Below are 72,089 nucleotides of genomic sequence, written 5' to 3' on the forward strand. Positions count from 1 at the left end.
GCTTGCTAATTTTGACTAGCTCAATAAATTCCTGCCTCATAGCTTCAGCTTCATTATTTTTTATTTTGTCGATCGACTTTCATACTCTCAGTCTCTCTTTTCCTTCTTTCAATCTCAGTTCATCCCTCACCATCTCCTTTCCCCCCTCCCACCTCTTCCTCTTTAGCTTCTTCCCCTCCCCTTTACCTCTGTCTGTTCTCCCAGCTGAGAAGAGGAGCTGGATGGTGACAGAGGGACTGTGGACCGTCACTGATCTCATTTAGCTCCAGTGTCGAAGGGAATTGACTTGGGGAGAGAGGAAGAGTAGCCAACCCACGGGAACTGCTAGGATGTTGTAAGGGAGCCAATCAGAAAGGCCATCGATTAGCCCACTCTCATGTCACAGTCGCTGACCACATCTCATCCCCAATTTCAAACTCTGTTCAGTTGAATAGGCAGGAGATTGGATCCCTCCAGATCGCTTAACCTCCCTTAGAACTGGAACATTTGTGGATGTAGTTAGTTTTTCCCCACAGAAAACTAATGGAAGGTAGGCTACCTCCTCTGAGATAAAACCACTGCAGTCCCCAAGTGTACAGTCGACAGATGAACTTCAGGACCACCTCCACGTTAGTTAGGGCAAAAATGGCCTAATTAAACAGAGGGATAGTGAGTGTGCAACATAGGATGACACATATGGGCTGAAAGGAATTGTTATTTATGTAACAAAAATCATTTCCACAATGCAGATAGATACCATTTTATACCCTAGGCCTACATATGCAATGCAAGAGCGCTATACGCAAAACGGCGATCCTGCATTCTTGCGTGGCTGCACACATCTGCGTAGGTTTGCTAAGCAACAGTATTTTGTGTAGCTTCATATAGTTCTTCCATGCATACGTATGGTATAAACTAGGGTGTCCTCTTCGACAACCGTCAGTATCCAACAGATATGTTTAATGAAGGGAACCCATCTGAGTGTGCGGTCCTGCCATTGACAGCACTGAAGGAGCAGATGGCAAAAATAAAAAAGGTCCTTGAGCTGACAGTTGATGGCACTAAACACAGCCACCCACACACCTCTTATGTAAGGGGCGACCCATTAGTACAATTAGCCTAATGGTCCTGCACAGTGGCTCTGTGAATAGACAAACCGTAATCAACCCTATACAGAACATTAGTATTGATATATGAGAATAAGGATTTTGTGCTTTCTTCTCATTTGACAACTCATATCAACGTATCAGACCTGTTGGGGGGGGGGGGGGGGGGGGGGAGTTGCTATGGGATTATTTAAGAAACTCTTTGAATAGGTGGGGGGTCAGTTCCTCTTGCTGCTTCGTAGGCAAGTACCATTGTCTTGTAGTGGATGCCAGTGGAGCGTGAGGAGGAGTGGGGTGACTTGGGAAGGTTGAACACCAGGTAGGATAAGTTGCAGGGGTTTGATGGCACAAGCGGGCAGCCCAGCCAACATTGAGTTGCAACAGTCCAGATGGGCAATGACAAGTGCCTGGATTAGGACCTGCGCCGCTTCCTGTGTGAGGTAGGTTCATACTCTACGGATGTTGTAGAGCATGAACCTGCAGGAGAGAGTCACTGCTGATGTTTGCAGGGAACGACGGGGTGTTGTCCAGGGTCACGACAAGGTTCTTTGATCTCTGGGAAGGGGACACCATGGAGTTGTTAACCATGATGAAGAGGTCTTGGAGCAGTCAGGCCTTCCCCGGGAGGAAGAAAAGCTCAGTTTTGTTGAGGTTGAGCTCAGGTGGTGGTCAGAGCTCAAGTATTATGGAAAGAAAAGAAAGGGACACGTGTCTGTAGTTTGATGTTAGATGGGTCGAGTGATGGTTTCTTGAAGAGGGGAGCGACTCTGACCATTTTGTAGTCAGAGGGGATGCAGCCAGTGGTCAGGGATGAGTTGATGAAGGAAGTGAGGAAGGGTAGAAGGCTTCCAGTGATGGTCTGGAGAAGGGAAGAGGGAATGGGGTCGAGTGGGCAGGTTGTCAGGGCGGCCAGACCTCACTAGTCTGAGGATTTCATCTGGAGAGAGAGGGGAGAAAGAGGTCGATGTAGGGTACTTCTGTGTGAGTCGGACCAGTGGACTTAATAAGCTGAGTGAATGGGGAACGGATGTCATCAACCTTCTTTTCAAAGTGGTTGACAAAGTCATCCGCAGAGAGGGACGATGATTAAGGAGAGAGAATGTGGTAAAGAGCTCCCTTGGGTTAGAGGCAGAAGCTTGAAATTTAGAGTGATAGAAAGTGGCTTTAGCAGCAGATACAGAGGAAGAGAAGGTAGAGAGGGAGTGAAAGGATGATAGGTCCTCCGGAAATGTATTTTTCCTCAATTTTCTTCAGCTGCCCGCAGCCCTGTTCTGTAAGCTCGCAATGAGTCACTCACCCATAGAGCAGAAGGGGAGAGCCAAACCGGTCAGGAGGAAAGGGGACAGTGAAAGTCATAGGATGCAGAAAGGCAGGTGAGTAGGGTTGAAGAGGCAGAGTCAGGACAGAGAGAGAGCGAGAGAGAGAGAGTGAGGAAGGATTACAATGGCACATGACCATCTGGGTAGGGGCTGAGTGGTTAAGGTTGGAGGAAAGGGAGACAGAAAAGGAAACAAAATAGTGAGCAGAGACTTGGAGGGGGGTTGCAGAGAGATTAGTAGGCGAACAGCCTCTAGTAAAGTTGAGGTCATGGGTATTGCCTGCCTTGTGAGTGGGAGGGGACTGGGAAAGGGTGAGGTCGAAAGAAGGAGGGGAAGAAAGATGTGGAAAGAAATTAATCGAAGGCAGACGTCGGGAGATTGACAATGGCGGTGAGCCATCATGAATTTCCTTATGGAGGTGGCAAGCTCATGGACAAACTAAAGGCACCTGGTGGGCAATAGATGACAACAATGTTAAGCTTAAGTGGACAAGTGACAGTGACAGCATGGAATTCAGATGTAATGGACACGTGAGTGAGGGAGAAAGAGAAAGTCTCCACTTAGGAGAAATTAGTAGCCCTGTGCCACCACCATGACAACCAGATGCTCTCGGACTATGAGCGAACACGTAGTCAGATGGAGAGAGAGCAGCTGGAGTAGCAGTGTTCTCTGGGGTGATCAATGTCTCCATCAGGGTAAAAAGAAAGTATAGGGACTGAAGGGCAACATAGGCTGAGATGAACTCTGCATTCTTGACTGCAGACAAGCAGACTCAAACGCTGCCAGACCAGAAATTCCAAATGGGTTGCGCACACAGAGTACACTAAATAAGAAGGGTTGCAGCCAAGGGGGAAGCCGTGGGAAGCATCTGTAAAGCCTACTGGGAGAGGGGCGAACAGGTATAGAAAACACACACATAGTTGACAAAGAGCAAAATGAGAGTCTGTAAATAACAAGGCACGATTCTCAAGTGAGAGTGGTGTGGTGTGGTTTGGTCAGTCCGTCAGCCCGTCAGTCCGTCCGTCCATCTGTCCGTCCTTCCAACTCCGCAGACCTGTCTTTGTTTCGGCTAAAACTAAAGAACTAACACTAGTTGCTACTTGCCTAGCAGAGGTTAAGAGCACTCCTCCCGCTACCAATTGCTGATTGCCTAAAAGAGGAGAAACTACACCCTCTCCAATATAGCGACTAAAACGACAACAGTCATAAATTGCCCTGCCGCTTAATGCTGGTTGATGTGTCAACAATCACCTGTAAAATTATACTTATCACTGGAGATATCAGGAGTCCTCTAGCAATGGGATGACATTAGAGTCGGACGTCCCAAGGATCCAAGATAGCACTGTCCGTTTACACAGGTAGCCCAATTCTGATCTTTTGCCAAATCATTGACCAAAGAGTTGATCTAATTGGTCTGAAGACCAATTACTGAAAAAAAGATCAGAATTGGGATACCTGTGTGAACGCAGCTTTAGATCCTAATGAATAAGACTACATAGACAGGTTGGAACTGATCCCAGATCAGCACTCCTTCTCTGAGATGTTTGATACGGCCCCAGATGAAAGGCAGAGCATACCATCAATGGTCTGGGTAATTGGTGTGTGTTAATTTAGAGGAATGTCAGGAGGAGTCAAGACTATTTTTCATGCCTCATTCATTCCTAATGAGTGGTATTTATCTGGGTCAGTGTTCATAAGGCACCAACTATGGAAGAACACTGAACTAGTCCAATAAGAAAGGCACATTTTTATTTTCTGTTGAAAAACGTTTTGCTATGGTGTGTCCTAATGAATACGACCCTGTTTGGTGGTGGATTTGAGTTTTATACATAAATTAAGTCTAATTTGTTTGATAAATTAAGTGTAACTTGTGAAAAGGCGAACTGATGATAATAGGGCTGAAAGGCGATACAGGATAGAGGATAAAGGATAGAGGATAAAGGATAGAGGATAGAGGATAAAGGATAAAGGATAGAGGATAGAGGATAGATGATAAAGGATAAAGAATAGAGGATAGAGGATAAAGGATAAATGATAGAGGATAGATGATAAAGGATAGAGGATAGAGGAAAAAGAAGAGGATATTGATTGAAGGGTAAAGGATAGATGATAAAGAATAGATGATAAAGATTAGAGGATAGAGGGTGAAGGATAGAGGCTAAGGATAGAGGGTAGAGGTTGGAGGATAAAGGATAGATGATTAAGGATAGCGGTTGGAGGATAGATGCTAAGGATAAAGGATAGGGGATAAAGGGTAGAGGATAGAGGGGAAAAGGATAGAGGATAAAGGGTAGATGATAGAGAAAAAAGGATAGAGGATAAAGAATAGAGGTTGAAGGATAGAGAATAGAGGATAGAGGGTAAAGGATAGAGGTTGGGGGATAAAGGATAGAGGATAAAGGATAAAGAATAGAGGATAAAGAATAGAGGATAAAGAGTAGAGGATAAAGGATAGAGGATAAAGGATAGAGGATAAAGGATAGAGGATGAAGGATGGAGGATAAAGGGTAGTGGATAGAGGATAAAGGATCAAGGATAGAGGATCAAAGATAAAGTATAGAGGATAAAGAATAGAGGATAAAGAATAGAGGATAAAGGATAGGGGATAAAGGATAGAGGATAAAGGATAGAGGATAAAGGATAGCGGATAGAGGATAAAGGATCAAGGATAGAGGATAAAGGATAAAGTATAGAGGATAGAGGATAAAGAATAGAGGATAAAGGATAGAGGATAAAGGATAGAGGATAGAGGATAAAGGATAAAGGATAGCGGATAAAGGATAAAGGATAGCGGATAGAGGATAAAGGATCAAGGATAGAGGATCAAGTATAGAGGATAAAGGATCAAAGATAAAGTATAGAGGATAGAGGATAAAGAATAGAGGTTAAAGAATAGAGGATAAAGGATAGAGGATAAAGGATAAAGAATAGAGGATAAAGGATAGAGGATAAAGGATAGAGGATAAAGGATAGAGGATAGAGGATAAAGAATAGAGGATAAAGATTAGAGGATAAAGGATAAAGAATAGAGGATAAAGGATAGAGGATAAAGGATAGAGGATAAAGGATAGAGGATAAAGAATAGAGGATAAAGATTAGAGGATAAAGGATAAAGAATAGAGGATAAAGGATAGAGGATAAAGGATAGAGGATAAAGGATAGAGAATAGAGGATAAAGATTAGAGGATAAAGGATAAAGAATAGAGGATAAAGGATAGAGGATAAAGGATAGAGGATAAAGGATAGAGGATAAAGAATAGAGGATAAAGATTAGAGGATAAAGGATAAAGAATAGAGGATAAAGGATAGAGGATAAAGGATAGAGGATAGAGGATAAAGGATAGCGGATAGAGGATAAGGGATCAAGGATAAAGGATCAAGGATAAAGTATAGAGGATAAAGAATAGAGGATAAAGAATAGAGGATAAAGGATAGAGGATAAAGGATAAAGGATAGCGGATAGAGGATAAAGGATAGAGGATCAAGTATAGAGGATAGAGGATAAAGAATAAAGGATAGCGGATAGAGGTTGAAGGCTCTCAATGCTCAATTGTGAATCTGGTGAAGTTTCAAAGCAAAGACATGAAGTGAAAATCTTTGCCTAATGGAGCTTTGCTTAAAAGCTTGTGAGTAGCTCGCTCACACACACACACACACACACACACACACACACACACACACACACACACACACACACACACACACACACACACACACTTCCCAATGGGCAATGCATTTGTGTCCTGTTCAAATTACAGTAATGAGAGAAGTGCCCTTAGGGTAATTGGTGTCCTTGAATAAGCTTATACAAAAAAAATACTTAGGCACAGGCAGAGTGTGTATTGAATAATTGATTCAAAGAGGGGGAGGGGCCACTAATCAGATCGGAGCATAATGACTTTATATAATTAGCACGCGCGGGAACACATAGGTCTATGAGAGCCGTGCACATTTTACAGAGCATTGGCACAACTAGAGAGGCAGAAAGCCGAGGTCGACCGTAGACTACTTTGAAACGCTTGATCCGATGCTTTTAAGTATAATGGATCTAAGTGCTGTGGCAACACCAGAGCTATTGAAATACAACCTGACACTTTTGGTAGATATCGCGGGAGAAGTAGGATTATTGATCCACTGACATCTATGGACTATTTTGCCTATTTTTCACATGCCATAATATACTTTTTACTTATAGCCCAATTTGCCAACATGAAAGGGTTATAATGGATCTAATCATGCCTGGTCAGATTTGATATCGTTGCAAGCGTTCAATTCCTACTAGCGGAGCTGGAAGACTTTGATACGATCACCTTCAAGAGAATCTAAGTCCATTTGCGTCGACCAGCGAGAATTTGCGTCCGAACGTCGAGGGGGACATTGAGAGGTTGTCGCAGCCGTGTGAAGGTTTCTCGGAGTCGAATCGCCGTCTGAACGATGGTGTTTGACAAGGAGGAAAGTGAGTGCCTGATTTGGATATCTACATTTAAGCAACTCATGCTCGAACGGTCGGTCTACGATTCACATACTTGTATTTCCTTGTCCGTCTGTGTCTTCGACATGTAGGCCTAATTAGGAATGTAGCCTATGTGATATGAATTTACAATCTGAAGGCTTTTGGGATGTAGCAAGGGCAAATACCATGTCTCTTTGGTCATTGGGACTGGATTAAAGGGATAGCCAGAACTTTTTCCACCACAAACATACTAAATCAGTTTATTTTTTATTTATTTAAATGTTAATTCACATTGAAATGATTGTGTTATGACCGGATCAGTTTGGCCATATAGCACCAGAAAGGGTCCCATTCATAATATGCTCTGGAGTCAGAAAATGTTTAAGACCAAAATATGATTTAGAAGTGACCAAGAGATAATGATAGCCCTGAGAGAACCATAGAAAGTTATGGTAGCCAAACAATATTCCTTGGTCATGTAACTGAGAGGGTTAGGGATGGCTGTACTGTAGCCTACTTCCAAATCTGTGTCTGCCTGTCTGTAGGTGTCTCCCTTGTGCCTCTCCAGTCCAAAGGGAAGCCGAGGGTCTGCGCCGGGTGCAACCGGAGGATCATGGACCGCTTTGTGCTCGAGGCTCTGGACAGGTACTGGCACGAGGACTGTCTGAAGTGTGCCTGCTGTGACTGTCGCCTGGGTGACGTGGGCTCCACCCTCTACACCAGAGCCAACCTCATCCTCTGTCACAAGGACTACCTGAGGTAAGGGCTCTCAAACCAGGGCTGTGTTCATTAGGCACCACATGGAAGAAAACGGACAGAAACAGGGAGAGACTATATTCACTTTTCCAATATGAAATGCACATTTAAAAAAAATGTTTTCCATTGCAATTTTTTTTTTTAAACGTTGCGTACCCTACTGAACACGGTCCAACCCTTCAATCCTCTCCAATCTAGCCTCTACCCCTCTGTGTTTGTAGGGATGGGTGTAAGCAATAACAGTGTCTCAACCTAGACTTCCAATTGATGGAACTATTGCCATGTTGCTCCTTCCTATCTGGTAATTTTCTGATTTAAGGCAAATTACCTCAGTTTGGTGAAGTGGGCAGAACAGGCAAAAATAACAGCATCTCCATGTTTTGGTTAGCAGATAAAATAGAGATCAGAGTTTGAAGAGCATAAATATTAATAAAACTATAGTGACAGACCTGGAAATGAATCATCAACTACATATGAAGAGTTTCATTCCAACAAACTTTATAACCATTTTCATAAATGTTGGTAAATTGGCTTATTTTGTTTTAAAGAAATTATGAAATGCAATAAAACATTTTTATAATGAAGAAATGTACAAATGAGAACACATTGTGTGATGTTAAAATAAAAAATGTTTTTGTAAATAATCCTATCTGTATGTAAAACATTTATATTTGACATCAGACATTTAAGCAAATGCTCTTATCCAGAGTGACTTACAGTAATATAAGATCTGTATGTAAAACATTTACATTTGGCAGATGCTCTTATCCAGAGCGACTTACAGTAAGTGCATTCATCTTAAGATATCTAGGTGAGACCACCACATATCACAGTCAAATATACAGGATACCAATATTCCATTCCAGCTAAACAATATAGCGTTTTGCAAAAGAAAGTGTAATTTTCATATACATCTAAACTCTATGAATAAAATAAATAAAAAATAAGAATAGTAATATTTTACACACATGAAGGTACCTATAATTAATGATGTGGGGGGAAACACAAATGTGAAAAATTGGTGGAAAACTCATTTTGGAAATAAACTCTTCATATACATCAATACACTCGAGCACAGAAAACCCTCAGAACTATTCTGGGGTTGCTGCTATAGAAACCCTTGCGAATATATTTAGCCCACTACCAGTCATTCAACTCAAGTGCAAGTCTCATGTGTAAGATCCAGCTGGATTTGGTTGAAGCTAAGTCTCTCATTAGCTGCATTGCTTTTAGAGGGGAAAACCAGTTTGACAGTTAAATTGGCTAAATTGCCTCCTGTTTTCCTCGTCATCGCGACGATCAGGCAGAAAGCCTTTGAAGGCCGGGATTAAAACCATGTGATTTATTTTAATTGGTCCATTAGTGGGGAATTAGCATTAAGGCCCATACCCTTGTTAAGGAGAAACACCAGGTGCATACCAAGGCCCCATTAGCCTTGCCTTCGTTAGGCTTCATTAAGCCTGCTTGCTTGTAGTCTCTTGTTTGCCGCTGGTCTATGGCACTATGTTTTGTGAGACTTGACATTCTGATGCAGCTCTTTGTAGATCCTATGAGGGACTCAACCCATGGATGTGGTTCTTCTCAAGGCTCTCTTCCACCACTGAAGATTTCACCCTATGCTACTTTTTTAACATATGAATAAAATGATAATACGCCAAGTCCTAGTTAACGCATTATCAAAGCAGTCGGCTACCTGGGTCGTGTTCAGTTGGCATGAAACGTAGTGAAAAGAGATGGATAGAATCTGAACTTGTCCAATGAGAAACTAAAGTTTTTATTTCCTAATTGGTGTTTCCTAATGCAGACAACCCACATCATTGCCTCTCTTTCTCCACCACCTCCAGGCTTTTTGGGATGACGGGGAACTGTGCCGCTTGCAGTAAGGTGATCCCGGCCTTTGAGATGGTGATGAGAGCCAGGGAGAACGTCTACCACTTGGACTGCTTTGCCTGCCAGCTGTGCAGCCAGAGGTGATATGAGGGGAGCCTCAAGGCTATATTCATTACGGCACACAACGGAACACGTTTTGCAATGGAAAACAAAAATTGAGTCCCAAGTACTCTCCCGGTTTCATTCAGTTTTCTTCTGTTTGGTGCCTAATGAATGAATCCCAGTTCACCCCACATACTGTGTATGCCTTGAAAGCAGGCATCAAGTGACCCTGAAAGGAAAATAATCATGATAGATCCCGTAAACAGCTTGTTTATGTGAGTAACAGGCATGTTGAGTATCTGTTTGACTGCCTGGTGCTTTTGGAACACTTTTAGCTTATAAGGGGGACTTAATGGATGGCCTCTTAGTGAGCATTTGAGGTCAGACAAAATGGTGCAAACAACCAGCTAAGAGTTTGGTCTTGAAGCAAGTAGAGCAAATACCAAACAATCAACATGTATGAATGCTTTAAGATACTCTCTGGAACAAGGTCAAATCTTTTTTCGAGCCTGAAATTGAGGTACTGTATATGGTGCAGCAAGTAGCCTAGCGGTAAAGAGCATTGGGCCAGTAACCAAAAAGTTACTGGTTCGAATCCCTGTGCCAGCAAGGTAGAGTAAGGCACTTTTGCCCTTGAGCAAGGCAGTTAACCCACAACTGCTTGCCGGTTTGAGGCAGCCTCCCCCACACCTCTGATTCACACATTTCAGTTGAATGCATTCAATTGTGCAACTGACTTTCCCACGACGTGGCAGTAGGCCTTCATACTGTATGGAATGCGGCATACTGTATGGAATGCGGCATACTGTATGGAATGCGGCATACTGTATGAAGGTCTATTCATTTCCTTTAACCAAAAGACTACTGCTTTTAAGGACTTGGGAAGTTTCATTGGTCTTAAATGAAGGCACTAATGTGTGTGTGTGTGTGTGTCTGCAGATTTTGCGTGGGAGACAAGTTTTTCCTGAAGAACAACATGATACTGTGCCAGCTGGACTACGAGGGGGGGCATCAGAATGGAAACTCTGCTGATCAGGCTCTGTAGGCTCTACTGCTCTCTGCTGGTCAGAGACTAGCTAACGCCAGTGGACACTACTCCCTACCGGTATCCCCGGACAGTCCTCTTCTCATCACATCAGGGTTGTATTCACTAGGAACCAAATGGAGAAGGACCTACACTACATAGCCAAACGTATGTGGACACCCCTTCAAATGTGTGGATTCGGCTATTTCAGCCACACCCGTTTGCAGTAGAATGGCCCGTAGAGCTCAGTGACTTTCAACATGGCACGTCATAGGATGCCACCTTTACAACAAGTCAGTTTGTCATATTTCTGCCCTGATATGACGTTTCTAGAAGATTCTGTGCTTCCAAATTTGTGGCAACAGTTTGGGGAAGGTCCTTTGCTGTTTCAGCATGACAATGCCCCCATGCACAAAGCAAGATCCATAGAGAAATGGTTTGTTGAGATCGGTGTGGAAGAACTTGACTAGCCTACACAGAGCCCTGACATCAACCCCTTCAAACACCTTTGGGATGAATTGGAACGCAGACTGCGAACCAGGCCTAATCGGCCAACATGCTCTTGTGGCTGAATGGAAGCAAGGCCCTGCAGCAATGTTCCAACATCTAGTGGAAAGCCTTTCCAGAAGAATGGAGGCTGTTATAGCAGCAAAGGGGGGCCCCAACTACATATTAATGCCCATGAAGTTGGTATGAGATGTTTGACGAACAAATGTTCACAAACCTTTGGCCATGTAGTGTACTTTAACTTTTTCAATAAGAAACTCTTGTTTATGTTGCAAAATGTTTTGCTACAGTGTGCTAATGAATACACCCCAACTGACAGTTGTGGACAGTGCAGGATTATGCGCCCAGTTCCCGATGCTCAGCGACAACGGTGGTGCCACTTTGCCTTGACTTCTGCTATGCTTACTGTCCTTGACGGTAGACTCACCACAGAGTTATTGGCGAATGAAGCGGCCTTGTGCATGATATATTGCTCTCATTGACTGAAACGAGGAAGGAGAACTAATGAGCATTGCCGTGCAAAAAAAAAAGTAAAAGAAGTTCAAAGCCATATGTTTGGACTCTATTATTAAAGCTGCATTATGTTACGTGTTGGGCGACCTGACCAAATTCACATAGAAATGGGAGTTATAGATTTGTCTTTGCATTGAAAGCAAGTCTAAGAAGTGGTTGAGCTGTTCGATGTGCACTATTTATTTTTTTGCTTCCCATTAAGTTTTGTTTTTGCATCTTTTACGTTTGGTTTTGTACACCAGCTTCAAACAGTTGAAAATACAATATTTTTGGTCATGGAAAATGTTTCCATCGGTTTAGATGGTACAATGATTTCTCTACTTGCTTGATTTGTCGTTAACTTTTAGAATTTTATCAATCAGGAAATGGCGGAGCAATTTCTGCATAGTTCACCTTTAATGGTTCTGCCAAAATCATGGCTAAGGAGAAAGGCACAGCACTCATTTGTTTGTAGGGGGGCAAGCTGCCTCTGTTTACAATAGGCAGGTCCACTGGTATTGCTGCTAATGAGTTCTGATGTACAGACCCTTTTAATAAAGGGTAATAACTAACATGCTCTAATCTCTGAATATATTTGTTTTTAAGTTACCTTTATGAACAGCAGTATGATTTATGTTTGCACAGCTTTTGACTTTCAATAAAGACATTTTATTTGAGCACTCATGTATTCACCACTCACACTAGTTACTTATAGCTGGATGGCAGAAGCATATAAGAGGACTGACATTCTCTAATTTAATAATCCAGGCCATCTGTGTGTGAATACACTAACAAGAATACCCACACCTTGATGATATAAGCCTCTGGGACCTTTTTGAAATAGCTCATTGATAAATCTGGATACAGGCTTTTTCAAAGCCTCTCATTTGAGGGGCAGTGAGCAGTCTGAGGTGATACCCTTCTCACATTAGTGACCCTCTCCATACTGTACAGGCTCAGATATTTCCTTTTCATACATTCCTTCCACCAAAGATTAAGGATATACTGGCAAGATTCTTGTCTCCGACCAATAATGGGAGTCGTTGTCCACAAAGTGGCAGGGCAAGCTGTCACGCTCTCGCCTAGTCCTCTCTTTAGATTGGTGGATACGTCTCATTATTTGAATACATTTTTGAATATTTGATGAGGGTTGTTGACGTCAACCGCCTGTATTCAAGGGAGAGAGACGCTATGCCAATAGCCACAAGTTGGGCCTCTTTCTTGCTGGTTCCACCAACTATAACAAGTCGGTTGTGGACTCGAGTCACATGACTTGGACACACATTTTATGATTTGAGACTCGACTTGACAGAAAATAAAACAGCTTGAGACTACTTGGAGCCTCAGGACTTGGGACTTTGACCTGAGACAGAGGACTTGAAATGATCTGGCCAAGTTTTGTAACGTTTTGTCAATCATTTTGGGGCACAGTCTCCCTATACTTCGGCTCCTCTCCACGCAGCCAGAAAAACAGCAGCATCCCCATCGCAAAAACAATGTGCAACAGATTGGCTATAGGAATGCGCACACTGCCCTCTGATTAGACCAGAAAACGTTCAACCACCACAGGTCGGGTGGATCGGGTGCACGCAAATATCAAATTGTAGGGAGAGAGTTTGGCGTAATAAATATGCAGCTCCAACAAATGTAGGCGATCAAGAATATTAGCTGTTTACTTTTCAAGCTCACCAGCGATAGAGTATCAAACTACATTTACTAGCATTGGTATTTATTAGGATCACCATTAGACACTGCAACAGCAGCAGCTACTCTTTCTGGGGTCCGCATGAAACATGACATCATTCATAGTACAGAACATTATTAGTCAAGGACTATACTGAACAAAAATATAAACGCAACATGTAAAGTGTTCATCCCATGTTTCATGAGCTGAAATAAACGATCCCATGAATTGTCCACAATGCACAAAAAGCTTATTTCACTCAAATTTTGTGCACAAATCTGTTTACATCCCTGTTAGTGAGCATTTCTGGCTCCCAAGTGGGTGGGCCTATGTCCTCTCAGGCCCACCCATGGCTGCGCCCCTGCCCAGTCATGTGAAATCCATAGATTAGGGCCTAATTTATTTCAATTGACTGATTTCCTTATACAGTGCCTTGCGAAAGTATTCGGCCCCCTTGAACTTTGCGACTTTTTGCCACATTTCAGGCTTCAAACATAAAGATATAAAACTGTATTTTTTTGTGAAGAATCAACAACAAGTGGGACACAATCATGAAGTGGAACGACATTTATTGGATATTTCAAACTTTTTTAACAATTCAAAAACTGAAAAATTGGGCGTGCAAAATTATTCAGCCCCTTTACTTTCAGTGCAGCAAACTCTCTCCAGAAGTTCAGTGAGGATCTCTGAATGATCCAATGTTGACCTAAATGACTAATGATGATAAATACAATCCACCTGTGTGTAATCAAGTCTCCGTATAAATGCACCTGCACTGTGATAGTCTCAGAGGTCCGTTAAAAGCGCAGAGAGCATCATGAAGAACAAGGAACACACCAGGCAGGTCCGAGATACTGTTGTGAAGAAGTTTAAAGCCGGATTTGGATACAAAAAGATTTCCCAAGCTTTAAACATCCCAAGGAGCACTGTGCAAGCGATAATATTGAAATGGAAGGAGTATCAGACCACTGCAAATCTACCAAGACCTGGCCGTCCCTCTAAACTTTCAGCTCATACAAGGAGAAGACTGATCAGAGATGCAGCCAAGAGGCCCATGATCACTCTGGATGAACTGCAGAGATCTACAGCTGAGGTGGGAGACTCTGTCCATAGGACAACAATCAGTCGTATATTGCACAAATCTGGCCTTTATGGAAGAGTGGCAAGAAGAAAGACATTTCTTAAAGATATCCATAAAAAGTGTCGTTTAAAGTTTGCCACAAGCCACCTGGGAGACACACCAAACATGTGGAAGAAGGTGCTCTGGTCAGATGAAACCAAAATTGAACTTTTTGGCAACAATGCAAAACGTTATGTTTGGCGTAAAAGCAACACAGCTGAACACACCATCCCCACTGTCAACCATGGTGGTGGCAGCATCATGGTTTGGGCCTGCTTTTCTTCAGCAGGGACCGGGAAGATGGTTAAAATTGATGGGAAGATGGATGGAGCCAAATACAGGACCATTCTGGAAGAAAACCTGATGGAGTCTGCAAAAGACCTGAGACTGGGACGGAGATTTGTCTTCCAACAAGACAATGATCCAAAACATAAAGCAAAATCTACAATGGAATGGTTCAAAAATAAACATATCCAGGTGTTAGATTGGCCAAGTCAAAGTCCAGACCTGAATCCAATCGAGAATCTGTGGAAAGAACTGAAAACTGCTGTTCACAAATGCTCTCCATCCAACCTCACTGAGCTCGAGCTGTTTTGCAAGGAGGAATGGGAAAAAATGTCAGTCTCTCGATGTGCAAAACGGATAGAGACATACCCCAAGCGACTTACAGCTGTAATCGCAGCAAAAGGTGGCGCTACAAAGTATTAACTTAAGGGGGCTGAATAATTTTGCACGCCCAATTTTTCAGTTTTTGATTTGTTAAAAAAGTTTGAAATATCCAATAAATGTCGTTCCACTTCATGATTGTGTCCCACTTGTTGTTGATTCTTCACAAAAAAATACAGTTTTATATCTATGTTTGAAGCCTGAAATGTGGCAAAAGGTCGCAAAGTTCAAGGGGGCTGAATGCACTGCATCTGCTTCTAGCTCTATGACGCTCTGAAAGAGACAAGACAAGACAATGTAGCACAGTAGGAAAAGACAGGGATCAGTCCATATGATGTAGCACCATACACTTCTAGATCCAGTACCAATGATAGGATAGAATAGCTTACGTGCGCATATTCATATCTCAGTTGTTTTCCACGGTCTGAGTTTCTTTCAAGAGTGATCCTGCAGTTCTCTGAGTCTGATGCGGTTATTTGTAATGACCATATTTACAATGTGGGTCCCCTGCTCTGGGGTGAACAGTCCACCTCTTCCACCAGATACTGGTTTTCTTGCAGTTCTGTAAAAACATTTGAATGGTTTTAGTGATAGATCCTTCTCATTATGAAAGTATAGTACATATTACTGTACCAGTAAGACTACAGCACTAACAGTTACTTACTGGTTCTCATTTAGAAATGTCTGGATGATACCTGCAACAGTATAGCGGCTCAGATTTGGTTGAACCCATTGCCCAGCCTCCCTCATGTTCATCCCATGGTGGACAACATGGTCAACCACAGTCACTCTGATTTCATCAGTTATTACCATTTATTTATTGTCAGTTATAGTGATGCAATCAATCTCTCCTCAACTTTGAGCTGGAGAGAACATGTTGCTTTGTTCTGGACCAACTGCAATTTACCTATTTTACTTGTCCCTACCTGTACCTACTTTACCTGTCCCTATTTGCTGCACATGACCACACACCTGGGTAATATTCCTTGTGAAGACAGCTTGGCTGTCGAAACGTTGGTAATTACATTTTTGCATCTGAGCTCCTAGAGTGTGCGGCTCTCTTTTATTTTCTAATATTCCTTGTAAAACATTATCTAGGACCTGTCTGGTTGACTGAGATGTCAAGAAGGTAGAGGTCTGTCCTGTCATGGACATTTTAGCAACCATTGAGGCTATGTTTTGACCACGATAGCGGCGTACTATGTTTACACCAATTAGTTTAGTGTCCTCAACTTGCTCAATCGCGACATTATTCAATAATATATCTGAGGTTAGGTTAGGCCAATGAGGTTAGGCCTAATGGTGTTTTGATATGTCAGAATTGCTTGAAATGTACTTATGAAGCTTGCATTTGGAATTGAATGTTAAAATGAATTATTACTTGCGCAAGTCGCGCTCTCCAAACTCCCGCCAGTGGAGAGTGCTTGTTCCGATGTTGAAATGTTTGCTGTTGCTTTCACACGTTTAAATGCATGTGTGGTAAATCTATATTCCAACTAATCCTACAATAATTGCAAGCTTTTCATCCCTGTACCGTTTATTGCAACCCTCAGACATTTCTGTTTCTGTTTCATGTTTGATATAAGATTTTCATTTAGCCCCATATAATGCCTTTTCAGTGGGGGCTATGTTTCTTGTGCACATGGACGTTTTCAAGACTCATGAGAAGTTCTGTTTACTTAATTCAATGTATTATTTCCTTTGTTTATATTTCTGAGGTTGTGTCGGAGTTTATTGTGTCTGTGTCCTATGTCTCTTGTCATTCTGGTTGTGCGTAATAGGAGCGTGCGCCTTTCAACGCGCATATAAATAGCTACGTGGCCTGGGCGCCACACTTTGGAGTCAGGATTTTGAATAAGATATAATGATTTCTCCATTTATAAAGGGTGATGAAATATCATTAAAACTCATTCAAAATGACTAAGAAGGATGTCAAAATGTATGTAGAAATCGCATTTTAAATTGTAGAAGCAGTTTATTAGTTGTAATTGCCAATTAGGTAATTGTATGGACCAAGGGAGGGGCCAAGTGCTTATACTAGACAGATTCGATTTGGTTTCTCAAGGGGAGGATGTAGAGTTTTGCCCTCTACCTGTGTCCATTCAGATAGGACAGGTTAAAGGGATTCTTCTGTACTTTTTCGCTAGTAGTTCTGAAAGTAGCGCCCACCAGCCAAAAGTGGTCCCAGAAAATGATGTATTACATCAAATGCAAAGGGGCTGAAGCACATTGGCTAAAACTCGAATTGCTAGAGGGTCGGCCCACATGGGGGGAAATGTAGGGAAAATGGTAATACACAGCTTTCAGAAAACAGTCGCTTTCAAACTAGGGATTTTGTGGATAATTGAGGTAAAACAGTCATTTGCTCATAGATTATGCATGTATGAACTACACATTGACACATACAGCACAAAGAGGGAGGTTTAAAAAATACTTACTAGTTGCCAAAGTACCGGAGCATGTCTTTAAGCCTGATACAGAAGCTATTTCTTTTAGGCTATTGCCAGTGTATATTTCGTAAATCAACTTGTATATTTTATATGATATAGTGCTTTCACCATTGGATCACCAAGACCTGTAAATAAATCTACACTCTGAGCACGTCAACCTGCTGATGTAGCAGTCGTAAGGACGTGACATGGTCCCCATTTCACAATTACACCATCAAAATGTGTTGTAGACAAAATCATGAAAAGGGCTGTCTGGTAGTCTCAATGAACAGACAAAGATTTGTAGTTGAACAAGTTGTTGCATGGATAGATGTTTTTTTACTTGACTTGAAAAAACCTGTGACTGGACTTGCTCAGAATACAGGACTTGGACTTGTGACATAAGACTCAGCCCATTCAACTTGGAACTCAACTTGAAACTTGCTTGTGACTCAAATAATAGTAACTTGGTCCCACCTCTGTAACCAATATAGCTGGTCTGGTCTTCGCGCAAATTGACTTGTCTCAGTAGCGTGAATAGGGTGGCTTAGTTTCCCTGAAAATTCACAAACAGTGGTTTATTCGTATCTACATGGTATATGTATATAATTGATATCATAATGAATGTTATGGGGCAATGTATGCTGGGCGAATCTACAGACTAAGTAGTGACGGAGTGGGTGGTCGGATGGTGCACATTCTTGACACCAAGGGAGATTCTCATTTGTAAAACATTCTCCTGCCCCCTCTCCTCTGTGACCTGGAACCAATAAGTGATCGAGAAGTGGGTAAATTCTTTAGTAGGCAAACGGAAGAGTGCCCTCCCCTCCTCGATAGCCACCTTTCATCAAGGATACTCGTGTGTATCCTATTGCAGAATAGTTTTAAATCTGCCACCCCCTTTGAATCAGCTTTGTTTTGTCATGCACACATTTAAAAACAATATAATACGTATTGTTTTATCTATAGAATGTCTTGCACAACTACCTTAACTTGTTTACACATTTATTTTGGGATCTCCTGCTGTAAACATAATTTGACTAATGACGTGCGAGTGGGGAAGGACCGTCTCATTTCAAGCAAGCACAATTCTATCCATGTTCACTCGCTTTCGCCGACTGTCCTCGATTAACTTTGACCTTTTTCATAAGGAGGCGAGAGGGCGCAGGGGGTGAGCAAATCAAATTGATAAAAGTCCCAACCAAGTCTTCAACTCACCGGGTTGACAGTTCCTATGAACCTGTATAGGTCTTTCCCCAGGTTTTACCTAATCCAGTGGCGGCCCGTCTTTCAGGGCAGGTGGGGCTTTGCCTGTTTTGCTTGTTATTTTGGCATTAATACGTGTCACATATCAGTTTGCAAACAATGCAACAAAAATATATATCATTGAGTTAATAAATCTGCATACAAAGAGGCAGCTCCAAAATGCAGGTGTTTCAGTCTAGCTCAGTGCTTTCTGTGGTAATGGGGCAGGCCAGCAGAAAATAGGAGCATTGCACCGTGATTGGCTCAGTGTTCTGTCACTTATGGGGACACTGCGTCACCCTCCTTTAGTAAGGGTAGACATCAAGAATGTGAGCCCTTTGGGTGCTGCCATAGACTTAGATTGGAAGTGCCCTTCCATGAAGGCTCAAGGTCATTGGCCACAGATAAAATGATGTAAAATCATGTTACATCTACAGTAGCTTTGATTGAACTGAACATCTTACTTTCAAAATCTTAGCTAACAGTCAGCATCATAAATCAAGTAGACAATCTACTGGCAAATCATTTTTAATCATTGTCATATGAAGAGAAAAAATGAAGAGAAATTATAGATAAAATGTATCGTGCTCATCGGCCATTGGACATAAACATTACACAACAATCTGGAAATCGCAAATTGAACAATGAGTTGTTTGGAAGGAATCGGTGACAGTGGCTAACCACAAGCACTGCAACTGGGTAGTCGGGAATAAACAGACTGGGAAAATACATTTTGAACGGTCATCCAACTCGGAATTGTAAATCTTTCTTTGATGACAAAATTTGCCAACAAAAGACCACTGCGCACAAAAAGGTGAGTCCAAAAATGTCTGCATAAATTATATAATATGCCAGGGAGAGATGGACAACCATATCAGCTATGTTTTGTAAAAAGGCATTAAACGAGGCTGTATGAACTGTTTCGCTGCCAGACAAGGCTCTGCTGATAGCCAGGTGTAGCAGTGGTAAGGATTCACTCCATGGTGCTGACAAGCTCTGCTGTTGGGACAGCTTTATGTAGGCCCTAATAGTTTGTGGGCACCGCTTGACGCCGTTATTGTGCAATTAATGCATTGTTTTGTGGCTTTGCTGGCATGCATCTAAAAACGTTTTTGCCCCACCAAGAATTGCATGCTAAAATCTCCACTGATCTAATCTATCACAAAGAGTCAGTAATTATAGCAGGTATAAAGAGTTTTAAAAACGACTTTACCATATTTGGCTATTTCTTACAAAGGGGATGCAGTGCCATCAAAGCCTTTCTATTTAGTCGAAATAAATTAAGGTTCTCTGGTGCCATCCTCTGGAGAGGTACATCCACTACAACACATGTTACACTTCCGTTTTTTAGCGAACAAGAAAGCGTACACAAATTAATGATGCTGAGGAGACACGCATCATCTATATGACCCTTTTGTGTTTTCACTTGTTTGTGTAATCTTCTATTTTTTTAAAAATATATATCTCTGCAAAAGCAACCTTGCGGATGTAACAATGTCGATGTCAACATTTCAAAAAGTTACGGTCGTATCTTGCCGGGTGTTCTGCGTTGTTCTTCTGGTGTTAGAGTTTTATGCTCTAAAAATGATACATATCTTTATTATTCTAGCTAACTATTATAGTTTCGAGCGTAGGCTTACCTTTTACTTGCATTTACTTTTTTGATGCATGCATCGTCGTTTATCTTTGACATGACCAGCTACATCATCCATATGGGGTGGTATCACAACCGACTTATCTTTTTTAGTTCAAATAACATTGACTACGCTTCAACCGTGAATGTAAGTCTATGGGTCTGAGTCAAAGGTATTGCACTAAATAGGGCAGTAGCGGTGCAGTGGCAGAATACATTCAACCATACCATACCATACCAAAACCGGAGAGCAACATCTGTCTGCTTGAGTCCACAAAGCATATTGCATATAACAAACAGTTACATGACCTGCAGCATGGTCAATCAAGTTAATGTTTCGGACATTTTCAGACTACTAAACAACTATTGATTTAGAAAACTGCAGAGTTAGCAGTCCAGTATCTCTACTCCTACTACCATTTTAATTACACTTCAGTCCTTTCTCTTCTCACCACCTCCGGATAGGAGACATGCTGGACAGCCCTTATGCTTGCCACCTCTGTCTCCTTCCCCTTAACAGGGTACTTCATAAATGTGGGGCATAAAGTGGCTGCTCCAGTGTATTAGATCACAGTGTCGGGTTTATCTACCTCCTTTGCTTTGCAGGTTCAGGAGGCTTTCCTTCCGTGGTGCACAGGCAGATGGTTCCGGACAGTCAGGGCCAGAGGGCTGCTGGGTCCACCAGGGCACACAACACCGAGGCCAGGGCTAAGGGTGGTGGTGGCACCGGGGTAGGGACTGGGAGCAAGTCCAACCTGGCAGGGCAGATCATCCTCATGTATGGTTTTGGGATCCTCCTTTAACTCCTCTACCTCCTGTTTAAGGTGCGATGTTGTGGGGTTGGTATAGGGTAGACACACAACATGCAATAGTCATGGGCATTTGAAAGAAAGTGTGTGTTTGAGTACTCTCGCATGTTAGCATTTGAAATGTGAAATGGGGCTGAAGGCAAAAGTTTGCATTTGAAAATTAATCGAAGACTAATCTTGAATCGAGTACCTGCAGTTTTGGACTCTCTCTACTGCACCTGCTGTTTCTAACTCTGAATGATCGGCTATGAAAAGCCAACTGACATTTACTTCTGAGGTGCTGATCCGTTGCACCCTCTACAACCACTGTTATAATCTCCACCCGGCACAGCCAGAAGAGGACTGGCCACCCCTCATAGCCTGGTTCCTCTAGGTTTCTTCCTAGGTTCTGGCCTTTCTAGGGAGTTTTTCCTAGCCACCGTGCTTCTACATCTGCATTGCTTGCTGTTTGGGGGTTTAGGTTGGGTTTCTGTACAGCACTTTGTGAGATCGGCTGATGTAAAAAAAGGGCTTTATAAATCAATTTGATTGATTGATTGATACTTGTGCCCATCCAAACATATATGAACATACTAGGAGGAGGACACGCATGCACACAAACTCCATTGTGTCCTTTTCTCACAGAAACTATTTGTTTATGATCGGCGTCTTGTATGTTCAAAAGACACATTATAGCAAAGTTCATATTCCTATTGTGCTTTCAAAAGATAACATCAAAGGTGAAGAGCGCAGTCGAGCCCAGATTTCCCTCGGTGAGAGGAGAGAACCGGAAGAAAAAGATCAGTGAGTTACTGTGTTTGTATTCCGTAATCTAATCTCACGATTCTTAGATCATTCCCCTTCAAGAAGATTGATAATTATATAGAAAGAAACAGCAACAGTTTATAGTACTACTTTTTAAATAGTTAATTTCAAAACATGAAATCTAAATAGTTCTGCTTCAATTCAGACAATGCCAGCCTGGAAAGTACAGTATTTACCCACCCTTGCACTCTCCTTATTCTCTCTTTTCTTCTCTGTAGCTGATTTTGAGCTGACTCAGCTGCAGGATAAGCTGAGGGAGACAGAGATGGTAATGAAGAGGATTGTCTAAAACCAGCTGCAGGATAAGCTGAGTGAGACAGAGATGGTAATGAAAAGGGTTGTCTAAAGCCAGCTGCAGGATAAACTGAGGGAGACAGAGATGGTAATGAAGAGGATTGACTAAAGCCAGCTGCAGGATGAGCTGAGGGAGACAGAGATGGTAATGAAGAGGATTGACTAAAGCCAGCTGCAGGATGAGCTAAGGGAGACAGAGATGGTAATGAAGAGGATTGTCTAAAGCCAGCTGCAGGATAAACTGAGGGAGACAGAGATGGTAATGAAGAGGATTGCCTAAAGCCAGCTGCAGGATAAACTGAGGGAGACAGAGATGGTAATGAAGAGATTTGACTAAAGCCAGCTGCAGGATAAGCTGAGGGAGACAGATGGTAATGAAGAGGTTTGACTAAAGCCAGCTGCAGGATAAGCTGAGGGAGACAGAGATGGTAATGAAGAGGATTGACTAAAGCCAGCTGCAGGATAAGCTGAGGGAGACAGAGATGGTAATGAAGAGGTTTGACTAAAGCAAGCTGCAGGATAAGCTGAGGGAGACAGAGATGGTAATGAAGAGGATTGACTAAAGCCAGCTGCAGGATAAGCTGAGGGAGACAGAGATGGTAATGAAGAGGTTTGACTAAAGCCAGCTGCAGGATAAACTGAGGGAGACAGAGATGGTAATGAAGAGGATTGACTAAAGCCAGCTGCAGGATGAGCTGAGGGAGACAGAGATGGTAATGAAGAGATTTGACTAAAGCCAGCTGCAGGATGAGCTGAGGGAGACAGAGATGGTAATGTAGAGGATTGACTAAAGCCAGCTGCAGGATGAGCTGAGGGAGACAGAGATGGTAATGGAGAAGATTGACTAAAGCCATTTGCAGCTCTAAAAGGTTTGTTGTTTACCTGCCGTTCTCCTCCAAACTCTCTCATTTATTCTCCCTTCAGTCTTTCTCTCATTCATACTCTTTGCATACGAAAGAACAAACAGTATATTCAAATTGTAACTTTAAAAAAAAACGGTTATCTGGGTCATTCCTTTCCCAGCTCGCATGGTTTTTCATGGCAAAAATATTTGATTGAAAAAAAATAGGTGAATTTAATTTGATTGAATACAATCTGGATTAAACAATGTATTTACTTTACTATAGTTGTACTTTCAACTGTAATTGCAACTCCCATTGATTGACTGGTGAATCCTAATGGTAAGACCCTGACCTGTGGCTGTGATGTGCTGCTCTCTCTGCAGGGTGACAGGGGGGAGTGCCGACCAAGAGGGGAGACTGCTTCTCCAGCTGAGAGAGATCACACGGGTGATGCAGGAGGGCCGCCAGGAGGAGGGGGTCAACCCACCAGAGATATTGGCACTTTGACCCAGTGGTAGATCGGTCAATATGCCCTTGAGCTGGGCATTGACCCTGGATGCTTCTGTGTGTCGCTCTGAATGGGAATCTGTTGGATGACTGGTATGATGTAGTTATTGAGCAGCTTCACTGCAAGTATATTGTATGTTTCAAATATTCAATAAATAATAAAAAATAATTAAACAATATGGAGGTATACCAGATTTGGTGTAACATACAGTAGGGTTTAGTGCTTCTGATGAGGACTGTACAGTATGTGCTCGAATTACAAAGTGACTGATGATGAATGGAAATGGAAACTTTATTAGGTAGTGTATGGTTGAATTAGGTTTCCCAGAAGATCCCCATCCATGCTGGGAAGAGCCCTTCTGTGGATGCGACCATTCCCAGGCGACCAGCACTGAGGAGCAGCCAGACGACCAACGAGAGTGGGGCTGACCAGGAGGAGGGTGGGGCTGAGGATGATGAAGGTGGAGCTGAGGCAGGGTCTGATTTGAATACTGATGAGGAAGCTGCTTATTTATCCACTGGGAATGAGGAAGGTGGGGCTAAGTGTGATGTGTGTGGGACTGAGGTAGAGAAAGAAGGAATGGACCGGGAGGAGGGTGGGGCCAATGACAAGCTGGGTGTGGCTGATAATGAGATGGGCGTTGCAGAGGAGCAAGGGGAGGAGCTTGAGTACACACTAAAGATGTCCATGGTTTTGGAGTGAGGAAAAGGATAGTGTCAACGGAAACATCATCTGGCCGTTCTTAGATAGAACAAGAAGCAGAAGAAATAACCATAAGGAAACACTATTGATTGACTTCCCTAAATTCCTTTCAATATTTGGGAGAGATGAGTGCGACCTACAAACAAGTCTAATTACGTCTGTCAATAAACATTTATTTCTAGCCTCGAAAAGCTTCAATACTGGATGGACTCTTGCATGAAGGCTGGCAGTTATCCAGTCTGTAACAGAGTAGAGGAGCAAAAAGCTCCACCTGAGAAAGATGGTATCCCTTCTTCTCTTGCTAAGTGACAGTCTGAAGCAGAAGTCATACAGTACCCACAGTATTGTACCAGTGCCTGGTTAAGGATTCCCCCATTGAATAATAGCTTACAGTAAACTGACTGGGATTGTATTGTGCTCCTACACATCTGCTTAAGAACATTAGAATCAATGTGAAATTTATCTAGAACTTCCGAGACCTTGGCTCTGACATTTGTCAAAAATTAGTCACATAATTGATCTTTAGCTTGTTCTACATGTCTGTGTGAAGAAAATTAAAAACTACAACGTTCTTTCTGCATAAACCCATCTGGACTTGGCGCTATAAGGTTATCTGCAGTCCAATCACAAGCCTGAACAAAGAGACGTGTTCTGATTGGTCTGCCATCGCCCTCTAAGTATGGTCTATGCTAGCCAGAAATAATGGCACGCAAGCAAAAAAAGTCAAATCTTACAAGTAAATCGTGATAACAGTCAGAACCCATGATCAGAGTAACAACTAGTTACATTTATGTATTCAAATAGCTAGTTGTGAATGAACATATCTGCAATTGCAACTTTTTTTTTTTACTAATGTCTCAGGATTTTGATGCTCTGCACTCTAGTTTCCTTTTAAGGTGAGGACAAATGTGTAATGAAAGGAAAACTTTGATTATCACTATGTCAGAACTATGCTTTGCGTAGACAGAACCTTAGTAGAAATGATCATTGGTGACCTTGGGATTAAGACTTTTTTTCCTGCTTACTTAATGGCTATAATGCAACACTGGACCACTATTTATGAAAAACTCACTTTTATACACAATTGATTAACCTGTATGCCAATGTTATAGTCACTGCTGTGGAAGATCTCCTAGTTTGACAACCAACAATCTTAAAATAAAAAATAAGTCTCAAGTGTGTGTCAAACAAAAAACACATTGGCACCAAATGAGAAAAAAGGTTTTATTTATAGAATTGAACATTCTACCAATAGAAAAGCAACAACCAATGTTATTAGCAGAAAGCGTACAATTCACTTGTTTTCAGTAAGTGGCATATTGCCACAGTACAGATTTCCCCATTGCAGTTCAGTGAGTGGTGCCCTGTTGGATTTGGTTTCTGGCCACCGCAGTGTGACAAGAAGTGTGTAATCATTCTGCGTCCTCCAAGTCTCAGATATCCATTGGCTCATCAGGTTTGTCAGCTGCAGGCTCATCTGCAGCCTGGACGACCTAAAGGACAGACACAAGGAGAGGTTAGCAGTGGCCCACATCTTGATTGGCTACAGTTCAACGATAATGTGACAATTCCAACACTTGATGTGTTCAAACAATTTTGTGACATCATGTTTGTTAACCACTCTCTAATATATTTAAATATACAAATATCTTAGAGGGCGCATTATACTACCCTGGATTCCAAATGAATTGTTCTGTTTCAGTGTGGTTCCAGGCTAGCATTAATCCAACCACTTTCCTCAAATGACATCCATTGTTAGCTCCAAGCCGACTCCTACCTTTCTCTGTGGCCTCTCCTCTAGACCCACGAGGAAAGGAGCCACGTCATCATCGTCGTAGATGGTGAACTCCATGTCTTTCCCCACAATACCGATGGAGACATTCTGAAAGGCAGGGAGAGCTACTCAGTAAAGGCCTGGGTTGTGTTCATTAGGTACTAATGAACACCGACAAACAGGGAGGAACTAACTTGACTAAGAAAAACTAATTTTATCATAAATGTAGCAAAACATGTTCTGTTACATGACCTAATGAACACAGCCCTGTTCAGCAGGGAAGGAGTGGTAAGACCAGTTGGTTGAGCCATAGCAGCTTACCTTAGTCGTGAGGTCCTGTTCAGCAGGGAGTGTTTCTCTGAGCCCAAGCAGACCATGCCTGACCAGCTCATTCAGATTACCTAAATACAGACAATGCAATGGACAAAGTGATAAATGCAAAGAGCATGTGCTGAAATGTGTGAGACAGGTGCTACAGTTAACAAGCATCAAACGGTATTTACTTTATAGTAAGTGTCTGAGTAGACATGCATTTGTGCCCTCAGGTATGTATTTGCGTTAGTACTTGCGAGAACTACAAATACAGTGTGTGTGTGTGCATGCTCTCACAGTCCAGGAAGGTGTTCATGTGTCTCTCTAGGTATGTGCGGGCAGACTGGGAGCGGGCTCCGATGGACATGGCTTTGCAGTCAAAGTAGTTTGCAGAGGGGCAGGTCTGGAAGATATGAGGTCCCATGTCCTACAAGAAGAAACCATAAGGAGAGAATGACTGATGCTCCACATTACTAATGAATGTTGCTTTAAGAATCACATACTACTTCTAGAGTATTACACCCCTTCATCAGCAGACCTAGTTTCCATGAAAAATATGACAAAGAGAACTCACGTCGTAGCCAGCGATAAGCAGTCCCACACCATACGGTCTTCTTCCATATCTCTGTGTGGGGATTTGGGTTTCTGAGGGACAGGTCAAGGGTTACATTAACAGTAGAGGACAGCATGCCAATTCCCAAACCTGACCTCACCGCTTAACTCATGAAAAGCCCAACGTGTGCATTTTGACATTGAAACATTGATTGGAGTTCCGGTGCAGGCTTCTAGAGGTGAATATGTGAAAACATGACAAAGGATACTGCTTCCAATGAGAGTGACGAGGCGTGACACTGGGAGAGGCCTGTCAAACACAAACCTGGAGTCCAGGCATTCCTGCCTCATGAAGTTACTGTCGAGGAAGACGGAAGGGGAAATCTTGACACAGATTACAGTGGATACACTTTGCATACGAAGTCATGGTATTCCTACAACTAGACACGAGATGTGTGCGTGTGTGTTGTACCAGAGGAGCCTGGCATCTGCAGTCAGCCCGGCAATAGAGATGCCAATGTGTTCATCAACATGGAGGATCTTCTTCTGGTGAGCAGCCAGCTCAGACTGGGCTCTCTGTGGATAAACCCGAACACAGTCTCAGTCAACAGCCCATTGATAGTCACTGCAAGTGTCAAGAGTACTTAGTCAAGAGTAAGGTACTACATGTACATTTTTATTTCATCTTAACTGGCCTGGCATACCGGAAACGTAACTTTTACTGAGGGCGAGACGCTCTTATTCATTTAATAAATTAAACCTGGGCATAGGAGCACCGTCTACTCAGCACAAAATTGCCCTCTGGCTCTATTTTCTAGTTTGCAAAGTGTGGCTCATGTCCGCATCCAGTGTAACAGGTAAAAAATAAATAAACATACAAAGTCTCAGTGTACATACAAAGTCTCAGTGTAGCTCCTATGTAACTCTTGACAAAATAAAGCTGTCACAGTGTAGAATATAATTGGGAAATACCTTGAGAGCAACCAGGACTGCATGGGTTCCGGACTTGAGCCCCACTGTTGCCGAACCTTGTTTCACCGCCTCCATGGCGTATTCGATCTGGTGAATGCGCCCCTGAAACAAGTGTATTGATAATGTTACCTTATTTGGGAGACACTGCAGGTAATCTCATTCCCCAAACATTTAGAATAATGTTGATGTCCGTTGAGTTATGTTAATGCTGTAGTGAGTACCTTGTAAGGTCGCTTTCTCATTAGGCAACTTGAACCTTACCTGAGGACTCCAAACAGTGACGTCATTGTCGTACTGGTTACGGAACTACAGAGAGAAAAAGGCAGCTGTGTCAATGTTTTCACGGTATATTGGTCAAGAAATACACATTACATGTTTTACTTACGTAGTTATCTTGCATTGCGATGAGTTATCTACCAAAAAAACAACTCGACACAGATCGTGTTTGCCACCCTAGACTAAGGTATTGTATTGCTATAAATAAATTATAGCGCAAGCTAGGAAGCAACCGACCTTGTGGCTTTGTTTACAGTCACCTGGCAGGGGGTGCACCCACAGAATTAGTTAGTAGAATATGAGCTCTATGGGTGCACCTCTGACGTCAAACACGTTTGAAACTTTTAGAGGTAGGTATGACAACTAGCTAAATTTGTTCCAAGCAGCTGGTTGCAAGCATTTGGAAGACAGCACCGCGAACAACCATGCAATTTCAATCAGCCTTTGACTGCATATGTAAGGACGGTTGACTGCAAAGACCAATGGCATTCGGCAAAGTTGGGTAACTTTTATGGCAGTCAAAAAACGAAAGTGAAACAATCAACATTACACTGGCTAACGATAGCTAGCTAACGTAGCATGCTAGTTAGCTACCTAGCTGTGTTAGGTAGCTAACTAGCCACCTAAAGTTAGCTAACTAACTTAGTTACGTTACTATGTAACTAACTGCTAGCCAGGCTAGTACTTTTTATTTATTTAATCTTATTGAGATAGTTTGCTAACAATCTAGCTCGTGCATAATAATAAACTTCCAGATGCTTGCTGTTTTGTGCTTACTCACAGTGCACTCGTTTCCTCTGTTGTGCTCATAGACCTGTGCTAAGCTAGTCTGGCTAACGTACATTTAATATCCTTTCAACGAGTGATAGCTCTAGCTGGGATCCTTAATTATCGAACACTTTTGCCATTCAATGTATGCGATTAATTGTATTACTTATTAAGTAACATTCGCGCTTAGAAACGTAAAACAAAATGCATGCTTTATTCATTCTTACCATCTCTGCTGTTGCTTGGTGAACTGTGACTCTGGATTGATTTATTTCCCTAGATCTGTGACGTAAGGCAAAGTAGTAGATCTCAGAAATCCATTCAGTAGATTAAAATTCGAAATGCAATCCAGTGGTGTAAAGCGCTTAAAATAGTATTTTTACTTATTTTTTTTAGGGGTATCTCTACTTTACTATTTACATTTTTGGCAACTTTTACTTTTACTCCACTACATTCCTAAAGAAAATAATGTCCTTTTTACTCGATACATTTTCCCTGACACCCAAAAGTAGTCGTTACATTTTGAATGGTTAGCAGGACAGGAAATTGTCATATTCACGCACATAAAAAGATAATCCCTGGTCATCCCTACTGCATCTGATCTGGGGGACTCGGAGTGTTGGAGTGTGCCTATGGGATCAATATCATGCCAAATGTATTGTGAACACACAGCCTGCATTTTGTATTTGTGTATAATGATCTGTACAAATAAGTACCAATCCACAAATGTAAATCACTTGTTTTCATTTGGTATGATATTGATCCCCTGCTATCCGTAGATAAAAAAAGAAAGACAATTGTGCCCTCTGTTAAAATATATATATATATTTTTAATAGTTTTACTTTTAATAATTAATTATATTTTAGCAATTACATTTACTTTTGAAACTTAAGTATATTTCAAACCAAATTATTTTTTACTTTTACTCAAGTAGGATTTTACTGGGTGACTTTCACTTTTACTTGAGTCATTTTCTATTAAGACATCTTTACTTTTACTAAAGTATGGCAATTGGGTATTTTACCACTGATGTAATCAAAGATTGAAAACGTTAATAATTTTTACTTGACCAAAGACTTGCAATTTTACTGTTTAATTTAAATGATTCCTGTCAATTGTGAAATTAATTTAGATTTTGATTGTTAAAATCCATTCCAGAATGTATGTGTATGGTTCTCAGAACGTTGCAATAACTGGAATGACATATACTTGCAGTAATAAAAGCAAACAACATTTTGTTTTAACATTTATTTTTCTGCAATGAAGTACATCATTGCAGTGTGCCTAGATGAGCACTGGATGGCAGCAGTAAATTGGAAGTTTACATCACAGGCTACAGTAAACTGATACTGTGTGTGTGTGTGTGTGTGTGTGTGTGTTTCCACTTTTTTTTTCTTTGACTTGTTGGCTTTGACAGTTATTTTGTTCAATAGGATTCATTACGCTATACATTGTCTTTCTTATTTTATGATGTATACAGTACTACAATCTCTGTATAGGGGACTATGGCATAGGTCAGGTAGGCATGTTCTTCTTCTATCTGCAGGGTTGCTATTTCAAGTCAGGACAGGTCTGCAAGAAATGCTTTGTATTTCATTTTCAATGTACAGAATTCCTTTGAATGGGGTTTTATCACTAAGTCCTGCTGAATCAGTCAGAGCTACAAAAAAAAAGGTCTTGTCAATTCAGTATTGTTGAGCTGCCGTCAAATTAAACCTGGATATTTTGCATTCTGAATAAACAAAATTACTCTCGAAGGAAAAATAACTAGACCAAAATCAACTTGCATCACTCCAATCAAAGCAGGGATAGGCCTAACAACAGTATATGCTACTTTTGATTCACAATGTGCAACAAGAGCATCATGGTCACAACACATTCTCTGTAAGCCTGTCACAACAGCAGTGAACACAGCTGAGTGTAGTATACAACATGAACAGGCTCATGGATGCAGGGTTTATTTATGCTGCAGTAGTTTATGTGTCGGGGGGCTAGGGTCAGTCTGTTATATCTGGAGTACTTCTCCTGTCTTATCCGGTGTCCTGTGTGAATTTAAGTATGCTCTCTCTAATTCTCTCTTTCTCTCTCGGAGGACCTGAGCCCTAGGACTATGCCTCAGGACTACCTGGCATGATGACTCCTTGCTGTCCCTAGTCCACCTGGCCGTGCTGCTGCTCCAGTTTCAACTGTTCTGCCTGCGGCTATGGAACCCTGACCTGTTCACCGGACCTGCTACATGTCCCAGACCTGCCATTTTCAACTCTCTAGAGACAGCAGGAGCGGTAGAGATACTCTTAATGATCGGCTATGAAAAGCCAACTGACATTTACTCCTGAGGTGCTGACTTGCTGCACCCTCGACAACTACTGTGATTATTATTATTTGACCATGCTGGTCATTTATGAACATTTGAACATCTTGGCCATGTTCTGTTATAATCTCCACCCGGCACAGCCAGAAGAGGACTGGCCACCCCTCATAGCCTGGTTCCTCTCTAGGTTTCTTCCTAGGTTTTGGCCTTTCTAGGGAGTTTTTCCTAGCCACCGTGCTTCTACACCTGCATTGCTTGCTGTTTGGGGTTTTAGGCTGGGTTTCTGTACAGCAGTTGATGTAAGAAAGGCTATATAAATACATTTGATTTTATTAATTTATCCCTCTTTGAATCCTTCTCTCCCCACTCTCCACCTCTCTCTCTCCGCCCACCCTGTCTTTTTTTATTTGGGTTGAAACGGCTGGACACTGAGAGCCTAGACTCTGTTAATGATATCTGATGTACCCTTGATCCGGAGGGAGATTAATTAAAGGAGCTGTGCTGACGAGCCCTCCTCCCCTGCCAAGGCAGATGCAGTGGTGGCCATTACATCAGCGTGCCTCCTTTGTGATTGAGCTTCTAGGAGCTGTGCTGAGCTCAGCATATTTCGCTAGGGCTTCATTTAACTCTGCCAAATGGCCCCCTTTTCATTTTTCAAATGGAAGAGTGGCCTGAGTCACTCTGTGACGGGTCCAAGCCACGCCGCCAGTCCTCGCACGCAGGGAAGGAAGAGGAGGAGGGCGGAAGTGTAGCGTTATGGATTGGGAAGACGAAAGCAAGGTTGCTCACCCAGACCAAGTCTCGGAGAAGAAATACGTCAGTGTATTGTCAACTGTGCTTAGCTATCTCAATCAATGACACAACAGTGTGTGTTATCACAAATACAGAAAAATTGTCCCTAAAAATGTGCTTGAATATGTTTTTGAAGCCCTTGTGGGGTTCTGGCCCTTTGACCCTCATCAATAAGGTCATTGTCATCACAGACAAAGTCAAGCATTTTCATGATCTGGAGTTGTAGTTGGACCTCAGAGGTGCATCATAGTCCTCCCAGCAGCGACTCACTGGAGCGAGAGATGATGACATCAGCGTCAGCAGTGAACCTGTACGTGCCTCCAGATATGGATTGCTTGAGTATCCAGAGTGACTTAATGTGTCTACATATGCCCCCATCTCACACCACTGTTGCTTAAAATAGGCCAGCGATGTGTTTAGCCTGAGAATCAGCTGGACTAATGGGCCGGTCTGCCAAGTATGCATTAAGCTGGCAGGTACCACGGAGCGGGTCAAGGGTCATCAACAGCACACGGAATGAACAGAAAGCCCCCCTCAATAGGTTTTATGAGCGCGTATACATATTCATTGACTATTACATTTTCCACAAAATGCCTGGACACACAGCAGCAGGTGGTGGAGGAGTTGAGACTCATACAGAATCTTGCCATCCATTTCCTTGCGTTTTCTCAAAGAGTTTACACAGCATTTTGGCAGTTAATGGCTGAAAAGGCTTCTTCTGTCTCAAACCAGGAAGAGCACATTGTGGAGCACTTACTAATATCAGAGCCAGGTAGATTGCCTCTTCACTCAGCCTTTGGATCTAACAATAGCTAGCCAATAAGTGGCGAACCTCATGCTGTGTCGCACATTTATACAGCTCAATCCCCTAGACTAGGGAAATGCATGGAGGTCATGCAGCAATGATGGAAGTTGACTGTTTGAATGAAGACACCAGGGTTCAAATGTCCAGCCTTCTAGATATATAGTCCCTCTCCTCTCTCAGCGCTCCTCATTCGTTCTCTTGTCTCGTTTTCCATGAGACAAATGCTTCCTCGTTAGAAAAAAATGCCACCTTATCTGATGTTTTTTGGGTTCCCCTAAAACATCACTGCTGTAGATCATTTCTAAACATTTTCAATTTCACAATTTCACAAGCCCCATTATACATTTTGTGCTGGGAATCATGGAATCAAGAAAATGTCCATGCACTATGTGGATTTCAGTACAGATTGTCTTAGTACGGGAGTCAGGAACCTGATGGTCCAGAGCCACATGGAGGCTCTTTAACTGTCCCTTTGTGTCTCAGTGGTGATCTATAATTAGCCATTTGATCTAATCAATACATTGTACAATGCCTGCTTTAGATTCATGTATGTAGATAAACAGCCATGTTGGCTCCTGAATCACCTGGCCTTTGAGGTTCTGACTGACAGCTGTGATGGCTCTTATGTGTGTGGTGTCGGGTTTTGTGGGACATCATGTGTTTTTTGATGTGTTATCGTTCCATGCTGCTCTGATTCTGCTCTGACAGGTGTGACTAGCAGGCTCTAGCCTCTGGGCCTTCAGTGTCCATCCAGCCATTAGAGAGAGGAGGAGAGGGTAGTCCCCGCCTCCTCCCCATTTTGCCTGTCAACCATGTTGTGAGCGTGCGGTCTAATCAGAAATCAACAGGTGGTTTCGTAAGGGGTCCAGTGAGGGAGATTCCACGACAGGACTCCATTACATCAAGGGCAGGATGATCTAGGGAGGTCTTTTGATGTGTCAGAGTGAATTACTCCAAACAAGTATTTCAAACCCTCAGGTGCTTTTCATGTGTGACAGCGAGGATGTTTATCACAACTGTAATTTCCTGGCAAGGTTACTCATATCACTGGTGAGAGGGGAAGGGGGAGTGTTATCCTTAGATAAAAAGAAAGCTTTTGTCATTGAACTGTCATCATTCTCATATCAAATCGTCTTTATAGATGTCCCTGCCTATTGTAAGCACCTACTTCTTGGTGCTTTCTTCACATAAAGGTTCTTGGCTTTTCAAACAAAATAATCAGACAACAAGCACTGACAGACAAAACACAACTCCCTCAAGTTAATGTAGACACCATCTATTTCTTCATCCTCCTCCATTGTCAGTGTAGATGGAGAAATCGGTCGATACCAAGTCTGGGAAGCAAGAAGACGTCAAATCATTACTGAACTCAAAGTATTTCCCTTGCTCCCCGGCAAATGCTCAAACATTAATTGCATTTGCTCATCCGATACTGTAATTTTGGAATAGCTAATGTGAGAGGTCACTTTTGGAGACGGGAGAGATTCTTGGCTCCACTTCATCTGCTTTATGAGCAGCCTCTTCAATTTTCTCACAAATTTTTCTCTGGAGTTTGACAACAAATCTATGAGCTGGGTTTTCAGCCTGTATGGGTTGGGTATGACATGAGAATCCTCAGGAATGTGTTCTTAGTCAATCTGCTGTGAAGCACAGTATTTTATATTTTCCTCAGACTCACTATAGTGTAACTCATCAACAATAGTACTGTGTTATAAATAGGGTTGCAAATCCCAATTGGAAAACTTTTGAAATCCGCTTGAAATAAGCCGAAAATCCGGGAATCACTGTTAGTCTGCACCTGTTGTCTACGAAGCATGTGTCAAACACAACATTTTTATTTGATGCTCAATACGTAGTCTGTCCACGAGAGATTAGCGCACCTCTAATATCATCATCTGTCCCGATGAGCATGGTATTTCTCTCTTTAGCCAGTACATGTTGAATGGCTTCACAGCATAGTGCACTCATTGAATTGACACCCAATAACTGATTCCAATCACTTTCAATGTCCGTTTAACAGGTTTCACATTAATGTTCTATGTACACATTTATAGACCACAGATTATTAAAAAACACGAGCGATTTAGACAACACATTCAAGGAACATTCAAGGTATGTGAGGAGTTAGGGATTGTTTCATACCCTTCATTGAGCATATAATGTCATCCAGGACAGACTGAAGGATTCATTCTGACACAGTGGGACCATGTCCCATTGCAGAGGACTGAGCAGGAGAGCAAACCAGGACAGGGATCGTTGTCGATCAATTTTGTGGGAACAGACCTGGGAAAATACAATCCATGACATTAAGAGCTTAACCATGATCACAAGTATGTTCTTTGCACTTGGGGCACTTTTGAATTAACTCATGAATTTACTATAGAACATTTAACAGCCAGAACACTTAGGAAATGAACACTGACATTGCATCTGATTGAAGCATGTGCAGACTCCTTTTTCACAATATTACATTGTCATCTTACAGGTATTTTTGATACCTGTGGTAGATTGTAAAACTTCAGGCCAGAATTCATATAGCACATTCCCACTCTGTGCGTTCAAAGTTGTGTTTGAGTTGCACAGCAGCGTGGTGTCTGTTATGGAGGGAGATGACACTTGATTTCCATAGCGCCGTGCAGAAATCCACTTTCTGCAGTTGATTGAATCTCAGCCTTAATCTGAAAGTGTTCACACCCCTTGACAATTTTCATGTTTTATTGTGTTACAGCTTACATTTTAAATGAATTCAATTGTGATTTTGTGTCACTGGCCTACACACAATACCCCATAATCTCAAAGTGGATTTATGTTTTTAGAAATGTAAATTCATTAAAATTGAAAAGCTGAAACGTCTTGAGTCAATAAGTATTCAACCCCTTTATTAATCCTAATTAACAAAGCCTAAATAAGTTCAGGAGTAAAAATGTGCTTTAACAAGTCACATAGTAAGTTACATGGATTCACTCTGTGTGCATTAATAGTGTTTAACATGTTTTTTTGAATGACTACCTAATCTCTGCACCCAACATATACAATTAAGATCCCCTAGTCAAGCAGCGAATTTCAAACACAGATTCAACCACAAAGACCAGGGAGGTTTTCCAGTGCCTCGCAAAGAAGGTCACCTTTTGGTAGATGGGGAAAATGTTTAAAAGCAGACATTGAATATCCCTTTATGTATGGTGAACTTATTAATTACACTTTGAATGGTGTATCAATACACCCAGTCACTACAAAGATAAAGGCATCCTTCCTAACTCCGTTGCCGGAGAGGAAGTAAACCGCTCAGGGATTTCACAATGAGGCCAATGGTGACTTTAAAACAGTTACAGTATTTAATGGCTGTGATAGGAGAACTGAGGACGGATCAACAACATTGTAGTTACTCCACAATACTAACCTAATTGACAGAGTGAAAAGAAGGAAGCCTGTACAGAATAAAAATATTCCAAAACATGTATCCTGTTTGCAACAAGACACTAAAGTAAATCTGCAAAAAATGTGGCAAAGCAATTATATTTTTGTCCTGAATACAAAGTGTTATGTTTGGGGCAAATCCAATACGACACATTACTTGTCACGCCCTGACCTTAGAGCGTTTTATGTCTCTATTTTGGTTTGGTCAGGGTGTGATTTGGGTGGGCAATATGTTCCTTTTTCTATGTTTTTGTATTTCTTGTTTTGGCCGGGTGTGGTTCGGTCATAAACGTGTGTACAGGTGGCAGGGAAGTCATGCACAGGAGAATAAACTCGGTAAATGGAGTAATTTAATAAAACATAACTCCAAAACCATAAATACAAATTAAACAAATTGGGTACGAGGACCCGTCGCTCAGCAAATACAAACAACACGAAACTGAAACAAGAAACAATCTCTGACAAGACATGATGGGAAACAGAGGGTTAAATACACAACATGTAATGAATGGGATTGAAACCAGGTGTGTAGGAAGACAAGACAAAACCAATGGAAAATGAAAAATGGATTAATGATGGCTAGAAGACGTCGACCGCCGAGCACCACCCGAGCAAGGAGAGGCATCGACTTCGGTAGATAGCGTGACAGGTTATCAATCAGGGACAGCTGTCTATCGTTGTCTCGGATTGGGAACCATACTTAGGTAGATTTTCCCCTGTGGGTAGTTATTTTTTTGATTTGTGTTTCTGCACCTGACAGGACTGTTCCGGTTTTCGTTCGTTCTCTTTATTTTTGTTATTGAGTGTTCAGTTGAAATAAAAGTATGACCACTGACCACGCTGCACTTTGGTCCACACCTTCTTCAACAGACGATCGTTACAGAACTACCCACCCTACCCACCAATGGACCAAGCAGCGTGGTAACGAGGAGCAGAGGGATCAGGACTCCTGGACATGGGAGGAGATATTGGACGGACAGGAACCCTGGAGACAGGCTGGGGAATATGAGGCAAGGCAGTGCAGCAGGCACGAGAGGCAGCTCCAAAACATTTTTTTGGGGGGAGCACACGGGGAGTTTGCTGACCAGTGATACTGGTCAGGCACCGTGTTATGCGGTGGAGCACACGGTGTCTCCTGTGCGCGCTCATAGCCCGATCGCTATATGCCAGCCCCCCGCAAGTGCCATGCGAGAGTGGGCATCCAGCCATGGCGGATTGTGCCAGCTCAGCGCGTTTGGTCTCTGGTGCGCCGTTTCGGCCCAGGGTATCCTGCACCGGCTCTGCGTACTGTGTCTCCGGGGCGCTGGGAGGGTTCAGTTCGCCCTATGCCTGCGCTCCGCCCGTGCTGGGAGAAAGTGGGCATTGAGCCTAATGAATGGCACCAGATCTCCAGTGCTCCCCCACAGCCCAGTTCGACTTGTGCCTGTACTCCGGAGGGGCCGGGCTAAAGTGGGCATTCAGCCTGGAGGAGTGGTGCCATGGCTGCGCACCAGAGCTCCAGTGCTCCCCCACAGCCCGGTTCATCCGGTGCCTCCTCCACTCACCAGGCCTCCTGTAGGTTTCCCCAGCCTGGTGGGCCCTGTGGCAGCCCCACGCACAAGGCTGTCTCTGCGTCTCCTCCCTCCAGAGTCGCCCTCCAGTCCGGAGCCTCCAGTGTCGCCCTCCAGTCAGGAGCTTCCAGCGACGCCCTTCGGTCCGGGGCGTCCAGAGGCGCCCTTCGGTCCGGAGCGTCCAGAGGCGCCCTTCGGTCCGGAGCGTCCAGAGGCGCCCTTCGGTCCGGAGCTTCCAGCAGCGCCCTCCAGTCCGGGGCTCTCTACCTCAATCCGGGGTTGGCGGCGAGGGTCCCCGCTCTAGAGGCGCCACCTAAGTGGGCCAAGCCAGAGGTGGAGCGGGGTGGTCTAAGTCCCTCACCAGAGCCGCCACCACGGAGAAATGCCCACCCAGACCCTCCCCTATAGGTTCAGGTTTTGGGGGGTACTGTCACGCCCTGACCTTAGAGCTTTTTATGTCTCTATTTTGGTTTGGTCAGGGTGTGATTTGGGTGGGCATTCTATGTTCCTTTTTCTATGTTTTTGTATTTCTTTGTTTTGGCCGGGTATGGTTCTCAATCAGGGACAGCTGTCTATCTTTGTCTCTGATTGGGAACCATACTTAGGTAGTTTATTCCCACAGGGTTTTTGTGGGTAGTTATTTTCTTTGTGTTTCTGCACCTGACAGGACTGTTCCGGTTTTCGTTCATTCTGTTTGTTATTTTTGATATTGAGTGTTCAGTTGAAATATAAGTATGAACACTGACCACGCTGCACTTTGGTCCACACCTTCTTCAACAGACGATCGTTACATTACTGAGTACCACTCTCCATATTGTCAAGCATAAATGTGGCTGCATCATGTTAAGGGTATGCTTGTAATCGTTAAGGACTGGGCAGGTTTTCACTTTGTCATTATGGGGTAAAAACAATCCATTGAATCAATTTTGAATTCAGGCTGTAACACAACAAAATGTGGAATAAGTCAAGGGGTATGAATACTTTCTGAAGGCACTGTATATCGGCGCCTGATCCTAGATAAGCTATTCTATTCTGAGAGACTTTATGAATAACATCCCAGGGATTCACAAACCAAGTTAACAGTCGATGTCCTCATAATAACTGTCTCGGTTATCATACAAGCCTGCTAAGATCTAATGCTATGAGTTGGTGTCGCAAGAGTTAGGTGGGTGGCGAGTGGTCAAATGTTGTTCCTTAGCCACCTGGCTGCTTCTTCGGCTAATCTATTCATTAAAGTTGTTAATGGGCTCTTGTGCTTCAGAATCCATCATGTCACAATAATTACTTTTTACGATTGACAGCGCTTTTACTGCGTTTGACTGATTGGCCAAACTGCCCATTTCCCAGTACGGAGGGAATATGCAATCGCTAGATCTGATCATGGCGTATAAATTTCATTGTCACCACACCGACTGAGCCATTAGCTTCAAGCCTCAATTACGTCAATGAGGGTGACATAACCAGAGATGCGAGAGAGTAGGGTCAGAGGTGAAGTGTGGGATGGCCTCAAGCCGCCTCCTGCTTTGGCTGCCTTCCTCTGAAGAGATGCAAAATCCCCGACAGAAAGGAGTGAATGGCGACCGTGGATGTCAAGGAACTCAGAAGGTGAAGAGATTGTTCCAGGTCCTCTCTTCGAAGAACAGGTTGCACCTAAAGTAGTTTAAAATATCATTTTTTTATTGTCACGTGCACAATGCAGTGAAATGCTGTTCTTGCAAGCTCTTTCCCTACGATGCAGTAATCAATATCAGTTGTACTGTAACATAAAGTGGAACAAAAACACACAAGAAATAGAAATGAGATGAACATGCTCACACCAGGACTACACAAAACAGTACAAATATGATACATTTTCTCCCCTTGATCAAAACAATAGTTAGTCTACGTAGAGTAAATTTGTTGGAAACACTTTACGTTGAGCTGCTCTTATACCTGTGTAGTAACACTTATTACTACTGTAACGACACTGTTATTACACATTATTTCAGTAATTGCTTTGTAATTGCACAATGATGGAGTTAAATTGTTTTTTTCCCTGTTCTACAAGGTTCAATATCCGTTACTATGTGATTAATATACAGTTACTAAAGTACCATGTAACAACATATTAATACAATGTTATTACTGTAGTAATACAGGGTTATTACTGTAGTAATACAGGGTTATTACTGTAGTAATACAGGGTTCATACACCGGTATGAGAACAACTTAATGTAAAGTCTTCCTGCGTTTTTCAATTAATCAGAGACCTGGTTCTGCAGACCAGATCTTTCGGAAAGTGAAATACACAGTACAGAAAAATTGGATACTCCTTCAGTTTTAACTCTCAGCTTTGCTGCGGAGGCAGAAATGACTGCAGACGTTGGCCCTCTGCCATGTTTCATAACCGCATACCGTTTAACTTTCTATAAATACCAAAGGACTCGGTCCAAGTTGATCAAGTGTGATTGAATCTGAAATGGCTCCAAACGTGGGAGCCAAGTTTCCTTGAGGAGAATTGCTGCCTCCATCCTGGCTTCTGACTCACTAAGATTTCTTCTCCGGCGGCATCGGGATGATTGAGCCAAACGCACAGTGGTGTCACTGCAATATCAGCCCCCCAAAGCAAGATGGTTATCTTTTAAAAGTGTAGAACTTACAGTGTTGGGGAGTAGTGAACTACATGTAGCTCAACTAGTAATTGAATAACATTTTGCTGTAGCTTGGTGGTAGTTGAACTTGACTCTTAGCGTCATAATACGTTATGACACGGTCATAACCATGTCATAATATGTAATAAGAGCAGACATAACCATGTCATAATATGTAATAAGAGCAGACATAACCATGTCATAATATGTAATAAGAGCAGACATAACCATGTCATAATATGTAATAAGAGCAGACATAACCATGTCATAATATGTAATAAGAGCAGACATAACTTGTCATAACATGTAATAAGAGCAGACATAACCATGTCATAATATATAATAAGAGCAGGCATAACCATGTCATAATATATAATAAGAGCAGACATAACCATGTCATAATATGTAATAAGAGCAGACATAACCATGTCATAATATGTAATAAGAGCAGACATAACCATGTCATAATATGTAATAAGAGCAGACATAACCATGTCATAATATATAATAAGAGCAGACATAACCATGTCATAATATGTAATAAGAGCAGACATAACTTGTCATAACATGTAATAAGAGCAGACATAACCATGTCATAATATGTAATAAGAGCAGACATAACCATGTCATAATATGTAATAAGAGCAGACATAACCATGTCATAATATATAATAAGAGCAGACATAACCATGTCATAATATGTAATAAGAGCAGACATAACTTGTCATAACATGTAATAAGAGCAGACATAACCATGTCATAATATATAATAAGAGCAGGCATAACCATGTCATAATATATAATAAGAGCAGACATAACCATGTCATAATATGTAATAAGAGCAGACATAACCATGTCATAATATGTAATAAGAGCAGACATAACCATGTCATAATATGTAATAAGAGCAGACATAACCATGTCATAATATATAATAAGAGCAGACATAACCATGTCATAATATGTAATAAGAGCAGACATAACTTGTCATAACATGTAATAAGAGCAGACATAACCATGTCATAATATATAATAAGAGCAGGCATAACCATGTCATAATATATAATAAGAGCAGACATAACCATGTCATAATATGTAATAAGAGCAGACATAACCATGTCATAATATGTAATAAGAGCAGACATAACCATGTCATAATATGTAATAAGAGCAGACATAACCATGTCATAATATGTAATAAGAGCAGACATAACCATGTCATAATATATAATAAGAGCAGACATAACCATGTCATAATATGTAATAAGAGCAGACATAACTTGTCATAACATGTAATAAGAGCAGACATAACCATGTCATAATATATAATAAGAGCAGACATAACCATGTCATAATATGTAATAAGAGCAGACATAACTTGTCATAATATGGTCATAACTATATAGTTTTTTTACGTCTTATTTTACAGGTGTCAAATAGTACAAAACCTACCACACAAGGCAAACCATTCCATTACACCATAGCCTACTTGTCAACAGTATGTTTATGTTATATAACATTTTCTGAAATTGACCATATTAAATGATCATTGTAATTGCACACGCATTGATGTCAGACATGCACGTACCTCAATGCTCTGTTGCTGATGACTGGGATGAATGCAGTAGCAGATTTCAGGAGCAGGACAAGACACTCTCTTTGTGACTGATGACTGATATAAGGGCATGTACGTGATAGGCCTATCTGGCTTATATGATTATGATGGTCACAATGCTTCTTGACAGTGTCACAGCGGTTTAGATGGTATAATGACATGCATTGCTTGTTTTGTCACATAAACTGAATTTAGACGAGCTATTTAAATTTTAGCAACCAGGAAATGGCAGAGCGAATTCTGAATATTTCCTTTTATTTGAAAGTTGGTTTTGCAGCCTCCCTCGAGGTCTTCACCTCCACCCGTGGATGCAGCAGATGCAGTACTTTTTCTGAAAATATATAACTAATGAACAGAAATCTGAGAATAGAGTATGCTACAATGCAGTGGCACCGCTAATGAAAGCTGAAAACTAAAACTTCATACCAAATATATTATGGCAATAACAGACACTTTTACACATTCTCAAATACACTACAATCCCGTTTCTCAATGTTTTCATAACATAGCTTAAGCTACCTCTCAACTATTCATGTAGCTAGCTTGCATTGACTTACATACAAAGTTAACTAATTTAGCTTTGCTGCAGTCATATGAAGGGGAAAATGAGACAAGATGGCGTCTCGGATTAAATCTTTTTTCATTATAAACGTTTTGGCTTTTTTAATGGTTTCATGTCTTTTTACAAACGATGTCTCGTCTTAGGTGTATTTACATGAGTACATAAATTAAACACTTAAATTATACATCAAAATTCCAAGAAAACTAATCATAGTTTAGATAAACATTTTATCTCTAGATTTCAAAAACGGAGCCATGCTTATAAATGTTACAAGCCTGAAAACAGGATAAATAAGTAGACACGAACAATTGCCATTTTTCCGCATCTTTCTTTTTCCCAACGCAGTTAAGCCAAAACCACGCCCTGTTATTCAGAGGAGCGTTCTACAACGCTTTGAGCGCTCTCCAAGTCCGTAAGTGAATATCACGTAGCGAGAAATTTCAGTCACTGATTAATAACATTTTCCCTTGTATCTCAAGATTGAAAAATATAAGAACATAATGTTGTGGACCGAGCTAGCCATTAACGCTCAAAGACAGATTCAATGGCTGTAGCATAGCGTATTCGATTGAATGATTAGCTAATAAATATTTGAGAAATTATTAATAATCAATATGTGGGCTTTGACACGGGTAGGTAGGTGTCATAACCAGCCATAAAATATTTAAGCAATAAGGCACGAGGGGGTGTGGTATATGGCCAATGTACCATGGCTAAGGGCTGTTCTTAAGTACGACGCAACGCAGTGCCTGGATACAGTCCTTAGCCGTGTTATATTGGCCATATATCACAAACCCCTGAGGTGCCTTAATGCTATAATAAACTCCTTAACAACGTAATTAGAGCAGAAAGAATAATTGTTTTGTCATACCCATGGTATACAGTCTGATATACCATGGCTGTCAGCCAATCAGCATTCAAGGCTCGAACCACCCAGTTTATAAGGAATTTATAAACTGGGTGAACTGAATTTTGATTGGCTGAAAGCCATGGTACAAGAGACCGTATATCATGGGTATGACAAAACATTTAGTTTTACTGTTCTAATTACGTTGGTAACCAGTTTATAATAGCATTAAGGCTCCTCTGGGGTTTGTGATATATGGCCAATATACCACAGCAAGGGCTTTGTCCGGGCACTCTGCGTTGTGATTAAGAACAGTCCTTAGCCGTGGTATATTGGCCATATACCACACCTCCTCGGGCCTTACTGCTTAAATATGTCACAACACATCTAAAAGTGTTACCCTAAATTCAAATATTGGTAGTGTTTTCAGTAGTTAATTACTTTTTAGCCATGTAGCTACTAATGGAACTACTAAGTAGGCTGGAATTTATTTTCATTTTCGCCATCAGACCTGCTTAATTCTTACTTGAAACATATTTTTGTGTTTAATAGGTTAAATGACATATTCTATTAACATCTGACTCCAGAGTAATATAGTCTTGCAATTTGTAGTCTGTGACGTTTCATATTTAGATATGATACATTTCCACAAAGTAGCTTGGATGTAGAGATCTACTTTTTCAAAGTAACTTTAGTTAAGAAAACTACATTTTTCACAGTGTGAAGTAATTGGTAGCATGGTCAACTATATTATCAGAGTAGCTTCCCCAACCAAGAACTGTGCCATTATGTTGCTGTGTAATCTCCTTGATGTTGATTCCTTCTGTGTATCCTGGTATCTTGGCGTCTTTGTCAGATGACTGTGTTAAAGAACACCAGGAACTTCATTCCCTCAAACCCCAACAACAAACCCCAATAACGAACCCCAACAACAAACCCCAATAACAAACCCCAACAACAAACCCCAATTACAAATCCCAATTACAAATCCCAACAACAAACCCCAATTCAAATCAAATTTTGAGTCCACATATTATGTTGGCAAGTGGACACTTTTTCTTATATGATATATTTGGATAACGATATGAAGTGACATAAAAGGATCCCAAGTCCTCAAATATACTCCTTGAAAAAAGTTTTCCAAAAGGGTTCTTCAGCTGTCCCCATAGGATAACCCTTTTTGGTTTCAGGTAAACCTTTTGAGTTCCATACAGAACCCTATGTGGAAATGGTTATTCAAAAGGTTCTCCTATGGGGACAGCCGAAGAACCCTTTTAGGTTCTAGATAGCATCTTTGTTCTAACAGTGTTCAATAGGCAGTAGGGAATCCTTGCAAGTAAAAATAACCAAGAGATAATGATTAGCTATAATGTGGTGCACCTTTGCTGTCTCTGTGGTTTATGTCTTCAAGTGTTTTGGACTGTGTAACTAATGTCACATGCAACAACTTCATTCAATATAATAGGCCATTTTTGGAAACTGTTCTCTCAAACCACACTATTGGCAACTGTCTAGAGATCAATGCTTGACGTGGAATGAAAAGGGAGCCGGTACTCCAGTACTCAGATCTGGTAACCCAGCACCGGTCCACATCAACCATTGGTCTAGACATTGATTGCTGAGGGGGCTCTTTTTCTCTCGGGCATCTGTTACTTGAATGAGAGTGGAGGAAGCAGCCTACTACAGCAGCAGAGCTGTGCATGCAGACAGCACTGGATGATGTCAGGGCTAGCCAAAGCTTTCTCCCACCAGGGGCGGACTTAGAGAATTGGAGGCCCCAGACAGAGGCCAAAATGTTAGCTGAGTTGAGTTGGGTGCTTATCATCTGTATTCTAGTTTGCTCATTATATTAAGGATTTTTTGCATGTTATGTTGCTTAACAAGTGTATTTTGCTCTTCACTCGTGTAGTACATTCTTAGAAAAATGGTTCCAAAAGGGTTATTTCTGGAGGGATAGGGTTCTACCAAGAACTGTTTTGATCAGAAGAACCTTTTTTGGAAGACAAGGGTTCTTTGTAACTGAAAGGGTTCTACCTAGAACCTTTAACATCCTAAGAACCATTTTTGGAAGAAAGGGTTTTTTGATGATTCTTTGAACGGCAAGAAGGATTCTTTGGAAGGCAAGAAGGTTTCTACATATAATCATATATAACATTTCCTAGCAACCCTTCATAGACAGTTCTAGGAAGAATGTTTAGATGATGCAACTTTGAAGCTTCCCACAGATTTAGCTGCTGGACCGACCTACTGAAGCAAGAAAGAACGAGAGCAGTGAGCTGAGCAGCCCGCAACAGCGGATCGTGTGGAGGATGGGGGGTAGTAGGTTGGGGGGGGGGGGGTCGAGTGGAGAAATATATATATTTTAATTACTATTATTATTATTTTTTATTATGCCCAGTTCACGGGCATCTGATGATGTGAGGCCTGAGGCAATTGTCTCTTCTGCCTAATGATAAGTCCGCCACTGCCTCCCACGCGCTATATGGCATGACCAACTAATTGATGCCCCAACGTTTCAACGATTAAATGTAATTTCTCTAATGCTCCCAGGATGATTAACAACAAATCCAGCAAGTGCTCGGCTGCTCTTACAAGTCAAGTGGCACTTCCCATGGGCCTTTAAGTAATGACCTGTCCCCAAATCTGAATGTGGCATTTGTTTGCGCCCCCATCCCGCTCGCATAATGAATTAATTAATGTATGTTGGGTGTGTGTGTTTGTGTGTGTGGGTGTGCGTGTGTGTGCCTGCCTGCACTCTTAGGGCCTTGTGGGTAATCCCAGTCTGATGGAAGTCGGCAGGTGTTCAAATGTTCCCTTAACGCCCCAGTGGGAGAGCCCCCGAAGACAAGAGCTTGGTCACACACTTGAACTTGAATTTAATCAAGGGAGAGCATCCTTTGTGGTGATGGTGTGCAGCACTGATTAGATTTGGAGATTGAGAGCCATTACAGAAGGTTGGAGTCTGCTAATGACTTAAGTGCTGTTGCTTTTTCCTTGAGGAAGTGATTTATATGGACAGGGTACTTCCCCTGAACCTTGGAGCACCCAACAGTGAATGGAGACACTGATAGATCCATAGATCAACGATTCACTGATAGATCCATAGATCAACGATTCATATCACTCCACTTTGGCCCCATCACAATGTATATCTCTGATATAATGCTTTACAGTCTCTGTACGTTGGGGTGCTTTGTAATGTTCAAAGGTGTCTATATCCTCATCAATCTTTGTCCGTGATTAAAAGGTTAAATGTTTTGGTGGCGACATTGTTATTAGTGCATGTTGCATGTTAGGTTACTGGATGATGTAATACTTACTTCTCTTAATCCCATGGCATAGAAAGACAATACAAAGTTTGAAGTAAATAACTAGAAAATGTCAATTTCCTGAGGAAAATATGTGTGCTTGCTTCAGCAGTCTAAAAGAATGGCCGTGTCCAGATACCTGTATTTGCATCTTATATGGTAGGCAGTTTGGTTATGTGAAAATATGTTTTATATTGATATTTGTTGCTTCCTGCATACATTTTTTATAAACATTATGTTCTAAAAAAGTATGTAGTACGATTAGTACACAGTAATACTGTAATTTAAAAAAAACTTAAATATCCAAGTTGTCTGGACTTCAAATTGGGAAATTGTTGAGCTGACATGAATTATTATTCCCCTAACTCAATGATTTTTACTCAATGTGAGTTGAAACAGAATTAACTGAAATATTGTAATTCGCAACACAAATAGCTGATTTGATCACATGAGAGAAATGTTTGCTGACACTTACAACATAAAATACTGTTTTGGCTTAAACACGTGTTTAATTAACATATTACCCAGTATACCTTTCTGCAAGTTGTATTATACTTATTATTTATTTAACCTTTATTTAACTAGGCAAGCCAGTTAACAACAAATGATTATTTACAATGATGACCTATCCTGTACAAAGCTGGGCCTATTGTGCGCCGCCCTATGGGACTCCCAATCACGGCCGGATGTGATGCAGGCTGGATTCAAACCAGGGACTGCAGCGATGCAGTGCCTTAGACCGCTGCGCCACTCTGTCGGGGATCAGTTACAACTGATCCATGTATTGCAGAGGCTGATGCATTTAACCAGATATAGTAAATTGATTTGTTCTAACCCTTAATGAGATTTCTGTTGTACCTGTTTATGTGGTCTGTGGTTACTCAGATTTGATAGACCTACCTGTTTGGTCCATTATATGGATCATGACTGAAACTAGTTAGGAGTCAAAGGAGACACTAGTCTGTCATAAACATACTTGGCTCAATCAAAATAAAAATCAAATCAAAGTTTGTGTAAACCTTACAGTGAAATGCTTACTTACAGGCTCTAACCAATGGTGCCAAAAAAGGTATATGTGTGTGTGTGTGTGTGTGTGTGTGTGTGTGTGTGTGTGTGTGTGTGTGTGTGTGTGTGTGTGTGTGTGTGTGTGTGTAGGTAAGTAAAGAAATAAAACAACAGTAGAAAGACATTTGAAAAAAGAGTAGCAAGGCCATATACAGACACCTGTTAGTCAGGCTTATTGAGGTAGTATGTACATGTAGGTATCGTTAAAGTGACTGTGCATATATGATGAACAGAGAGTAGCAGAAGCATAAAAAGAGGGGTTGCTGGGTGGTGGGACACAATGCAGATAGCCCGGTTAGCCAATGTGCAAGAGCACTGGTTGGTCGGGCCAATTGAGGTAGTATGTACATGAATGTATAGTTAAAGTGACTATGCATATAAGATAAACAGAGAGTAGCAGCAGCGTAAAAGAAGGGTTGGGGGGAACACACAATGCAAATAGTCCATTCTATTTGTTCAGGAGTCTTATGGCTTGGGGGTAAAAACTGTTGAGACGCCTTTTTGTCCTAGACTTGGCACTTACCGCTTGCCATGCGGAGGTAGAGAGAACAGTCTATGACTGGGATGGCTGAGGTCTTTGACAATTTTCAGGGCCTTCCTCTGACACCGCCTGGTGTAGAGGTCCTAGATGGCAGGCAGCTTTGCCCAAGTGATGTACTGGGCCGTACGCACTACCCTCTGAAGTGCCTTGCGGTTGGAGGCTGAGCAATTGCCGTACCAGGCAGTGATGCAACCAATGCTCTCGATGTTGCAGCTGTAGAACCTTTTGAGGATCTCAGGACCCATGCCAAATCTTTTTAGTTTCCTGAGGGGGAATAGGCTTTGTCATGCCCTCTTCACGACTGTCTTGGTGTGTTTGGACCAATCTAGTTTGTTGTTGATGTGGACACCAAAGAATTTGAAGCTCTCAACCTGCTCCACTACAGCCCCGTCAATGAGAATGGGGACATGCTCGGTGCTCCTTTTCCTGTAGTCCACAGTCATCTCCTTAGCCTTGGTTACATTGAGAGATAGGTTGTTATTCTGACACCACCCGGCCAGGTCTCTGACCTCCTCCCTATAGGTTGTCTCGTCGTTGTCGGTGATCAGGCCTGACAGGGCGACCTGTCAGGAAGTCCATGATCCAGTTGCAGAGGGAAGAGTTTAGTCTCAGGATCCTTAGCTTAGTGATGAGCTTTGAGGGCACTATGGTGTTGAACACTGAGCTGTAGTCAATGAACAGCATTCTCACATAGGTGTTCCATTTCTCCAGGTGGGAAAGGGCAGTGTGGAGTGCAATAGAGATTTCATCATCTGTGGATCTGTTTGGGCGGTATGCAAATTGGAGCGGGTCTAGGGTTTCTGGGATAATGATGTTGATGTGAACCCTTACCAGCCTTTCAAAGCACTTCATGGCTACGGACGTGAGTGCTACGGGTCAGTAGTCATTTAGGCAGGTTGCCTTTGTGTTCTTGGGCACAGGGACTATGGTGGTCTGCTTGAAGCATGTTGGTATTACAGACTCAATCAGGGACATGTTGAAAATGTCAGTGAAGACACCTGCCAGTTGGTCAGCACATGCCCGGAGCACTCGTCCTGGTAATCCGTCTGGCCCCGCAGCCTTGTGTATGTTGACCTGTTTAAAGGTCTTACTCACGTCGGCTACGGAGAGCGTGATCACACAGTCGTCCGGAACAGCTGATGCTCTCATGTATGCCTCAGTGTTGCTTGCCTCGACGCGAGCATAGAAGTGATTTAGCTCGTCTGGTAGGATCGTGTCACTGGGCAGCTCGCGGCTGTGCTTCCCTTTGTAGTCTGTAGTAGTTTGCAAGCCCTGCCACATCCGACGAGCGTCGGAGCCGGTGTAGTATGATTCAATCTTAGCCCTGTATTGAAGCTTTGCCTGTTTGATGGTTCGTCGCAGGGCATAGCGGGATTTCTTGTAAGCTTCCAGGTTAGAGTCCCGCACCTTGAAAGTGGCAGCTCTACCCTTTAGCTCAGTGCGAATGTTGCCTGTAATCCATGGCTTCTGGTTGGGGTATGTATGTACAGTCACTGTCGGGACGACGTCCTCAATGCACTTATTGATAAAGCCAGTGACTGATGTGGTGTATTCCTCAATGTCATCGGAAGAATCCCGGGAACATGTTCCAGTCTGTGATAGCAAAGCAGTCCTGCAGTTTAGCATCTGCTTCATCTGACCATTCTTTTATAGACCGAGTTACTGGTGCTTCCTGCTTTCATTTTTGCTTGTCAGCAGGAATCAGGAGGATAGAGTTGTGGTCAGATTTACCAAATGTAGGGCGAGGGAGAGCTTTGTACGCGTCTCTGTGTGTGGAGTACAGTTGATCTAGAATTGTTTTCCTTCTGGTTGCACATTTAACATGTTGATAGAGATTTGGTAGAACTGATTTAAGTTTCCCTGCATTAAAGTCTCCGGCCACTAGGAGCACTGCCTCTGGGTGAGTGGTTTCCTGTTTGCTTATTTCCTTATACAGCTGACTGAGTGCGGTCTTAGTGCCAGCATCTTTCTGTGGTGGTAAATAAACAGCCATGAAAAGTATAGCTGAGAAGTTTCTAGGCAAGTAGTGTGGCCTGCAGTTTATCACAATATACTCAACTTCAGGCGAGCAAAATCTAGAGACTTCCTTAGATTTCATGCACCAGCTGATGTTTACAAATATGTACAGACCCCCCCCCCCCCCCCCCCCCCCCCTCGTCTTACCGGAGTGTGCTGTTCTATCCTGCCGGTGCAGAGTGGATTCTTCTAGCTGAATAGCCATGTCGTCATTCAGCCAAATATAACAGCCATCCGTCAATAATACAACCATTTCCATAGTTGAGCAGAAATCTACAGCATAGATTCAGCTACAGCTCATCCAACTTCAGCTCTCTTGGCGTCATGGACCAACGTATAAGGTGTTGGGTTGACACTTGACAGCCAGTGAACCCAGGTTTGAGTCCCTGCCTGGGGCTACCCCTCCAAATTCACTACGTTGGTCCATGAAGCTTAAATAGTTCAGCTGATGATATCCTTACATCGTTAAGTTGAAAGGACTTGAAATCGAAAGTTAAGTCAATTAAAAAAAATCAAAGCAACCAGATTTCTAGTTAACTCAACTTTGATAAATGTGATGAGATAACTCAGGAATGTATGCTAACAGAACTTTTCCGTCGCAAAATTTTTAAAAAGTAAAGCAATAAGTCTGATTACTTCATTTGGATGGATGTATGACGAGGTTCATCAAAATGAAACAGAATACTGAAACTGAAAAACAGAAGAAAAATAAATATGAAACTGAAGAAAGAAATTATGAAAACAAATGAATTACACATTTGTACTTTGTTACATGTTACTACTGTATGAAGTCATTGTAAAGGATTATACAAGACCTGTTTGATGAATAATCTTTGTCATTTAATTAATAGGATTCAAGAAGTTGGACAAATGTAACTTCAGTTTATTTGCCCAATGTTACCTAGACACTCATATACACTACATGGCCAATGTTACCTAGACACTCATATACACTACATGGCCAATGTTACCTAGACACTCATATACACTACATGGCCAATGTTACCTAGACACTCATATACACTACATGGCCAATGTTACCTAGACACTCATATACACTACATGGCCAATGTTACCTAGACACTCATATACACTACATGGCCAATGTTACCTAGACACTCATATACACTACATGGCCAATGTTACCTAGACACTCATATACACTACATGGCCAATGTTACCTAGACACTCATATACACTACATGGCCAATGTTACCTAGACACTCATATACACTACATGGCCAATGTTACCTAGACACTCATATACACTACATGGCCAATGTTACCTAGACACTCATATACACTACATGGCCAATGTTACCTAGACACTCATATACACTACATGGCCAATGTTACCTAGACACTCATATACACTACATGCCCAATGTTACCTAGACACTCATATACACTACATGGCCAATGTTACCTAGACACTCATATACACTACATGGCCAATGTTACCTAGACACTCATATACACTACATGGCCAATGTTACCTAGACACTCATATACACTACATGGCCAATGTTACCTAGACACTCATATACACTACATGGCCAATGTTACCTAGACACTCATATACACTACATGGCCAATGTTACCTAGACACTCATATACACTACATGGCCAATGTTACCTAGACACTCATATACACTACATGCCCAATGTTACCTAGACACTCATATACACTACATGGCCAATGTTACCTAGACACTCATATACACTACATGGCCAATGTTACCTAGACACTCATATACACTACATGCCCAATGTTACCTAGACACTCATATACACTACATGGCCAATGTTACCTAGACACTCATATACACTACATGGCCAAAAGTATGTGGACACATGCTCTTCGAACATCTCATTCCAAAATCATGGGCATTAATATGGATTTGGTCTCCCCTTTGCTGCTATAACAGCCTCCACTCTTCTGTGAAGACTTTCCACTAGATGTTGAAACATTGCTGCTGGCAGTTTCTTCCATTCATCCACAAGAGAATTTGTGAGGTCGGGCACTGATGTCGGTCGATTTGGCCTGGCTCACACTCTGAGTTTTCAATTCATCGCAAAAGTTGTTTGATGGGGTTGAGGTCAGGGCTTTGTGCAGGCCAGTCAAGTTCTCCCACACCGATCTCAACAAATCATTTCTGTATTGACCTCACTTTGTGCATGGGGTCATTGTCATGCTGAAACAGGAAAGGACCTTCCCCAAATTATTGCCACAAAGTTGGAAGCACAGAATCGTCTAGAATGTCATTGTATGCTGTAGCGTTAATATTTCCCTTCACTGGATCTAAGGGGCCTAGCCCGAACCATGAAAAACAGCCCCAGACCATTATTCCTCCTCCACCAAACTTTAAAGTTGGCACTATGCATTTGGGTAGGTGGCGTTCTCCTGGCATCCGCCAAACATAGATTAGTCTGCCGTACTGCAAGATGGTGAAGCGGGATTCATCACTCCAGAGAATGCGTTTCCACTGCTCCAGAGTCCAATGGTGGCGAGCTTTACACCACTCCAGTCGATGCTTGGCATTGCGCATGGTGATCTTGCGGCTGCTCGGCCATGGAAACCCATTTCATGAAGCTCCCGATGAACAGTTCTTGTGCTGACGTTGCTTCCGGAGGCAGTTTGGAACTCTGTAGTGAGTGTTACAACCAAGGACGGTTGATTGTTACACACTACGTGCTTCAACACTCAGCGGTCCTGTTCCAAGAGGAGTGGACTACCACTTCGCGGCTGAGCCATTGTTTCTCCTAAACGTTTCCACGTCACAATGACAGCACCTACAGTTGTCCGGGGCAGCTCTAGCAGGGCAGACACTTTACAAACGGACTTGTTGGAAAGGTGGCATCCTTTGACAGTGCCACGTTGAAAGTCACTGAGCTCTTCAGTATGGGCCATTCTACTGCCAATGTTTGTCTATGGAGATTGCATGGTGGTGTGCTCGACTTTATACACCTGTCAGCAACGGGTGTGGATGAAATAGACAAATCACTAATTTGAAGGGGTGTCCACATACTTCTGGCCATGTAGTGTGGGGCTGGGACCCCTGCGCAGTCCATTTGACTGTGATTTAGCACATGGGACTTCGGCGCCGCTCACTGTTCAATAACACTAAAAGGCTCATCCTGTCTAATGGGGTACCTCTGTGACGCATGCAGGGAAAGGCCCCCCACTCTCCTTCTCTTACACACACACACACACACACACACACACACACACACACACACACACACACACACACTTTCACACACTTTGCCCGCTAATGAAAAGGAAGGGAAATTAGATGATGTCACCTGACAAACAGTTCTGTAATTGCTTTTGAAAAACAACTGTCTTTGTCATCAGGGATTCTGCAATGATTCCCTTTTGAAGTCCACTTAATTTATCCATTGAAGAAGGACATGGACTGGGGCAGGGATAATCATTATAACACATTAGCCATGTTATCATGATTCATACCAATGTTGTCTTTTGGTATGTGGACTAGGTAACTTGTAGATGAATAACGTAATGATGAACTCTTTATAAAACCTGTGTTATATGCGATAACCCTGTGATCATTGAGACACAGTCATACTCATTAACTCAGATTACATTAGAGGAGTTCAAAACCATGATCAAATTCCACATTTTTAAAAATCTTAATTGTATAAAATAAGGACATGAAAAAATCATATTCTTACGAGTTGAAGTTGTTGCAGTGATTGTATTCATGATGGTAATACATGCTCTTTTATTTAACTGCTCAGATAATTGTAAACCTTTTTGAGTAGAACAATCGGCCGCATTTGAGTTTCAGCATGACAGTGGAATTGACTGGGGTACTTGATCCCTATGTCTCTTGGTTGAGTAGCACCAACCTAGGAGTGGATGGGACCGCAGTATACCTTCATTCCCAGCAGATGGCCCTGCCTACTAGTACTTTGCCGTGGCTTATCAATTTGGCATTTGAAAAATAGCATGCGTGTAACATTTTTGGAAGCCTTTAATATATTTATTACGAGGGATGGTTGCCGTGGCCATTCATTAGATTAGCTCCTGGTTAATTAATGACCTCAATGGAAATTTGGATATCAAATTGTCCAAATGACTGGTGGATTTTGTGAATGGAGCACTTAGTGACTAAAGAATGACGTCATTGCAAAGCCATATCCCTTATTAGCGTGCCAAAAGTAAAGGGTGTCATCCGATTGGCTCGCAGGAGCATCTTAGTGACGGGATTGGCCGACGGGAGATAATTAAACACCTACACAGTCAATGCACAAATGCAAGCAGTGGATATATAGGCTTGTGCATTGGTACTGTGTGCTACAGATCCAAGAGTTGGTCTTCAAAGTGAGAGAAGTCAACTTAGGCGTTTCCTACAAAGCTATATATTTTTTGGGGCCCGGTTACTAACACAAAAGGTAAGTGGAGAACTTGAACCAGATCCACATGGTGGAGACTGTGTATTTGGATGGTAGGTTGACTTAATGGGTTGTGTCTGAGGACTCTGTAACTCGGTTGGATATGGAGAGTGTGGACCTGCATTTTGGCGCAGTGTGATGTGATGGTGACGGTGACGGTAATGGGATTGTGATTGAAGTGTGGCCGTAGGGGTCACAACTCTCCTTCAGCTCTGTGGTGGAGGCAGAGCAGAAAAGATGGAAAGAAAGATATGAGAGAGCGAGAGAAAAAGTGAGCAAGGGTGAGTGAGAGACCAAAGAGTAAGAGATGAAGATAAAGAAACAGTGAGTAGAATGGAGAGAGAGAGAGAGAGAGAGAGAGAGATGGAGTGCTTGTGTGTGAGAAAGTGGTGGCAGCTCATTACACTAATGTACTGGTCCTACCCTGGGAGTTGGCACGCTGGCTGGAACCACTATCCCCTCCTCACAGCGGCTAGCTAACGCTACGTCCCCTCAGTTAGCACCAACCGACAGGCTTGGACCCCCATCATTCCTGGACACGCCAAGGGCTCCTACTCAGAGAACTACCACTCCTGTCCTGTCCTGTGCTGTACCCAATATTGTGAGACTGGAGGAATAGTTTTCTCCATGGAGAAGAGTAGAAGCTGTTTGGATGGAAGGTGTCATGGGGAAACAGAAGGATGGATGGATATGCAGCTTGAGAGATCAGTGCTACTGAACTGAGCTAGTGCGTTAAAGCTGAGTCTGCTGTCAATACATCTTCTAGTAGCTCATTTCAAACTTAACGAAGGAATCCTTTAACCAACAGTTTTATTGTGTTACATTAGCCGTATAATGCTTAATCTCATTCTGGTAAAGGTATGCTGAATGTTTTTGTGTTAGCGACCTGCTTCTCTCATTGTCACATGTAAATGTTAATGTAATTGCGTCACTGATGGGACTGTCTCTTTGCTGTAGGGGACCATGGTTATGTTGAAGATCTCTGCTTTCCTTGTTGCCTATGCCTTGGTCATTTGCCAGATGTACAGCTCACAAGCAGCCCCCACCAGGTGAGCCCGACGGACATACAGAAATGTAAAAAATGACACTCATACATGACACGAGCACACACACACACACTTGTGTAATCTGACATGAAAAGATGGATAGGACGTGCTGCCATATATAACTGTATTATTTAAGAATGAAAATTATGAGTTACATTTTTTTGGGGGAAATACTTTTTCTGTGATAAAAGTTACATAGTACACATGTTTTGGTCTGTAAATTGTTGATTTTTGAAACTGTAAGAAACACATCAAAGTGAATATGTTCCTTAACCAATATCCCAGAAGTGCACTCCAGTTAAAGGGACAGCAATCCATGCTTAGGTTAAGTTTCCCTGGCACTGTTTCCACATGCTAACATTGCTGAGCATCACAATCAATTTGAAATACTTTTGGATGATCTGATCATGATACACGAAAAATGCTAATATCGGTACCATGACTTGAGTGGGATTTGTGCCACAAATGCTAAAATGTTAGCATGTGGAAACAGTGCCAGGGAAACTAAACGAAAGCATGGATTGCTGTCATACCTGCTTAAAGGGTAAGGAAACAAATGTGTAATTTTTTAATTTGGCTGAACTATCCCTAAAAGTGTAAAGGGGACTGTAATTACGTTTGCAGAAAGAAAAAAACACCACACAACAAGAGTAATTTAATTTAGGAGAGATGAATGAGGCCTGTAAAAACATCCAAGCCACTCCCCGTTATAAATCTGAACTAGGTCCACGTCAGCCCTTTTAGATGGACTACTCTTAGCAGATGACTATTTTCCATGTTGGCTGGGGTCCATTCCAGTCCCACATCATATCTTTAGACTCAGTGATGCTCTGAGGATATTTTTCTCCCCCAGGTGATAACTCCAGTTGAGTTTTTACACTGATCCCTGTGCATCACCCATCCCCTTTCTTCCTCCTCTAGAACGGGCATAGAGTCCATGACAGACCAAGTCACGCTCACGGACTACGAGGCACGGAGGTTACTCAATGCCATAGTCAAGGAGTTTGTGCAGATGACAACTGAAGAGCTGGAGCAGCAAGTGACTGAAGGCAATAGGTACAGACAACTGTTTTTTCTTCCTGCATTTCTAACAGCCTGAGTTTGCCTCTTATAGCTACCAATTAATGGACTGATGCTGAATTAAACGTGATGCTCAGAATTGATGGTCAGAGCTACTTTTATATTACCTGTGTGGAGAGACGTCTTCTAGCCACCTGCCGTTTGATTTAATCCATTTGGAGGTATGTGCTCAGAGGAATGGTTACTAACTCTATCTCAAGGACAGAGGTCCAGATCCTAATCCCTCCCAACTGATTCTCTGTCGTAACCCTCCCCCACATGGATAAGTTTGACATTCAGTTATTTGAATGGATGAATGTTAACAGTGTGTTTGCCTGCTGCAGATATTATATTATGTCCAACTGGATGGATAAGTGCATGGTCTCAATTAGTGGAGATGGAAAGAGTTGCATGACAACAGGAAGCTACCCGTTCTGTTCTGTTTGGGGTGATATGAGGGTGGGTGTGAAGATACAATGAAGTTGGAGCATGGGGGTTGAAGCATGATATTTTGGAAATGTTAATTTCTTGCCTATGACAGCACGTCTGACAATGCATTGTGTATGAGACATGCATGAATTAAAAGGGGATGACACAGTACTAACGTGAGAGAGAGAAAGTGTGTGTGTGTGTGTGTGTGTGTGTGTGTGTGTGTGTGTGTTGGAGAGTGAAACCTGCATGGGTCCCGCTACTATGAGCCTGTTTTCTGCATGTTTGTCTCTCCCCTCTGACAGCATTGAAAGACCCCTAACCAAGCGCTGCTCCAACCTCAGCACCTGCATGCTGGGCAAACTGTCCCAGGACCTGCACAAATTACAAACGTTCCCCCGCACAGACGTGGGCGCGGGCACGCCTGGCAAGAAACGCAGCGCGCCCGAGAGCGAACGCTATGCAAGCTACGGGGAGACACTTGACAGCATCTAACCCTTCCTCCTGTTCCTCCTGTTCCCACTCTTTTTCACTTTTAATTTGAATGTCCTCCTGGTTTTAAATCTCTGCATGTGGATTTTGCCTGCTTGACATTAGAACAGATTTCCCATCGCAACGCCCCCGTGACTTTTTCCCTTCTTCTTTTGATAATTCCTTCCCCCTTTCGGCAGAGAAGGACGTTTAGACAATCGAAATGAGAACTTATCTAAAAATGACAATTATTCAAAAGAATGACTCGATGTATAGATGTTTTTTTTTATGAGTGTATATTCATATAATTTGATTGCGTTACAAATTCCTCAAATCTCCAAATACATGAGAGATAACGTACGTAATATTCAACCATTATAAATGGTTTCTTTATGCGGTTCCATGTTTCTTCTTCAATAAACCTATTTTTATACCAGGAAGACTTTTACCTTTTATTCTTAAGAAATGTAATGTTAGTACTTGTTTATTTTTTGGAACTTTCTGACTCTTCCAACAACTGCATTCAATATTTGTTGAATTGCAGTATAGAATAAATCCTAGTTATAATCGCAGTTCCAATATCCTTGAACTGTCTCTAAAACCCTCACCAAGACTCAAGGTAAGAATTATGACCAACTGAACCATTCTAACGATCAAACATTTCCAGAGACTATATTAATCCCCTGTCTACTTTTATGTGTGTAATAGTGCACTTGTGTAGACCATCTGTGTGTGCTTGAATATGTGTATGTTTGTGAGTGTCTGTCATGAGTGTGAACACGTGTATTGTATGTGTACGAGGTGCGGAGCAGGGCCCACCATTAACCCTGTCTCCATTCCTGAAGCAGCATTACAACACAGAAGCGAGCCTGTAACACAGCCACCTGCGTGACTCACCGCCTAGCAGATTTTCTGAGCCGGTCGGGGGGCATGGGCAACAGTAACTTTGTCCCCACTAACGTAGGCTCTAAGGCTTTTGGCCGACGGAGGAGAAACACACAGATGTGAACATTACAACAACCTTCAGGGTGAATATTCCTCCTCCTCGCTGTCCTTTCCGTCTATGTTCTTTTGGCTTTATTTCTATTCTCTAGCTTTTAGTGAAATGCCTGACATGACCAATGACTGTATATCTGAATGAACAAAACCGTCGATCACGTGTGAAGACTCAATAGACATTTGAAGACAAGAAAGCCAGTTAGGATGGTGTCTCGTGTGGTTGATTTATGTAGAGATAACATGCGCAGTTTGAGCTACTCCAGGAAGTGATGTTGCAGGCTAGTTCAGTGTTGCCCCCTCTCATTGAGTATCTCAAGTTCAAGGCCGACCGGGGTACTGCAGGCTGCCATTAGCTACTATAGAACATTATCCTTATAGCTTATTCTGTATGTCCAAGGACATACATCTGGTGTAATAGAAGCAATTATTAGTTCCATGATTGTCTACAAAATGTGTATTTATTTACACAAGGATTGACTACAAAGATTGCCATTTTCCCCTTCACTAGAATGGGGGACCCTGTTCTCTGCAAACAATGCCTGCAATACCGTGGTCGGCCTTGAACTTTGTGGCTTCAATGAGAGGGAGCATTAGAAATTATATATATATTTTTTAAATTAAGATTTTACATACAGATGATTGATTTCCTGTGTTGATGAAAAATAATTGCTTGGTCTTCTTGTTTGCTCAGAGGACTTAAGTTTTGTGACTGACAGAAGGTGCTGGGCACTAAAGTTGTTGACTTGTCTGTTCTTTCCCTGTTCTTCTCTCTTCCCTTTCAGATGTTGACCCTCCTTAACGCGATGACATCAGAACATATCTGGGAGAAAACAACAAAACAAACAGAAAAAAAACACTGGCTTTTATTATCCACTCTCCCACAGTCTACACAAATAAACCCCTTCAGATTGTAGGACTCCTCTCATTCCCATAATGTTATGAACCTTTCATTTTGCTTTTTGCAAATGACAGCAACCTACATTCTGTACATTGACAGCTGAATCCGATTCCTTTTTTTTATACATTAAATTAATTTGAAATGAATGGAGAAAGCATCAGTGCTTATTTATTATTTATTATCTATTGTCTTAGAGCACATTTGTACCATGTGACCCATTTGCCCTGTCACTCATATACCCCCTGTCCCCATGGCAACTGTGACCCGCAGGGATAGACATTAAAGATCAGCTTTCCCTTGGCTCCCTCACAACTGCTGTCTTGTGCCTTGATGTAAAACACTTTACATGACATGATTGTCCAGTATGTTTCAAGATTATAAGAAGATTACGAAGAAGAGAATGAAGATGAAAAATATTCAAGAGATTAATATTGTAACAATTGTGAATTTCAGCAAGATTAAAATGTATTTTAGATACATTTGGGTTTGGGGTACTTGTGTTGTTCTTCAAAAGTTTCATGAAATGTTTAGGTGAAGAGAGAACCGTTGCGTTGATATTATATTACCTTTACATGGGATGAGTGGCTTCAGTTCCAGACCATGCAGATTTATCTGTAACTCTGTAACCCTTTGGTCTAACACTGAAACATGTTGGGAATTCTGCAGCAAAGAAATCTGTTCTAACTTCACTGTAAACCCCAATGTGCTGTCATTACTCAAAACTTTTGAAGAAATCCAGGTACTGTTACTAAAAGTGATTTTGTAGTCAATACTCAAACCAGTGGAGTCACTGTGACCCTGTAGGGGTCCAGATTTGAATTGCATGAGCTTGACTTTTTTAAATAATGCCCTCACTGAGCCACGCGTCCAATATAATTTCCCAGTGTACCTTGCTTGCCTTTGAGTGAATTGTAGAGTTACCATCCATGACTGTATTTGTTAGTGACTGAGACATGGTTGACATTTGTCTTGTGGCCTAATTATAGTCTTTATGACAATGCCTGTCTCATAAGGTCTTATTTACCAATATAAAGCAACCTGAAACACATGGTTTGCAGACCACATCAGGCCTGCAAGTAGGGTCACAAAATTCCCAGATTTCTTAACATTCCTGATTGGAGGAATTCCTGGAACCTTCCATCCAGGCTATCTGGAAAACCAACCAGAATTTTGCAACCCTACTTGCAAGTCACATAATGCTGACTTGTGAAGTGCTGTGCAATTCCAAATTGAAATCCAACCAATGTTAAGCTATCCAATGGCTGGAATTGTTTATTTACCATCAACCTGCATAGATAATGAATATCAGGCTTATGAACAGTGTGAGGAGACTACTTAAACCATTTCAGTAATGAGTGCAAAATAATTGAACTAAATGATTGGATTAGTTTGAAAAATGTATGTTATTCATATTTTTGTAGCATAAGATTAATCAGACACTTAATATACATGCAAAAACACAGATATTAAAAGCAATCCTCAAAAAAAATCAACCTGCAGTAGAGCGTGCTCGGTAAAAAGTTAATTTGTTATTATGACTTAAAACAATTGAGTTGATGTGACTTCTCGTTTAGTTTTGAGTCAGTACCACATACATATTTGAAGTAATATTGAATTTTCATTGACTTTGAGTTGAACTTACTAGAAGCATTTGAGTAAAAAAATGCCTTGTAGTTTAGTGCACTCCACACCTTTCACACTGTTCTAAACACACACAACTTATTCATCTGGTTCGGTGACACAAAAAGGTCAGATTTTGACATTCATTTCCATACAAAATACAAACCTTTCATAGTAAATCACAAAAATGGAAACAGATAGTGTCCTATTGTCCCCAAACTAGCCTAATCCAGCTCAACGTGAAGTCTCTAAGGAGGAGAGAATTCAGGCATACTTTCTCCCAGTCACTGGCCTACCAAAATAAAGGAAACACCAACATAAAGTGTCGTAATAGGACGTTGGGCCACTATGAGCCAGAACAGCTTCAATGCACCTTGGCATAGATTATACAAGTGTCAGGAACTCTAATGGAGGAATGAAATGTCATTCTTCCATGAGACAATATATCATTTGGTGTTTTGTTGATGGCACTGCTCCAGAATCTCCCATAAGTGTTTAATCGAGGTGAACTCTGTTGACTACCACAGCGTATAGTTTTCAAGCTCATCAAACCATTTAATGACCACACTTGCCTTGTGGATGGGGGAATTTACATCATATGATGGGGGGGGGGGGGGGGGGGGCATAGCCATGGTAGCCAAAATAATGGCCTGCCCAGGATTTTTGTACATGACAAAGTATATTGAACGTTAATTGCTTAATTAACTCAGTAACCACACTTGTGTGAAAGCACCTACTTTCAATATACTTTGTATCCCTCATTTACTCAAGTGGTTCCATTATTTTGGCCAGTTACCTGCATGTTAATAACTATGTTGAAGAAAACAAACACATGAATATGAGTTTGAATAGGGCCTCCCGGGTGGCGCATTGGTCTAAGGCATTGCATCGCAGTGCTAGCTGGGCCACCAGAGATTCTGGGTTTGAGCCCAGGCTCTGTCGCAGCCGACCGCAACCGGGAGGCCCATGGGGCGGCGCACAATTGGCCCAGCGTTGTTATGGAGGGTTTGACCCGCAGGGATATCCTTGTCTCATCGTGCATTAGCAACTCCTGTGGCGGGCTGTGTGCAAGAAACACTGACCAGGTCGCCAGGTGTATGGCGTTTCCTCTGACACATTGGTGTGGCTGGCTTCCGGGTTGGATGTGCATTGTGTCAAAAAGCAGTGTGGCTTGGTTGGGTTGGGTGGTGTTTTGGAGGACGCATGGCTCTCGACCTTCGCCTCTCCTGAGTCCGTACGGGAGTTGCAGCGATGAGACAAGACTGAAACTACTAACAATTGGGGAGAAAAAAGGGGTAATAATTTAAATAAAATGAGTTTGAATAACGTTAAACAATGAAATAGAAATAGAAAATATGAATTAATTTCTCAATATAAAAGCAAAACCTAGCAAGTGTTCACTTGTTCTTGCTCAGGCTTTGAAAGCTTTGTCATTCATCATCTCAATCAGATAATTCAAGTGTAAATATTATGATAAGATTGTTTTAGCTTGAGAGGCACAAGCCTTCTCCAACCAACAAATGTGTGACCAGTTGTTTCTCCAAGTCAATGAAGGCTTGTTGGGATTATATTTTATTTCCATTTTATGATATCTATTGTTGCATACACCCACCTCAATATTGTGGAAAACTCAATTATTATTTTCATATAAAAAATATAATTACGACAGTCGTGATGGAAACAGGTAGTTTTGATACAATTTTATAAATGCTGACAGATCATTTGACATGGTAGGGTCCTTTTGTGTCGCTAAACTTAATCATGCGAGAAATGGTGGTGGAAATGCCTTTATGTGAAAATATTGTGAGAATAAGCATCATATCTATGTAAAATTGGATTCACTCGATTATATGGTGTGTGGTCCTCCCACTACGACTCGGGAAACCATGCAGTTTATTTGGCTACAGATGAAATACGTTATGATGAACTTCACAGGCTGGGGAAAGTGCACAGTGATCTTGATGCTCCTTTTCAATGAATATTGAGGGTCTTATTCGGAAAGTATTCAGACCCCTTGACTTTTTCCACATTTTGTTACGTTACAGCATTATTCTAAAATTGATTCAATTGTTTTTTTCCCCTAATCAATCTACACACGATATCCCATAATGACAAAGCAAAAACAGATTTTTAGACAGTTTTGTTAATTTATTTCAAATAAAAAACTGGAATATCACGTTTACTTAAGTATTCAGACCCTTTACTCAGTACTCTGTTGAAGCACCTTTGGCAGCGATTACAGACTCGAGTCTTCTTGGGTATGATGCTACAATCTTAGCACACCTGTATTTGGGGATTTTCTCCCATTCTTCTCCACAGATTATCTCAAGCTCTGTCGGGTTGGATGGGGAGGATCATTGCAGAGCTATCTAACATCTCCAGAGATGTTAGATTGGGTTCAAGTCCGGGCTCTAGCTGGGCCACTCAAGGACATTCAGAGACTTATCCCGAAGCCACTCCTGCGTTGTCTTGGCTGTGTGCTTAGGGTAGTTGTCCTGTTAGAAGGTGAACCTTCGCCCCAGTCTGAGGTCTTTAGCGCTCTGGAGCAGGTTTTCATCAAGGATCACTCTGTACTGTGCTCCGTTCATCTTTCCCTCAATCCTGACTAGTCTCCCAGGCCCTGAGAAACATCCCCACTGCATGATGCTGCCACCACCATGCTTTGCCATATGGATGGAGCCAGGTTTCCTCCAGACGTGATGCTTGGCATTCAGGTCAAAGAGTTCAATCTTGGTTTCATCAGACCAGAGAATCTTGTTTCTCATGGTCTGAGAGTCCTTTAGGTGCTTTCTGGAAAACTCTAAGCGGGCTGTCATGTGTCTTTTACTGAAGAGTGGCTTCTGTCTGGCCACTCTACCATAAAGGCCTGATTGGTGGAGAGCTGCAGAGATGGTTGTCCTTCTGGAAGGTTCTCCCATCTCCACAGAGGAACTCTGCAGCTTTGCCAGAGTGACCATCGGGTTCTTGGTCACCTCCCTGACCAAGTCCCTTCTACCCCAATTGCTCAGTTTGACTATGCGTCCAGCTCTAGGAAGAGTCTTGGTGGTTCCAAACATCTTCCATTTAAAAACTGACCTTCAATGCTGCAGAAATTGGTTGGTACCCTTCACCAGATCTGGCCTTGACACAATCCTGTCTCGGAGCACTACGGACAATTCCTTCAACCTCATTTCCTGTTTTTTTTCTCTCTCAGACATGCACTGTCATTTGTGGGACCTTATATAGACAGGTGTATGCCTTTTCAAATCATGTCCAATCAATTGGATTTACCATAAGTGGACTCCAATCAAGTTGTAGAAACAACTAAAAAATGATCAATGGAAACAGGATGAACCTGAGCTCAATTGACTCTCATAGCAAAGGGTCTGAGCACTTATGTAAATAAGGTATTTCAGTTTTTTATTTTATTTTTTATAAATAAGCAACATTTTCTAAATACCTGTTTCCACTTCGTCCTTATGGGGTATTGTGTGTAGATTGATTAAATTGCTTTTTCCCCTAATCAATTTTAGAATAAGACACGAATGTAACAAAATGTGGAAAAAGGAAAGGGGTCTAAGTACTTTCCAAATGTACTGTAGATGGGAGAGTTTGAGGGGAGCTGAAGGGTGGGACTAAAAAAACAAAACAAAAACAAGATAACTCATGTAAAATATACTGTGTCCGTAAAATGTATATAGTATGTATGTTGTTGTCCATTAGTTTACTCCAATTAGGAGAGGGGTGGTAGGGTTAAGGGTGGTAGGGTTAAGGGTGGTGGGGTTAAGGGTGGTGGGGTTAAGGGTGGTAGGGTTAAGGGTGGTAGGGTTAAGGGTGGTGGGGTTAAGGGTGGTGGGGTTAAGGGTGGTGGGGTTAAGGGTGGTGGGGTTAAGGGTGGTGGGGTTAAGGGTGGTGGGGTTAAGGGTGGTGGGGTTAAGGGTGGTGGGGTTAAGGGTGGTAGGGTTAAGGGTGGTGGGGTTAAGGGTGGTGGGGTTAAGGGTGGTGGGGTTAAGGGTGGTAGGGTTAAGGGTGGTAGGGTTAAGGGTGGTAGGGTTAAGGGTGGTAGGGTTAAGGGTGGTAGGGTTAAGGGTGGTAGGGGGAAATAATGAAGGAAAATATATTTAAAAAAAATAAGTATATATACACTACCGTTCAAAAGTTTGGAATCACTGAGAAATGTCCTTGTTTTTGAAAAAGCATATTTTTGGTCCATTAAAATAACATCAAATGTATCAGAAATACAGTGTAGGCATTGTTAATGTTGTAACTATTGTAGCTGGAAACGGCAGATGTTTTATGGAATATCTACATAGACGTACAGAGAGGCCCATTATCAGCAAACGTCACTCCTGTGTTCCAATGGCACGTTGTGTTAGCTAATCCAAGTTAATAATTTGAAAAGGCTAATTGATCATTAGAAAACCCTTTTAGCACAGCTGAAAACTGTTGTCCTGATTAAAGAAGCAATAAAACTGGCCTTCTTTAGACTAGTTGAGTATCTGGAGTATCAGCATTTGTGGGTTTGATTACTGGCTCAAAATGGCCAGAAACAAAGAGCTTTCAACTGAAACTCATTAGTCTGTTCTTGTTCTGAGAAATGAAGGCTATTCCATGCGAGAAACTGAAGATCCCGTACAACGATGTGTACTACTCCCTTCACAAAACAGCGCAAACTGACTTTAACCAGAATAGAAAGAGGAGTAGGAGGTCCCGGTGCACAATTGAGCAAGAGGACAAGTACATTAGAGTGTCTAGTTTGAGAAACAGACGCCTCACAAGTTCTAAACTGGCAGCTTCATTAAATAGTAATTGCGAAACACCAGTCTCAATGTCAACAGTGAAAAGGTGACTCCGGAATGCTGGCCTTCTAGGCAGAGTTGCAAAGAAAAAGCCATATCTCTGTCCATTGTCTGTGTTCTTTTGCCCATTTTACCCATTTATTTTTATTGGCCATTGGTCTTAGATTTTCCTTTTTCTTTGTAACTCTAATTCCCCAAGTCCAGATATCCAAAGCTGATACAGACATACCCAAGACCACTCAAAGCTGTAATTGATGCCAAAGGTGTTTCTACAAATCAAATCAAATCAAATGTTATTGGTCACATACACATATTTAGCAGATATTATTGCGGGTGTAGGGAAATCAAATCAAATTTGATTGGTCACATACACATGGTTAGCATATGTTATTGGGAGTGTAGCGAACTGCTTGTGCTTCTAGTTCCGACAGTGCAGCAATATCTAACATGTAATCTAACAATTCCACAACTACCTAATACACACACATCTAAGTAAAGGAATGGAATAAGAATATATACATATAAATATATGGATGAGCAATGACTAGATGCAAGATGCTAGATGCTAGATGCAATAGATGGTATAAAATGCCGTAATTACATGAGGTGAGTAATGCAAGATATGTAAACATTATTAAAGTGGCATTATTAAAGTAACTAGTGATCCATTTATTAAAGTGGCCAATGATTTAAAGTCTGTAGGAAACAGCCTCTCTGTGTTAGTGATGGCTGTTTAACAGTCTGATAGCCTTGAGATAGAAGCTGTTTTTCAGTCTAGCTTTGATACAACTGTACAACTGTACTGAACAGGCAGTGGCTCGGGTGGTTGTTGTCCTTAATCATCTTTTTGGCCTTTCTGTGGCATCGGGTGCTGTAGGTGTCCTGGAGGGCAGGTAGTTTGCCCCCGGTGATGCATTGTGCAGACCGCACTTCCCTCTGGAGAGCCTTGCGGTTGTGGGCGGAGCAGTTGCCATACCAGCTGGTGATACAGCCCCGACAGGATGCTCTCAATTGGGCATTTGTAAAGGTTTGTGAGGGTTTTAGGTGCCAAGCCGAATTTCTTCACCCTCCTGAAGTTGAACAGACTCTGTTGCACCTTCTTCACCACACTGTCTGTGTGGTTGGATAATTTCAGATCGCTAGTGATATGTATGCTAAGGAATTTGAAGCTTTTCACCTTCTCCACTGCGGTCCCATCAATGTAGATAGAGGCGTGCTCTCTCTGCTGTTTCCTGAAGTCCACGATCACCTCCTTCATTCAAAAGTATTGACTCAGGGGTGTGAATACTTATGTAAATTAGATATTTCTGTATTTCATTTTCAATTAATTTGCTAACATTTCTAAACACCTTCTAAACACTTTTCCCTTTGTCATTGTGGGGTATTGTATGTAGATGGGTGTGAAAGGTTTTCAATTTAATCCATTTTGAATTCAGGCTGTAATAACAAAATGTGGAATAAGTCAACGGGTATGAATACTTTCTGAATGCACTTAGGTTCCAGGCAAAGGTGCTTTGGCAGTGAAGACTACATATGTTTTAGAAGTCTAATGTCACTGATTGTGTGCGATCGATGCACAAACAATATGTGCCCTTGGGCCCGTATTCATAATGCATCTACAGAGTAGGAGTGCTGATCTAGGATCAGGTCCACCCCCAGTCCATTCATTATAATCTAAAAGGCTAAACTGATCCTAGATCAGAACTCCAACTCTGAGAGGCTTTATTATCAATATGTGCCTTTGTGTTTTTAAGTTCCTCTATGCTTTTTATCAGCACAGAGACTAGACAGAACTGTGGATCTGTACTCCATTCCCTTCCGGCATTATAGAGGCCTCATCTGTCTTTTTATTTTTTACAGCCTTTCCGCTGTCCTCGTGCTTTCTCAGTCTCTCTGTCTGGGCTGGAAGCAGCTCCGGGGTCGTCGGGACGTGCTGGAATCAGCATGGAAATGACACAAATATTCCATATTTTGATAACTGAAGTTGAGGGCTGGATTGGGGGAGAGTTGTGCATCTTTCTCGGTAATCGATCCTCTTCGCCAATGAGAAAAAACAGACCTAATAGTGAACATCTGCATTTCATTGGGTCATTTCAGTTGGAAATTAGATGGTTCGTAAGATCTAGCAGCAAACTCCAATTTCCAGATAGAAGGATTTACCCTCGCTCCAGTTCCCAGAAACACCACCACGACCCAACTCTTGTTTAAAAAACGATGACATCAGTCAGTTAAACAGCCAGTATAAGTGAGGATTATCTTCACACCTTGCAATGTGACTCTCTCTGCCACATATAGCGACTACAAACACTTTCCTGTTGGTTATGTCAGGAAATAAGGTCAAATTTAAGAGGAAATTAGCATGTTTGCTGTCAGATTATCTGAAAATCAATATTTATTAATCCTACTCTCATGCATGCCATAAAATAGATAGATACCTTGTGTTTGTGTATGTGTGTTTGTATGCATGTTTGTATGCGTGCGCTCGTGCATACCTTCCAAATATAAAAGACCAATCATTCACTCAAACATATAATAACCATGGCTAGAAGTTTTTTCTGGACCTTGTGACCAGAGCGGGAAAAACACTGTTCCTAGCATTAACATTAGAGGCAATGCAGACTGACCAAAGCCTCCATCTGTTCCCTCGTAACACGAACCACCAGAACTCCCGTTTATATTTTGATTCCCCCACTTCTTTTTTAAAGCTCCCAATTTTTCTAGCAGGTAGTCATTTCCAAGCTGACATGCAACCAGACACACTGAAAGGCTCATGGTAAAAGTCCAGAAACAACACACTCACAGCCGACCTCCTCTTACCTTCCCAAAACCCCTTTTTCTCCTGTGACTTCTCAGAGGAAGGTAAACACCATTTTGCCGTGGCAGAAATGTGATTTCATTCTGCTGCGATAGCAAGTTCTGCCGTCTAGCTCTTTTTTTCTCCCCCTCCTTCTTTTCCCACATCTGGATCCTAGTTCCTCATTTATTTATGTAGTATGCCTTTTTTTGTGGGACTTTAAAAGTCCTTTACCTTTTTCCCTTGGCAGTTTCTCCACCAATTTGACAATTAGATTTTCACCATAACTGTTGAACTCGGCAATTACATGCTCGACCACAGAGTCTCTCCAAAATAGAGCGTTGCGGCTCATATGGCACACCGAAATAAAATAGTTTTCATGTCTGTTTGGATGGCCGCCCAGCTAAAACTATGCTCAGCCGCTTGACTGACAGAGGGATGTGGGCTTTTTTCTCCCCAAGAAAAATCTTAGGGTCACGAATCCTGACCAAAGACTGAGGCAGTTGAGCTCCCAGTTCCTCTGCGGGCTGTGAGGAGAGAGGAGGTTGCAGGGCAGGGACAGAGGCTTGTGCCTCGACAATGAAAACTCCAGGGGACACTTAACATTTAAGATGCTGACCTGAGGCTGGGGTAAGTCTGGCAAACACTCCCTCCTATTTGCTGACTGGGAGATCACATAAGATGGAATGGGGGTCTTGTGAGGTTGTCTGTACTTCTTTAAGAGACTAACTTCAATGTAACTTAATGATGGGATAAAATTGAGAGTTGTCTATTACTGCCTGGCATCTGACTAAGTCTTAGAATCATTCGCCTCATACACACACCACTAAGCTCATCAGTAGAAAGTGGAGCTCATGGCATCTTTGAGACTGTTTCTCACTGTTACTGCTGTTACTGTGTCAGTTGATACAGAACCTCTGCACTCTAAAAAATGGTGGATTAAAAACAACCCAGTGTTGGGTAAATAGTGGACAGAACACATGTTGAGTTATTTTGACCCAACCAGTTGCGTCACTTAGTTGGGTTGTTTTCTTTGAAGACAGGGTTGTGGCTTATAGTGGGGGTGTGGCTTTCAGGTAGTTATTTTTTGGCCACGTGTAAATTGCATTCCTGTTCATCATGTTAAGTTCGTACACTGCATATTTCACTTTCCTTAAATATTTTTGCACAATACATGATCTAACACCAAATTAATTAAACATCATAACAAAGTAGTAACTTTCCCAACATTGGGACATGCATAGGTACTTGATGAACTCATACTCTTGGGTACACCTCACAAATGTTTCAGTGCTCAACTTAAAGATAACAATACAACAAAACATATGAACCGGAATGACATTTACTCTCACGGGTGGCCAAAAAGAGCTATCTTAAAGCCACTCCCTTACTAAGCCACGCCTCCAGTCTTTTGATCTGATCCAGTGGCTCATAGCTCAATAACCCAGCATCAATAACCCAACAACCCAACTGAGTGACCCAACTGGCTTGATCAAAATAGCCCAACTTATGTTCAATATTTACCCATATTGGGTTGTTTTTAACCCCACATGTTTTGTTGTTGTGTGAGGGACATTTCAATGGCATCTCCCATGGCAATGCTATCATCATCTGCAGGTCCGGATATTTAAGCCCTAGTTCAAACAGCGCTCTATCGCCGCACTGAACTAAAAAATATGTCACTTTCTATTTGGAAGAGCAGAAACAGAGTGCCAGCCAAAACAATAGAGTGCGCCTCGGAATTTGTTTAATGTTTGGCAGCGTCTGCCGCTCTTTCAGTGAGGTACGGGTGAAGCACACCTCTGTTTCATACAGTGCGCCAGAGCAGTTCTTCCACTGTCCGGAAAAATGGTAATGAATGTTAATATATGTTAATTGCATGCAAATAAAGGTTTCTTCTCTACTACAACGGAATCTATTATGCCTGTAATCGACCAAAAACCAACGAGGAAGTCAGCTGCAGTTTTGAGAGCGCTTAACCGTGCCGGTCCGTTCTTATTTCTATTCAGTTAGACTAGCCATAAATTCGGCGTCTGAACAGTGCGTAACTGGAGGACTTTGTGCCTGTCTGGGGCACTGTGGAAGCACTGATACCGATATCACAACCTCCTCTTTCTCCTACGTTTTAATGGAGTAGTGAACTTTTTGATAATTCCAATGAGTCTATATATTTCAAATGACCAAATCAGCGACTGGTATCACAGTTGTAAATACGATATAATAACATTGTAACATAGTGTACCTACATTGTAATTACTCTGCATTTCTCAGCTGTTCATATTAAGCACATGCTCCGCTACCCAGGCATGGGAAAGCAGTCTCCATTCAATATTCGGGTGCATACAGATGGTCTTTTCCCCCCAGCCGCTGTCCATTTTGTAATGGGCCATTCTAAATCGAAACTGAGTTGACATATTAGTAAAGACAAGAATTGAGAATAGTCTGATGGGTGAAAATATGATCACTTGAGAACAGCGTGTGCAGCCTTGAGACAAGGAAAAGAGTGCACCTTTTTTTTTTTACTTTCTCAAATCATCAATAGCCATAAGTCCCATCATGCAGCCCATATTAGTTTTGATATCTAAGATATTCTATCAACCACAACTAAAGTTGGCAAATAACTCTAAATCTAGCATATAGGACCTGTTTCAAATAACTTTTATGCTCAACATAGCCACTTCATATGCACACTCACTCAGTAATGGGAAAAAGATGCTTTCTATTTTAGTTCAATTATATTCTTCTCACTATAAAATCATATGATATATACTGAACAAAAATATAAACGCAACATATAAAGTGTTGGTCCCATGTTTCATGAGCTATAAGATCATAAAGAACATAAAAAATGTTCCATACGTACTAAAAGCTTATTCCTCTAAAATGTTGTGCACAAATTTGTTTGCATCCTAGTAAGGGAGCATTTCTCCTTTACCAAGACAATACATCCCACCTGACAGGTGTGGCATATCAAGAAGCTGATTAAACAGCATTATCATCACACACCTTGTGCTGGTGACAATAAAAGGCCACTCTAAAATGTGCAGTTTTGCACCTTGTAAGCTTGGAGGTCTGGAGATGCTAGACATGTTTATGTTAATTGACGGTCAATTACTGTGAGACCGGGCCGGATTAATTAAAGTGCTTAATTTTAAAGA

At 41.9% G+C, this 72,089-nt stretch overlaps 4 protein-coding genes across 9 annotated transcripts in view; 3 read left to right on the top strand and 1 right to left on the bottom strand.

Annotated features, from left to right (window-relative positions):
- The first annotated feature begins 6,325 nt into the window (after positions 1 to 6,325).
- LOC110521281 (rhombotin-1) lies at positions 6,326 to 12,589 on the top strand. 2 transcript variants are annotated; one of them, XM_021598737.2, is made up of 4 exons: positions 6,326 to 6,860; positions 7,403 to 7,616; positions 9,458 to 9,583; positions 10,485 to 12,589. In XM_021598737.2, exons 1-4 carry the CDS (start codon positions 6,839 to 6,841, stop codon positions 10,588 to 10,590), a joined length of 468 nt encoding a protein of 155 aa, XP_021454412.1. In that variant the 5' UTR covers positions 6,326 to 6,838; the 3' UTR covers positions 10,591 to 12,589. The 2 variants fall into 2 exon arrangements, with proteins under 2 accessions (XP_021454412.1, XP_036825353.1); XM_036969458.1 differs by having other exon boundaries at positions 6,722 to 6,860; positions 7,426 to 7,616.
- A 12,925-nt stretch (positions 12,590 to 25,514) lies between these two features.
- LOC110521282 (proteasome subunit alpha type-1) lies at positions 25,515 to 29,518 on the bottom strand. 2 transcript variants are annotated; one of them, XM_021598739.2, is made up of 10 exons: positions 29,186 to 29,518; positions 28,176 to 28,220; positions 27,915 to 28,016; positions 27,415 to 27,518; positions 27,212 to 27,300; positions 26,965 to 27,035; positions 26,688 to 26,817; positions 26,400 to 26,479; positions 26,082 to 26,186; positions 25,515 to 25,797 (listed from the first exon to the last, which is right to left on the bottom strand). In XM_021598739.2, exons 1-10 carry the CDS (start codon positions 29,186 to 29,188, stop codon positions 25,738 to 25,740), a joined length of 789 nt encoding a protein of 262 aa, XP_021454414.1. In that variant the 5' UTR covers positions 29,189 to 29,518; the 3' UTR covers positions 25,515 to 25,737. The 2 variants fall into 2 exon arrangements, with proteins under 2 accessions (XP_021454414.1, XP_036825349.1); XM_036969454.1 differs by lacking the exon at positions 29,186 to 29,518 and adding an exon at positions 28,300 to 28,329.
- Positions 28,526 to 60,221, top strand: calcb (calcitonin related polypeptide beta). Of its 4 annotated transcripts, none has more exons than XM_021598351.2 (5): positions 54,703 to 54,837; positions 55,795 to 55,886; positions 56,805 to 56,939; positions 58,688 to 58,870; positions 59,624 to 60,221. In XM_021598351.2, exons 2-4 carry the CDS (start codon positions 55,801 to 55,803, stop codon positions 58,848 to 58,850), a joined length of 384 nt encoding a protein of 127 aa, XP_021454026.2. In that variant the 5' UTR covers positions 54,703 to 54,837; positions 55,795 to 55,800; the 3' UTR covers positions 58,851 to 58,870; positions 59,624 to 60,221.
- An 8,781-nt stretch (positions 60,222 to 69,002) lies between these two features.
- The window catches only part of LOC110521283 (protein inscuteable homolog), a 78,064-nt gene continuing 74,977 nt past the window's right edge, over positions 69,003 to 72,089 (top strand). The window contains exon 1 of the mRNA XM_021598740.2: positions 69,003 to 69,561. The gene's annotated coding sequence lies outside the window, so the exon portion shown is untranslated. The remainder of the gene's footprint in view (positions 69,562 to 72,089) is intronic.

Source organism: Oncorhynchus mykiss, chromosome 30 (genome assembly GCF_013265735.2).
Source record: "Oncorhynchus mykiss isolate Arlee chromosome 30, USDA_OmykA_1.1, whole genome shotgun sequence".
Taxonomy (NCBI): Eukaryota; Metazoa; Chordata; class Actinopteri; order Salmoniformes; family Salmonidae; genus Oncorhynchus; species Oncorhynchus mykiss.

Excerpts from the sequence above, each read along its gene's own strand:
- LOC110521281 (XM_021598737.2), top strand. The coding sequence starts at position 6,839 with ATGGTGTTTGACAAGGAGGAAA. Across the intron at positions 6,861-7,402 it reads GGTGTTTGACAAGGAGGAAA|GTGTCTCCCTTGTGCCTCTC; the intron begins GTGAGTGCCTGA and ends GCCTGTCTGTAG. Across the intron at positions 9,584-10,484 it reads TGCCAGCTGTGCAGCCAGAG|ATTTTGCGTGGGAGACAAGT; the intron begins GTGATATGAGGG and ends GTGTGTCTGCAG.
- LOC110521282 (XM_036969454.1), bottom strand. Across the intron at positions 27,519-27,914 it reads CAGTCCTGGTTGCTCTCAAG|AGAGCCCAGTCTGAGCTGGC; the intron begins GTATTTCCCAAT and ends GTTTATCCACAG. Across the intron at positions 26,187-26,399 it reads AACAGGACCTCACGACTAAG|AATGTCTCCATCGGTATTGT; the intron begins GTAAGCTGCTAT and ends CCTGCCTTTCAG.
- calcb (XM_036968394.1), top strand. The coding sequence starts at position 55,801 with ATGGTTATGTTGAAGATCTCTGCTTTCCTTGTTGCCTATGCCTTGGTC. Across the intron at positions 55,887-56,804 it reads TCACAAGCAGCCCCCACCAG|AACGGGCATAGAGTCCATGA; the intron begins GTGAGCCCGACG and ends TTCCTCCTCTAG. Across the intron at positions 56,940-57,676 it reads CAAGTGACTGAAGGCAATAG|CATTGAAAGACCCCTAACCA; the intron begins GTACAGACAACT and ends CCCCTCTGACAG.